This window comes from Amblyomma mixtum, chromosome 8 (assembly GCF_055824585.1).
Source record: "Amblyomma mixtum isolate Tamu chromosome 8, ASM5582458v1, whole genome shotgun sequence".
NCBI classification, from domain to species: Eukaryota; Metazoa; Arthropoda; class Arachnida; order Ixodida; family Ixodidae; genus Amblyomma; species Amblyomma mixtum.
This window is the reverse complement of record NC_143019.1, coordinates 83359780-83431606: the sequence shown is the minus strand read 5'-3', so window position 1 is coordinate 83431606 and position 71827 is coordinate 83359780. Positions and strand designations below refer to the sequence as shown.

At 46.4% G+C, this 71827-nt stretch overlaps 2 protein-coding genes across 2 annotated transcripts; one reads left to right on the top strand and one right to left on the bottom strand.

The window, feature by feature from the left end:
• Positions 1–41058: 41058 nt before the first annotated feature.
• Positions 41059–51442, top strand: LOC149333248 (uncharacterized). Its single transcript, XM_089556017.1, has 6 exons — positions 41059–42310; positions 44084–44951; positions 45879–46447; positions 46611–46749; positions 46836–47160; positions 50970–51442. The coding sequence occupies exons 1-6, from the start codon at positions 41600–41602 to the stop codon at positions 51259–51261; spliced, it is 2904 nt and encodes a 967-aa protein (XP_089412143.1). The 5' UTR covers positions 41059–41599; the 3' UTR covers positions 51262–51442.
• A 4633-nt stretch (positions 51443–56075) lies between these two features.
• LOC149333247 (uncharacterized) lies at positions 56076–71204 on the bottom strand. The gene is made up of 6 exons (XM_089558616.1): positions 69852–71204; positions 64009–64876; positions 62399–62967; positions 61030–61168; positions 60625–60949; positions 56076–56886 (listed from the first exon to the last, which is right to left on the bottom strand). Exons 1-6 carry the CDS (start codon positions 70581–70583, stop codon positions 56634–56636), a joined length of 2886 nt encoding a protein of 961 aa, XP_089414742.1. The 5' UTR covers positions 70584–71204; the 3' UTR covers positions 56076–56633.
• Between the last annotated feature and the right edge of the window lie 623 nt (positions 71205–71827).

The following is a 71827-nucleotide window of genomic DNA, read 5'->3' as shown; positions in this document are numbered from 1 at the left end:
CGAAACAAGCGCCTGCATCGCGCACAACATCGCATGAAGAACCGCGGTCCTTCTAGTCCTTATAAAAATGGCCGCGCGAGCTTCCCGCTACCATACACCTCTGCCCGAGCGCTGCCAGCACAAAATCGTCCTGGCGAGTCTGGCCGCCGGCTGGCAGCCCGAAACCGCCAAGCCAGAGAAAAACGAACGCGTTCCGGGCAGCCACCGGAAGTTGGCGGAGCAACCCGAGAAAATCGAGCGCGCTCGGGCAGCCCGCAAGCAACCCGCGGGCTGCCAGAGGCGGATAATCGAAGAACTCCAGTGATCCACGCAGCAGGCGCGTATCGCATTGCGCGAGCGGCTGAAGCTGTATCAAGAACGGAACATCAGTGTCATGTGTGCCAGGGGTTTATGGATTCGAAAATCTTCGCTACCTTTCTGCACGTACGGCTCGTGATTCCAATGAACGGCATTAATGGGCAATGCCTCGGTTAATTGGTTTTTGGAAAATGTTGCGAATTATTCTGCATGGGACAGACGGACGGACGGGCAGGCGGGCAGAGAAACGGACGAACGGCCGTAGAGATAGAATAGCGATATATCGACTGAATACTTTATTCAGCCCCTATTTGTGAAAAAAATAATAAGAAATATTACTTTTTATATCGCATAGCGCAATCGACATATTAAGCCATTAGAGAATTTTAGAATAGCGTCGTGACAAATAGGGTGACCCTATCCGCATGCGCTTAGCGTTAGGGGAACGGGTTCACGTTTTCTGTCTATAGAATAGGGTCGCGGATGGTCGCTTTGCGTTGCTTGAAGGCAGCGCCATGACGGCGGGAAAGAGAAGCTTTCAGAACAAGTAACTTGATATATATGCTGCACTTTTTTTACTGTGTAAATAAAATGACGCGCAAACTGTTTCAGTTACCAATTAGTAATTAGGAAAAGCGACAAATGATGCAAATATTTTTTTTATAATGCGGACATGTTCAATCCGAGCCAAGGCTATTCACACAGGAAGAGTAGTAGTAGTAATGGTTTTTTTTAATATTTTGCATTGAATATGGAAGGTAGAAGAATTTTTTCTACCCCTGCATCTGCTATCGCTGCTGGAAGCACCTGAGCTGGGGCGGCGGAAATAAAGGATAGCAGGCAGTGTGTAGAAGTGAAAAGAAAGAGGGGAGAGGATAGTAGAAAGGACAGGGGAAGGAGTACACTGAAAATAAATATATTTACATATATACATGATAAATATAAATATATACAGGTCGCACGCGCGTGAAGGTCTGGTAAAAAATTGCAAATCTGTTTGTGGAGATCAGTAGTTCAAACCTCCCGCGCTTTCTGACGTCAGTCGACGAGTACTCGCTAAGCCTAGCAGCTCTGTAAACACGGAAGCAATCTGAACATTAGGCGTGTTTTATCGCTAAAATTTTGTTGTTCAGGCAACTTCAGCCAAAGCGAAAGCCTCGTGCGCCTTTAGTTTGATGTGAGCGTGAGCCACAGAGCAGCGGCGACGACGAATCAGTGATGAAGCGAGAGGGCCCGCTTCGGCGGGCGCCGCCATGTTGTAACAACGTAAAGCGGCTTTGGGGCGCACGCATGGAGGTAAAAAAACTAGGAGGGAGTGCGCTCAGCCTCTGCAAGCCATCCTCCTCTGACGCCGCTGCCGAGGGCCCTTTTGCGCACTGACTCATGGGAAATAGGCCCTCCTCTACAGTTACCAGACTGCCAGCCAGCGGTGCTTTTTAGTGAACGTCCGTACTCCGAAGTAGCGCAGCGCAGCGCTTTGGCGGAATGCGTACCGAGCTCGAGGTTGTCTGCAGGCTCCGCGTCTCTGTTGATTACACTTTGAGTTTTTGGGTGCACTGTAGAAAACTGCGGTTAAACTTTTCATCAAAGGGTGCGGCCGCGACCTCGTCACTGTTCAACTGTGGTTCATAAAGAGAATGGAGAGGAATTCCTTTCGTTGTTATACACGCATACGGAGCGTTTATTTCAGCGCATGCTATGAGCGGAGAACTCGAGAGTAGGCGAAGAAACGAGCCTCTAAAAAAGGGCGCAGCGGCTTCCAGAGCGCTCACGGCGGACGGACGTGTTGAACGAGCGCTCCGGCGCGCTGCGCAAGATTCTATTTCTCGGGCAGGCGGACTTCGGCCCGCCCATGGGCCCGCCATTCTCCGCTATTCTCAAGGCACAAGTCGTGCCGAATACGCGCGCGCACATAGGCGGTTCCGACGTGAAATTCAGCAGTGAAGTATTTCTCTCTCTCTCGCTGTCGAGAGAGAGTGCCGGCGGCTTTACGTCTGCCCCTGCGCGGGGTCTCCCGGCCACTGCGCACAATCACTTACAAAAAGAAGTAAACTGTATGTATACATAGCCGCGCGCTCGTAGCGTCCTGTCTCGGACTAATCGCGCGCGCGGCATACTGCACTAGCTGCCGGGGTGGGGCGCCCGGCCGCGTATACCGTCGGAGGTAGCACCCACGGAGCGTTCGTGTCACGCGTGCACTACCTGGCGAAGAGCGAGCGGGAAGTCAAGCCCGCCTGTTCGATGAACGCACAGAGGCTCACCACTGTTCTGTCACGGGTATAGAGGCTAGAATATCACGGGTGCGCGCAGTGCCGCGCGGCCACAGGAGCGCTTCGAGACTGTCCGGGATGATTCCCAGCGCCCTGCAGGCCGCGAGAATCTCGCGACGCGGCACTGCAGAAGCGGCACAGCGAAGGAGCATGTGCTCCAAGTGTCTCCACTGCGCCGCAGTCAGCGCACGCGTCGCTCGGGGATGGTGGCCGCTGCGGCGAGCGAGCAGTTTGCGCTCACCACGGAGCCGTCAGTGAACGCAAGTAGATGGTCGCCTAGTTACTCGTACAGCGAGAGAGCGAAACCGAAACCGAAATCCAGCTAAGAGCTACCACTGCCTTGTCACGTGAGGGCCTATTTCCCATGATGCTTTCCATTATATTTTTTATGACTAGGCTTCAATATTGTGACGTCATGGTCCCTCCTAGTTTTTCTTCCTCCATGGGCGCACGCTATTTCGCCGATTTAGCGTTAGCGTCGCCCGCTCACCCAAGGGCCGATAGCGTTCTGCGCATGCGCAGTAGCATCCCGCTATTCCCCTATGACCCAAAGCGATAGGGTGACGCTATACTAAAACTCTCTATTGTTTGCGAGGTGCGAGCGTGTCACGTGCCTTCATAACTCGACTGTTTTTTGAGGAAAGGAAATGGCGCAGAAGCTGCTTCACATACATTGGGACACCTGAACCGCGCCGTAAGGGAAGGGAGGAAGGTAGGAGTGAAAGAAAAAAAAGGCGCGTAGCGGAGGTCTCCGGAATAATTTCGACCACCTGGGGATCTTTAACGTGCACTGATATCGCAAAGCACACGGGCGCCTTTTGCGTTCCGCCTCCATCGAAACGCGGCCGCCGTGGCCGGGTTCGAACCCGAGTACTCCGGCTCGGTAGACGAGGGCCTTAACCACTGAGCCACCGCGGCGCATAGGAACACGGATTTTGCTCTTGCTTTCCTTGTGCTCACTGAGCATTCTATTTCTTTCTGCAGGAAACTTGGCTGCTCGTCAATGTAATTCATCCTTTTCCATTCCTGTTCGTGCTCGTTTCTGTTCAGCGTCCTTGTTTTTGCCAACATACCGGGAATAACCGACAGGTTTTCGCAATGAGTACACAGGCGTAATGTACCTCATGCATTTTACAAACACATGACGCGGTTACGATATCTCCGTAAGTTCCCCGGCCTTATTTCCCCGTCTTATTGGTGGAAAGCGCGCCCGTTCAATTCTTCTATCCTGTGCTCTATTACGTAATATTTGGGGGAGTACGCATTTGTCTTTCTTTTTAAGTACGAAGCACCAAAGACCTTATTGAAAGTATCTTTGTAAGAGTCTGCCATCAAATTGGGTCAGGTTGCCCAATTTTTTGTTTTTTACCACGTCTTGACATTCAACGTACTATATGAAGTTTCTTTGCGGAGATTTCTGCGTCTTTTTGATATTTGCTGCGCATGTACGTAGAATCTAGTATGGGGAGGTCGCATAAGATGCAAACCGCGCATTAAAAACGCGCCTTCGTCAATACTTTGCCAATCTGGCGGCGCTGGAAAAAGCGACCCAGTGTAAGGTCAAGCAGACTTGCCCTTATAAGTCAAACAACGGGAGTAATGTACCACGTTAGAAAAAACAGAGATAAATTAAGGAAACGTTTTGTTTGAAGTTTAGTTTACGGAATTATTGTACGTGTTTAGAAAAGACAACGAGCGCTCTATGTCCATTGTGTATTCCTTTTTCGAGTCGAACCCCAGTTTTGTTTTGGAAGCAAAGCACTCTAACACAGGGCTCGAGAGAATCTAGTATAGTTAGCAAAAACCGCTGCTATTGGGAAAAAAACGCACACCCGATAAATGAAGAGGGATGAACAAAAAGCATTGACTTTTTGCGTTCGGTTGCCTTATTCACAATATAAACGGCGGGGCTCTTAATGAGGACGATGTTTTGGGACGAATCACGTGTATATTTCTGGAAATTCTCTCTTTTCCTATGTGTGGTAGGCGGCGTTAACAGAATATGCACGGAGATTTCCCTGCCTTGGAAACTTCACGAATGCTGATGGACTGTAGCCTTTTTTTTCCACCTTTAAATTTTACCGATGTGGCGGCCAGTCATGAGAGGATATCTGGTGGACAACTCCTGGATAACTATCTCTTGATATAGAGTCTCCTACTCGTACATATGCGTACATAATAAGAATAAGAAGTAATAATAATAAGTTTATTTTCCTCAGATCAGATACAATTTGATGGAAGAGGCGAGAAAAAAAAGCGGAATTCCGATTGACAGAGTTGTCACCTCCTGTTCAGGCGGCAGTGACATGGACGAGGAACACTGCTAAGGAAATTTTTCAGTCTGGTTCAGTATACAACTGTATACAGTCAAGAAAATAAACATCATAGCGTGCGCAGTCAAATAGAATACAAGGGATTATAAGCAATGAAAAAAAAATAGGCGGCTAAGCATCAAACAATAAATAAGAGTGGAAGGCCCATCATACAAAAACGGTTGATGTATTAGTGATATCTGAGATGAACTAGAATATTTCGCACAGAGGAGAGAGTAATTTCAGGAAAGCTGACGTTGGCTTCAATTAGCTTATTTAGCGTGGGCGGTAACAGATAACCATTTGATGGCCATAGTGGGTTCTTGTAAATGGTAATGCCCTTTGTTGTTTATGGCGGTGCGGATAGGGCGAATCAGACTGATGCAAAGGGGCCAGAGAGGAAATGGTATCAATACGTCGTTTTTGCTCGACTTTATATAGGCGCGACGGTCTATAAGCATAAAGATTTAGTATGATAATGACGCCGACAGTAGTTATTAGATCCCTGACTGTGTGTCGGCTGGGTAAGTCATAAACTATACGAAGGATTTCTTTTTTTTTTGAAGCACCAATATCTGTTGTAAATTCGAATATGTTGTTGTTGCCCGCACTAGTGTACTGTAATTTAGGAGGGAGCAGAATAAAGAATTATATAAGGTAAGCTTAACTTTTTCTACTAAACGCATGTTCATGCATTTGAACTTTTATGAGAAGTTCCGCAGCAAAAATATGAAGGTTTCTTGTGTTTATGCGCGAACACAGCAGCGGCATTGCCAAGCATATCTAAGAAGTACACCTGGAGACAAAAGTCTCTGCACCACGTGTTCTGCAGATAGTCAATAGCGCTACTATTAGCTGACTGCTGAAGGCCACCCTTGTAGATGTGAAAGTCACAATTTTGGTCTTGCCTTTTGAAAGCGCTAGCTCTTAGCTCACGAAACATAAGCATGATCTTCCAACTAGCTTCTGTCGTAGCTCTAATGGTCAAAATTTTGTTCTTTCGCCTCCACAAGTGTGGTCTCCAGTCGGCGGTGAATATTAGAGCAATGGGCTTCGCTTGCGCAGCCCGTGGTCCAGTGTCCATCACTCCTAAGTGTAACTTTCAAATTTAAATGGGTAAGGCGTGAGAAGAGTTTGATTGCTGAATGATTGATGCTCAATGTCATTACGCCCGCGAGTGTACAAGACGCCATTGCTTGCTTGATATGGCGTGTGTCGCTCGAAGATCAGAGTCAGATAATTTACTGCTTTAACGCAATGTAAGCCGTTCGCAAAAAAAAAGAAACCTAGGACGAAGAAAGACATTCACACTCAGTGCTCTGTAAAACGGGTTAACGCAGTCGTGTTCAAACAAGTAGGCTTAGTTCTCGATGTTTTACCTTTGGTTTGGTTTAGTTACGGAGTTTAACGCCCCAAAGCGACTCATGATATTAGGGACACCGTAGTGGAGGGCTCCGGAGAATTTCGGTCCCCTGGGGATCTTTAACGTGCCCTGACATTGCACGGTGCTCAAGACTATAGTATTTCGCATCTATCGAAATTCGACCGCCTCGGCCGGGATCGAACTTCCGTCTTTCGGGTCTGCAGCCGAGCACCATAACCACTGAGCCACCGCGGCGGCTCTCTTTACCCTCACAGCTCGCGGGTACGGCACGGCGGCTACCTGTTTCTCCAGAGCTACGGTTATGGTCACGGTAGCGGCCTGGACGACGGGAAAGTTGAGAAGGGTTGAGTGCTGTGGCATCCTCAAAAGCAGGCTCTCCTATGGCAGAGCTTTTAGAGGCATTGTAGGAACCACGGCTCCTACATGTTTGCACAACTGGTGTAGATGTCAGCTTGCGCGAGCGGCTGCAGTCTCCTGCGCTGCTGCATAGCGTGTGTTTTGCAAGACGGTGGGAAGCCATCACTGTAATAGGTGCATGTTATTCGTCTCGTGGAAACAAAAAAAAAACAGCCTAATTTGGAAGATAGCGCTCGTACTCCCTCAAACTATATGCGCCGTCCACGTTCTTTCCACGCTATGAAAAACAACCGCAACTTACTTGTCCTCCTTTCCATTGTTCTATGCTATGGTGAGAGCGTGCTGAGAACTTGGGATTAGTGCCACATCCGAAATCTGCATCACTAAGGGATTATTTGCACCCTGGACAGAAATATTTTGCTGTTAATTGATAAGGCTGCAGAGGTAGTAAAATGCAAGGGCTCGTGCGTGTCAGCTGGCTTCAATTATGGTTAAGCTTTTTTCGGAGAATTTGTGACAAGTTTCTTAGTATATATGGCTCCTGTATCGCTAAGGAAACTTGAATTGCTGGTGCCATGTGCGGAACTGATGACATCGCATTTTTGCTTAATACTACTTTATTAAACATCGCATACCTAGATTCTTTACGAAGGTACAAGGAAAAAAGTACAGCATTTAACGTACTGCGGAAACGGTCCCATTAATAGTCTAATAGTTTTACGCATAAAATGAAGGAAAGTCTCGCGTTATGAAACATTTTTTGTTTCAAACCGGATTTGCACCAGAATTTCAACTCTATATGATGTCACGCCTCACCATGACTCCCATGTTCATGCGACGTTTCCTGATCAGGTTCTGAAACCAATGAGTTCATCACATCAGTCCTGGATTATGCAACATAACTTGTTTCACATTTGCTTAGGGGCACATGGCAACATGATCATAAAAGAAATGAGTGAAGGTCGTCACCAACAAACACATTAACCGGTTCTCCAACTCAACTACTAAAAAACGACAACACTGTTATGGGGAGGTATTTACAGAGAAGACTAAACCTGCATTTCGAAGCCAACGTACAGAGGTCTGGAGATAGACAGCTGAGGTGGCAAATTACTCAGTGCTGTCGTCGTTAACAGCCCTCAGAATAACTTTGTCGTCTAGTGGTTCAGTACTCGGACGCAACAATATTATCAGTCTTGAAAGCTGAGCGAAACTGTATCTTTTTAGGTTCACGCATATACTAATTCTTTAGCCGATAAAGATAAATATATCGAAGGCACATTACGTTTGATAAAACAAGGGACTCAAGGCACAAGCACTTAAAGGAGCTAAACTAGTACACATTTCGTGCTGGCTGTTCCAAATTTTCGTTCTTTCTTAAGGCCTTAGAGGATGGTAAACCTGGAATGAAGATTTTTCACGTCATTATCATTAAGACGTTGACGCCATCTGCAAAAAATGTGTTCAGCAACTCTTTCATACATCCAACCGTGCTGACCATGACTTTAAGGTTCGTGAATTTGCCACACAAACTGAATTGTTCAGAATGCCTTTATTTCTCAAGATCATTATTTCTCCAGATATTGTCAAAGTGCATGCAAAAATGTTTTTTTTGTTGTTTCTTGATAAAATCTAAATATGTCACTTCTACCAGCATTTCAACTGGTACCATTGTTTCAATACTTACAATCGTCTAACTTGAAACGTTCTAAACGAATACCGATGTTGTTTAAAGTTTTGATTTTTAGGACTTTAGTCTGTCAATTCACATTTCAGTATGAAAGTTATGTGTCTGTGTAACACTGTAAGCACTGCTGTAGGCTTCACCGTAGGCTGCACCCTTCTGTGATCCAATCCGCTACAACTTGCCGATAGCACGAACCCGGCGCCTAGGTTGGTTCATTCGCATTTTTATATACTGTATGTATGTATCAAGGGTTCACAGACCCTAACTGCAGTAATTCCTTGGTGTGATAGGAATTACATCTAAAAATAAAGTATTTAAAAACTAATAAAATACTGATTTTTATTTCTGTGCCCATATTAAAAGAAAAGAAAATTCCAGAAACGATACAAAGCCGCTAAATATACCTGTAACGTAGACAGCATGCGCCTCGAAGTATAACGACGTCAATAAATTCGAGCACCTTAATTGAATGGATGGCTCGAGGCCGCGGGGGATTAAGAGTGAGGGATCGGGGGATTAATAGTGTCCGGCTTTTACCGCCTCTCCTAAGAAGAGCCACAACGATCCCAGGGTCTCTTTACGGCTGCCGCGCGGCCGAATTCACTCTTCATGGCTTCATGGAAAGTATCCTTGTTGGACGGTGATGCCACTGCGGCTTATTCTCCAGTCCTGGGCAGTCTGTATAAGGAACAGGCCCGGCCAGGTGGATTCATATATAGGTTAGTTAGGGAACAGTGAATAAAACTTTATTGAACGAAAGCGAGCGACGTCCGCGTGTGATGAAGATCTTGAAAACTAACTAACTAACTAACTAACTAACTAACTAACTAACTAACTAACTAACTAACTAACTAACTAACTAACTAACTAACTAACTAACTAACTAACTAACTAACTAACTAACTAACTAACTAACTAACTAACTAACTAACTAACTAACTAACTAAATAACTAACTAACTACCTACCTAACTAACTAACTAACTAACTAACTAACCAACTAACTAACGAACTAACTAACTAACTATCTAACTAAATAACTAACTCACTAATTAACTAACCAACTAGCTAACTACAAACTGATCAACTAACTAATTAACTAGCTAACTAACTAACTGACTTACTGACTGACTGATTGACTGACTAGCTAGCTAACTAACTTACGAACTAGGAGGAGGAGGTAGAAGAGGAAAGGCAGGGAGGTTACGAACTAAATAACTAAAAAAAAGGCCGCGCCTAGCACGTCCATACAATCCTTATAGGTCGATTTTGCTGCGAATCGCCATTAGCTAATGTCCGTTACAAAGAGGCCTGTCCCCCGGGCCTCTTTCCCGTTCACGACACCGATCCTCGAGGGGGCCATTTTTGGATCTCTGCACCTGCGGAATCCGGTCGGCCTTAATTCGGCTCCTCCGAGATACTACGCTACGCTTCAATTCGGCTCGATCTCGTGGACAGGAGAGGCGTGCATCGTCCACTAGCAGCTGCCGGAAATGAGGCCGTTTCCGAAAAGGGCTGTCTGAGAAGCCTCCCGTTTCCCTGGACACATCTGAAGCATGGGCGTTGCGTCCGTCTAATGAACTCCGTGTCCTGATTTGTGATACACGTCAAGAGACGGGAAACCAGATTCCTGGTCGAAATTAGCGCGGGCCTTCTACTCTGGAGGGTGTTCAAAATTAGGCTTCCAGAATTTTTTACGAACGAACAACAAGTAGCACACAAAAGCGGTTTTTTTTTCACGCAGGATTTATGAGACCTAGCGGGAACGAACTAAGAGGACATTGGTCGTAGACATTATCCTAACCAGGTAAAATCTTTGAAACATTTAGTCACTGCAGCTAGCATAATCGTTTGCATAGGAAACTTAGCTGTGTTCGTACTTCCAGACTGTTCTGTTTTTTTTTTTTTTTTTTTGTGTGTGTAATTCTCGAAGGACACCCGTGTTGCGAAAATGGTCGCATATCAATTTCTAATCTGGTCTCAGTAACCACGTGCGAAAGACGGCGTCTGTGGGCGCTGAACTCCTGTTTGGTGTGACGTTCAGATAACAGAAACGCCCAGGAGCAGTGTCCTTTGACACCTAGTTAAAATAATTTGACGATATTTTTGCAATGTTAAAAAGCTTTAATTAACTTGTGGAAGGCAAGAATTTGGGAAAGACCAGGTAGATTTTATCAAGTCTGTTGACGACGTTAAGAAAAGAGAGCAGAAAATTCAAGAGAACTTAATCGTGACTGAAAAATAACTATCTGAGGTTCAGAGCAAGACGGTGGCTGTCAGCGTAGTGGTGTAGGAAGTACGGCATCTTTGCCGGTTGGTTCACAAACTGTGGTGAAAACACCAAAGTAAGCTTAAACCAAGCTGAATCTTACCTCCTGAACTTGCAGGTAAATTACTGCCAAGTTCTCGCTTTTCAAAATCAAACAGAAAATACTTCTCAGTTGTTCTAAGCTCAAGGACCAAGGTATTGCGGTTAGCGAAGACTACTGCTGCGCTGCCTCTCATGCCAGGAAAAAGCACTTGGGATTTGGTAAAACTCACAAATGAATCTACAGGCTTCGTTACAATAAACTATACGTCAATAACAAGAGCTATGCGTACAATTTTTAATATTATTTCGTGCATGAAATCTTCAACACCTTCGTTTTATCGACCTAATCAGCAACCAAATTGTAGAGCGCGAGAGGAACGGGATTGACATCCCCAGTCATTAACTGACTTTTTTTTTTGTTCACTAATATACGATGTGAGATTCACAAACGCGGTAATGTATGTTCTGTTATCGACGCTTGCGATTCTGACGTAGTTTCTCACTGAAACCTGTCTAACAGCGAAGATTGATAGCAGCCAATTGTTTGTCTCTAAAATACCCTACATTTATTGATACGACAGTGATGCTTGACGTGGTGGAGGCGTGCTCGTCGCAGCCACTGATACCGTTTTGTGTTTTCTTGCTGACTTCCTAAGCGTATTAAAACTTACATTGGGTGAATTTCCACCTGCATTAAGAAATTTATATTGGGTGTCTGCTATCATCGACTGCACTGTTGCTCTACCTTTGGGGTCGATCTTTATGATGCCATCCAAATGACTAAGTCCATTGTCAGGATATTCACTTCATTTTACTAGACGACTTTAATTATTCCGGTACAGTATGCTCGGATACACGTTTTATTTTAACTCTTTTTCAAGTGACTGCGAAATTTTTTTGAATTTCAGCAGTGATTTCAACTTGTCCAAGCTTGTAATGTAGGAAACTTGAATTATATCTACTGCTTTTAACATCCTGGGATTAGTACTCACCACTTCTCCTGAACTTTCGAGGCGATATCTTGCCTGCGGAATTAATTTATCGCTTACTGCTTCATTTCTCGTTATCCCGTGCAGCGCCCCAGCAAAGTAACCTCGTTAATATATCAGTGATTATAAAACGCTGATTTTGTTGTCATTAACCAAGAACTTTCTGTTTTTTTTTTGATGATTACTTAGCTAGCTTTCCTGACCGCGCACTGAATGCTGATAGGAATTTATTGAAATACCGCGTTGCAACACTCACCGAATACTATATCCCATGGATAGTCGTCACGTCTTACCGACAGTCACCACTATCAAGTCGATCATTAAAAAGCCCGTATAAGAGGAAGAAATGCTTGTTCCGTTCCACAAAACTAACCTGTTCATACGAACGTTGGTTTTCTTGTCAGGCTGTCGCTACTGAATACAAAGCCACACTAGAGTATGCTAACTATTCGTTTTTAATATTAATTTATCCGGTCCTTTACTCTATGACCCTAGGTAATTGTGGAAGATATTTAACGTTAGAAACAACTCAGCTATCAACTTTACAGAACCAAGGAACGAGCTAATGTCATCTGAAAAATGAGTGAATGAGCTGTTTATTTAGAAAGGAAGGTTCAAGGCCGTTTGTTGGGGAATTTTGTTGTTAAGGAAGGGAAAAGTAGGGGTCTAGTAATACATGAAAGGACGGCTTGGGTGATATAGCCACGCTTTGCACTGCTTTGTAGAGGCCACTTATCTTAGCATATTTGCCAATATCTTCCCAGACGCCGTTCGCTCCGGCTCTGGTCAATGCACGAAATTCCTCGCCATCGGTGGGAAAACCATGCTTGGCGGCGAGGTCGTCGCGTCCCTTGCGGAACTATGAACAATGCCAAACTAAGTGGTACAGGTCAGCACGACACTTACAGCCACCCACAGTACGGACACTTCATGACGTCTACATTGTCCCCTTGATGCCTGTGAGGACCGGTAAGCTATTTACGGATGATGTTTGTCGTGTAGGCGGCATCGGCGATGACCTTATTAATGAAGATCTGCTCATGTCGTTTGAGAGCAGCTGAGGTAGCAAGGTAACCCGGTGGTGTAACGGCCGTAAGTCATGCACGGCTCCTCTGTTTGACACCCTCTAGTCTGCAAGTCAAGTTGGTGGACATATCAGCAGAGTCGTCGGTAACGGTGGGGTATTCCGAAGAGAGCGGAACGTTCTAAGCAGCGTATTTGCTTCTGGTCTTACCAATAAAGCGTATTCTTTGCCACCGATTTATCCCAGCCCAGAGTTTTCGTTGAGAAAACAATCGAAAAACTGAAAACTTCATCAGGCGGTGTAGACAACATAAGCGTAAAGTTTATGACGAACATAAAAGTTTACGAATATAGGGCGATACATATATGCCGACATCTTGGAAAACGGAAAAGCAAGAACTTGCTGACGAGTGATTAAGAAAAACTGCGCGTCAACTTAAGCGTGTGAATGTTTAGAGTTCGGTCGCGGTAACGATTTGATAACAGCCGTTTGACACAAAAACTGTGAGCATCCTCCCAGGCGTCGTAACTATCTTTGCCCATCCATTTATCTAGAGAGCGAACGGACTTCACATGCAACGGACGAAAGCAGTTGTCAAGCACCATAGACAGCATGCAACGTAAACCAGCGCGGGCGACAGCGAACTTGCCGGCGACTTCTTCCACGACGCTTCTCTCGGACCGCGACCGTCGACGTGTACGCGGCGTAGCGTGACTCATTGCTACGAACGTAGGACGGGCAGACCAGCAGGCCTTGCATTCCCGTCCAACGCTAGAAGCGTCGGCGACGCTAGACAGCCGCCGCGTAGCGTGTACGCGAGGTCGCCCGCTCTAACGATGGAAACGACGACGAATGCCTCCCGTACACGACACAGAGTTAACGGCGGCCCTTCCTTTTTTTAGCCGAACGGTCGTGACCTGTTACGCGTAAGCGGCGGCTGCCTGCACGACCGATGGCACAATCGGCCCACTCGTAAGAGGTGGCGCTCAGGTCCGAGACAGGCCAAAAGGGAAAGCAAAAATCGAGAGCGGCTGCTCGAGGAAAGTCTGCGACGGCCGGCCTCGCCGTGGGGGACTGCCGCGGGGGGATGAACGCGCTCCGGCGCTATTAAGGTCAGCCCCCAGTAATAGCCACCCTCCCTGTGTGTGCCTGTTCTGTGCGTGCGTGTGTCACTGCTTGCGAGAGCAGAACGGCACTGCGAGCTTTGTGAAAACGAAGGGCGACTTAAGGCTCGCGTCATTTCCTTCCGCCGAGGGTAGCCCGTCGCACTTGAGGAAGTACCCCTCAGAACGGTATAAGGCTACGCCCGCAGTGCGCTTGAGGCGCACGGTGGGCAACTGACGCAGCCTAGGTACGGCTTAAAACGGAGTGGCCATAGGAGTGCCGCCATCACTACAGCCGTTTAAAGACTTCGAATATTGATCGTTTTGCCAATTACAAGCGGCATCTTTTCAACGACGCATACTCATCCGTGTATACTAGGAGGTTCTTAGTTATTACTACCCTCTATACGCTCCGCTATGGATTAGACAGGCAGAGCAGAAGCAATGTTCAACAGCCCAGCAAGTGAAGAGCAGTTCGCAACTGGTAGCGAGGTCATGGAAGTAGTAAGGGAATATGTCTACTTAGGGCAGGTAGTGGCAGCTGATCCGGATAATGAGAGGGAAATAACTAGAAGAATAAGAATGGGGTGGAGCGCATATGGCAGGTTCTCACACATCATGAATGGCAGTTTACCGATATCCCTCAAGAGGAAAGTATACAGCAGCTGTATCTTACCGGTACTCACCTATGGGGCAGAAATGTGGAGGCTAACAAAGAGGGTTCGGCTTAATAAGGACAACGCAGCGAGCTATGGAAAGAAAAATGATAGGTGTAACGTTAAGAGATAGGAAGAGGGCGGAGTGGGTGAGGAAACAAACGCGGGTTAATGACATCCTAGTCGAAATCAGGAGGAAGAAGTGGGCTTGGGCAGGGCATATAATGCGAAGGCAAGATAACCGCTGGTCCTTAAGGGTAACAGAGTGGATTCCAAGATAAAGCAAACGTAGCAGGGGACGGCAGAAAGTTAGGTGGGCGGATGAGATTAAGAAGTTTGCGGGGATACGGTGGCCGCAGCTGGCAAAGTAAAGTACAGGGTTAACTGGAGAGACATGGGAGTGGTGTTTGCCCTGCAGTGGGCGTAGTGAGGCTGTTGATGATGATTTTATTTATTTATTTATTTTATTTTACACACTGCAGCCCCTATTGGGGCTATTGCAGTAGTCGGGTTAACAATTTGGAGAAATGGCAATGTACAATACACACACAAAAAGATTACATCTAACAAGGTTGAACACATAGCGCGAACAATGTGATATGATGATGAGCAATGATGATGCGCTCCGCGTATTTCCTCCGTTTAAACTTTATATACAGTCAACATAGCATACATATGTCATTCAGGCTATTGCGCTCTTCATCTCATCCAGAATCTAGCCCCTGTTGTACGATTTCCTACATGCACACAATGTCGCTTGTAGTAGCGTGGTTATTTCTTCGGTGGTGAGCTTCCTCGTGGCGTGCTTTTGGGAAGCAAGTCCAGCAGCCTCTGCCAGAAGATGGGCTCTCCCCAGCGGAGGTGACTGATAGCCCTCACGTAGACCCACATATCTTCGTCTAGAGCAGCGGGAGCCTCACCGTCCACCAGCACAACGATGTTCGCCGGTGGGCGAGCAGGAGTTCCAATTCACTCGCTGGGAAGTACCTGCAACATGGCGAATCTACTGCCAGCCCTTGAAAAGAGTCCTTTTCTCTTCGTCGGCCGTTATCTAAACAGAGATTAGGTGTGTGTCAGCCCCATTGAGTAGTTAAAGTAAGCCTTACTTCGTCAGAGACCACTCTGTAATTTAATTTCTGTACGGCAACACTATGCTTAGAAGCAGGTACTATCAGCAAGAAATGAAACGCGAACAAGACAACTGAACCATGGACTGCAAAATAAGCAGCTCTTAGACAGGGGAAGCTGAATACTAGCTCCTGCTATTTTAATTTCGAAAGAACGAAGCCTCTTCTTTATAAGTGTTATTCAACCGCGCTTGTATTTGCAATACAGGAGCTAATACGTTGGTGTTTTTGTGTTGCCACCTCAGTTTTCTTGTTCGCGTTTCATTCGTTGCTGATAGTACCTATCAAGATGGTCGGGTCAAGAACCCAAAGAACAGGCAAAAATAAAAAAGATGCCCAGGCGATCATACGATCTGATCCGACAAATGAGCGTTTGCAGTATTGGCTGTATATGTTGCTTTAGCATTGATCGCCATCCTACTGCGTCCTTGAATTTGATTTTGTCTTCGCCTGTGGGCATCTTTTCAATAACATCTAATTAGTTGTCGCCTGCGACAACCTCTGGATCGAAGCGAGCTTCCTCTTGCCTTTTTGTCTAGGTTTGGTTTGGTTTATGGGGTTTAACGTCCCAAAGCGACTGAGGCTATGAGAGACGCCGTAGTGGAGGGCTCCAGAAATTTCGACCACCTGGGGTTCTTTAACGTGCACTGACATCGCACAGTACACGGGCCTCGAATTTCTCCTCCAAAGAAATTCAGCCGCCGCGGCCGGGATCGAACCCGCGTCTTTCGGGCCAGCAGCCGAGCACCATAGCCACTGAGCCACCGCGGCGGCCTTTTTGTCTAGGCTTTTATGTTTTTCTTTAGAGTTTTGCCATAAGAGGCATAGGTGGAGTTTCTGGAGGGTGATGATTGCTAGGAGGAAGATGCACTTTTCAAGTGGGTGTCTGGAGGCGCACCCAATGTAACCCATTGGAGGGTGCACTCTTCAGACGAGGCACCTTCGGGCTTAGTGGGTGCCCTGACGTGCCCCAATCCGCTAGGGATGCTGAAGGGTGGAGGCATCTCACGAACACACAGAACACGGAGGACTATATTGCGGTCGCAGAACGAATTGCGCGGTAGCAGTGTTAGAAAAACAAACGAGGTGTCTAGCTGTAGACACGCCAGCCCAAAGGAAGAGTTGAGATCTTGTTTATAAGAGTAGTATAAGTTGTGATCCACTATCGTGAAACACAAGATTCACTTTAATGTGGTATAAGTTTCCCATTAAGTCAATTTCGATGCTTGTGGCAATCGGGCTCAGTACATTTGGTTTACGGGGGTTTAGCGTCCCGAAGCGACTCAGGCTGTGAGGTGACGGTCTCCGCAGTGACGGTCTCCTGAATAATTTTGACCATGTAAGATTTTTTAACGTGCACGGATATCGCGCAGCACACGGGCCTGTAGAATTTCGCCTGCATCGAAATTCTACCGTCGCGAGCCAGCGTCTGGCTCGCGGCGAATCACTGAACCACCGCGGCGGCGGCTCATTATCTGATTTCACAGTAAGGTTGCTGGGATAGTCGGTGCTGCATGGTTAAATGCCATCTGCAACGAAATTTCTCGCCTCGTAAGAAAGCACTTTCTAGTAGTATGTCAAGCGACAGTACTGAAACAACAGATGACATTCATAACATAATTGAGGGCTTCAGGAATCACTCGCAGAAACCGCCATGTCTCGAACCAAAAGTGAAAAAGGGCGGCATTTACGAAGTGCCGGAAATGACGTAAGAACGGACCACGCGGGAATATTCGGGCGCCGCAGCTGCGATGTTTCGGCTGCTCGCTGGTGACGTAGAAACTGCAGCGAGCAGGCATGCGTTGCAAGCGTTCACTAACAGCGAAATTCACGCCGATCACGTGAATTCATAGCACTCTGAGCGAACGCCCGCGAACAGGCACCACATTTTTTTTGCGGTGTCGGCTTTCGTTCCTCTAGCCGCCGACGAGAAATGACGGTGCTAATACAGCTTTTGCTTTAACTCTGATTGTTCGCGCGGAATCGCCACATCCGACGCGGGCTACCGATTGTTTGTGACCAAACAAGCCAGTTAAGCACCCCAAAAGAATGCCATTCGAAAGAAAAACGAGCAAAACGCTGAGGCAGCGTATGAGTCTCGAGCATTAGAGACATCCAACGAATGTTGCGTCATTAGCCACCTTTGCTATATACGGCACAAATTTTTTGTTATATTCATATATCTATTTTTTGGTTCCAACGTATGCAGCGCAAGAAGACAAATCGTTTGACCTCACTTCGAATGCCTCACATCAATTACTTTGGCCGTAATGGACGTTTGAAGTTTCGAGAAGTCACGGTTTAAGGAGCAAAAGGTAGTCGGTGCGAATCCCTATGATATGCTACAGTTTGATTCAATTAGTAATCTTATGCTCCGTAACCCTCTGAATTGTTTGATAGAACTTCGAACATTCTACGCCAGTTAGGTGGACCACAATCTGTGTACCAGTGGTACCACCCACTGGTCCCACTTTAACAGCCTTGTGTTTCATACCAATGCGACCTTGAGTAATTCTAGACTTTACGCTAACGCTCTAAAATTGCCGTTAGCACTCGCTTCCCATGGACCCTTTGAACATTCTGTGCTGTGAATGTTTTTGTGTGAACGTCGACAGCAGTCGCCGTCGTGTTCTTGTTTCATAGCTTGTTTGTACCGAGCGACACTAGTCGCTGCCTTGTTGTTTTTGTATTTGTGAGGGACTATGGTCCCTTTGTATGAATAATCAGTCCAATAAACTGCTCTTCGAAGCGCTTCCCATGGCTAGATAATCGCGCCTGAATTATCCAAAATGTTTGCCACAGTATATATCAGACCTGGGACTGCCAAGCCACATTTCTGCCTCCAAAATTTCACGCCGTCCGTGATCTGTTCGCTTCAAGGAGTGAGGACGGCACTCGGCTGCCCCTACTACATCATATCCGGTAGGTTGGTTAAGTATGCGACACGCCGCCAGGTCCAGGCATCGTCTGCCACATAGCATTTTAAACGCTTGAAACTGGAGCACCAGTTTTCTAACAAGCGTGGAATCTTGTCATAATTAGTTTTATGTCCCAAAATACTTTAAGAGGCATTACATCCAAAGCAAAATTTCGTCGTAGTGGGCCTTTAAATGTGAGTGGCGCTTGTGATAATCTTTTCGTACAGTCTTGTGCCTTGTTCTAATTAAGTACTCGATCCCAATTTCTGCTGTGCTATTCGTCAAGAGAGGAGGATAACTTCAAACGTCTATAACGCATGACACTTCGGAATGTACTGCGTGGGCGAACGTTCCAAGGTCGAAGCTGTGTGTTAAGCAAAATCCAGTACTTTATTCTACATCGTGTGGGGTAGGCACAATCCCACGTCACACGGTGCTCAATTGGTATATGTTGTGGGGTGGCTGCAGCTAACCGCCGGCCAGTCTTTTTCTGCATTAGCCTAACAGATGGCAGCAGCTTTGCCCTACCCCGTTTCCTCCGCTGGCCCAGACGGGCACCAGCGAACAGGGTGCAACGGTCGTTGACGTCATGCCATTAAGCTGTGTAGCCTGTTTTTGTGGGCAGTGCGGCAGTCCGGACAAGTCTAGCCTTGTGTTTAAGATATTTCAGTTATTTAGACATCATGTACTTATCAAGCCCGCTTCGGCCTCAGTGACATCTCCCTAGCCTTGCCCTCACAATATACGAGCTCACTGAGAATGATTGCCTCCTTTTGGGATGCCTTTGTTTTCATAAAGTGGCAGCCGTAGGCAACCGGCAGGTTGCTTCTGCGTAGTTCAATTTTGCGAAATCACTAGGGGTGTGCGAATATTCGAAATTTTCGAATATAATTCGAATATTAGATTTTTGCTATTCGTATTCGATTCGAAATCTAAGTATTCGTATTGTTTCGATTATTCGATCCCATGCGAATATTCGTATTTAGCCGAATATTTTATTGCGAGCACCGGCGTACATTTCGGTGCGCAAGTCCAATCGACATAAACATAACAACATGGCGACGTCCAGAGCCATGCGTAATGTTGGGACATGCCGTAGCTGACTGTGCTTGTGAGCTTCTTTGTGGCTATGCCTACGAAGCTGGTATAGTCAGAGCTGTGCACGAAATACATCGCAATACCTGCCACTTCAGTGCCAAGTGAGAGGGAATTATCTGTGTCTGGAGAAGTCGTTTCAGCTAGAAGGGAACGACTGCTGCCTGGCCATGTGGAGCAGCTGGTTTTTCTTCAAAACAACCTTTAATGCTCATCCCAGTAACACGCTTTTGCGCTTATGGCATGCTAGATTCAATCAGTGCTGAGTGCTAGCCATTTTCTCTGAAAATTCCGCTCTTCTAAGAATAATGTTGCAGACTTCGAAGAAGGATGGATAACTGGGCGAGTTTGTACTGATACATCGTGGGAGGGAACAGCGCGAAACAAAACGACGGACAAAGGAAGAGGACACAAAGACGAGCGCTGACTCGAAACTGAATTTTTTATTGAAAAACGAAAACATATATACATCACACTCACGTGAACAAACAGAGCAACTACCATTGGTCTAGTGGAATCAAGACCATCAAACGCACAATATGCCACGTGGTGAACTCTGAACAAAAGCACCCCTGAATCCCGAAATGAAGCAAGTCACGAATTATCTAAAAACGATACTTCTTTGTTAACTAATGCCAAAGAAGGCTGGCTGATACACTGTGATTCCTTCTTTCGTATGAAATAAGCTTCCATAATCTCCCTTGTCAATTTATCCCGGTGTCTAAACAAAATTTTAGTTTTTGTGACCAAAGGGCGGCACTTTTTCTGTTTTTTATCATTTTCCTTCCCACACTCGCGGCAATGATCTTTCAGATGAGAGTATCTGGTGTCTGATAGTGAATTAAGATGTTCCCTCAGGCCAACATTAATACATCGGCCTGTCTGACCAATGTATACTTTTTTGCACGATAGTGGAAGCTCGTAGACTACAGAGCATGCGCATTCCACCAACGGTGACCTGTGAGTAACACGGCATTTAAATGGACTAACTCCTAATACACTTTCACTACGGTTTCTGATGGCCCGGCAAAGCCCGCTCAACTTGCAAGGTGCCGAAAAAACAACTTCGACTTCAAACCTACCAGCTACATTTTTTAGATTATGGGCTACTTTGTGAATGTAGGGGATGACTGCCCTTTTCATACATGCCTTGTCCCTCTTTGTACAGGCTTCAGTATTGACATTGAAGATCTTTACTATTCACTTCCTCACAATGCGATTATGAAAGCAGTAAACAAGTGCATCATTGATGGCAATGATGAAGTAGGCTTTATTGGTCAGTGCGGGGTTCCTCTTGACACCTTTCTTGAACTGTTATCGTTTTATTTAAGGTCAACTCATGTAGGCTGGCAAGGCGGCGTCTATGTGCAAAAAAAGGGGATCTGTATCGGGTCTAGGGTAGCACCTGTTTTGAGCAATATTTTCTTAGGTGAGATTGATAAACAAATTAGTAGACACAGTGAGGGAATGGTGGTGAAGATTTTCAGATATGTGGATGATTTTTTGGTACTGACAAAAAGAGACAACTTCAATAGGACGATGATAGACATTTTGAAGTTGTTTCGAGAGTGCGCAGATGGCCTGTCGTTTACCTCTGAAGTGCCCTTGAAGGATTCTCTCCAGTTTCTTAGTATTAAGTTGTTTTTCAAGAACGACCATGTTTGTTGGCTTTACTCCCCGAGGTCACAGAAACAGGTTTTGCACTATTCTTCCGGACATTCAAAAAATGTAAAAAATGGAATAGCTGTGTCTGCCCTCCGCTCGAGCTTGCAGAATTCTTGTTTTCACCGGATCGAAGAGAGTGTATTGTTACAGGTCAGCAGGCTGAAAACCGCAGGGTACCCTGATTCGGTTATTTCGGCAACGTGCGAAAAGTTGGTGCGGCTGGTGAGGACGGATTTCGTCAAGTCAAAGAGGGACAAGGCATGTATGAAAAGGGCAGTCATCCCCTACATTCACAAAGTAGCCCATAATCTAAAAAATGTAGCTGGTAGGTTTGAAGTCGAAGTTGTTTTTTCGGCACCTTGCAAGTTGAGCGGGCTTTGCCGGGCCATCAGAAACCGTAGTGAAAGTGTATTAGGAGTTAGTCCATTTAAATGCCGTGTTACTCACAGGTCACCGTTGGTGGAATGCGCATGCTCTGTAGTCTACGAGCTTCCACTATCGTGCAAAAAAGTATACATTGGTCAGACAGGCCGATGTATTAATGTTCGCCTGAGGGAACATCTTAATTCACTATCAGACACCAGATACTCTCATCTGAAAGATCATTGCCGCGAGTGTGGGAAGGAAAATGATAAAAAACAGAAAAAGTGCCGCCCTTTGGTCACAAAAACTAAAATTTTGTTTAGACACCGGGATAAATTGACAAGGGAGATTATGGAAGCTTATTTCATACGAAAGAAGGAATCACAGTGTATCAGCCAGCCTTCTTTAGCATTAGTTAACAAAGAAGTATCGTTTTTAGATAATTCGTGACTTGCTTCTTTCGGGATTCAGGGGTGCTTTTGTTCAGAGTTCACCACGTGGCATATTGTGCGTTTGATGGTCTTGATTCCACTAGACCAATGGTAGTTGCTCTGTTTGTTCACGTGAGTGTGATGTATATATGTTTTCGTTTTTCAATAAAAAATTCAGTTTCGAGTCAGCGCTCGTCTTTGTGTCCTCTTCCTTTGTCCGTCGTTTTGTTTCGCGCTGTTCCCTCCCACGATGTATCTAGACTTCGATACTTTCGGTGCAGCCACACACACCTTTTGTGTTCATTTACTTATTGATAGTTGAAATGTGATATTCTTGGATGCTCAAATAAATGTTTTGCAGTGATTAAATGCGTCTTTCCTTGATTATTCGATATTCGATTCGATATTCGGAACTAAGTATTCGTATTCGATTCGTATTCGAAAAATTTGATATTCGCACACCCCTAGAAATCACGTATCAGAAGCTGTGGGCACCAACTCACTGCTCTTCACTAGTAAACGCTGATGTATGTCCAGGTGCAGACATATGTAAATGGAACACGGTATTCTGCTTTAAGAGCAATCCTGCCCTCCTCATGGAAAATGGAGAAAAAGTGTTTGCGCATCAGAAAATGCACTAGCGACTACTACCAGCATGTCCAAGCCGTAGCTGACAATTTCTTTTAGGGAACGCGTGAAAAATGTCGTGTTCCGTTTACCTCTCCATACTTATTAGGTCGCTTCACCCGGATGATTCAGTGCTGTTGTTGAAGGGACCAGTGTCTCAGCATTACAAAGCCTGATAGTATTGGACGATTTGTTAATGTGACTGCATTAGGGGAAACTTTCCCTAGGCGTTGTAGCATGTGGTAATTCACAACTTCGTCGTTTATCCGGTAGACGTTGCCTAACCAAGCTGTGAAGTGGTCGCTCTTAAAGGTGTACTGAAGAGGAATCTGAATTCGTACTTTTACCGTTGGAACTCGATCTACACGTTCCGAGCGCTGTTAGGAACTTGGAATTATTGCCCTGTGCGGCCGATTCCCCTAATTTAAATGGGATTAACGTCCGATTCCCGCCTTTTTTTTTAATTCCCCACATACGGTGGGAGGAGTCGACCAACTTTTCAGCCAGTCCCGTGGCGGCTTGCCGCTCTTCCATCGGCGGAGTGATAAGTAGTGATCGTCGAAAGCAAAGAGTCCACGCGTATTTTTATTTCCGTGGGCCTGATTTGCTTTATGTAGCCTCTGACTAGATTTATTTATTCACTGAAAGCTAAAAAAAACAAATAAAAGCGAAAGCAAAGCTGCCATGCGACTGCCTGAAAGGCACTCCATGATTTGGTCGACTCCTCCCACCGTATGCGGGGAAATAAAAAAAAAAGGCGGGAGTCGGACGTTAATCCGATTTAATTAGGGAAATCGGCTGCACAGGGCAATAAATCGAAATTTCCGAGAATGGAAAGAACGTGCAGATCGATTTCCCGCGGCAAAAATACGAGTTCAGATTCATCCTATCAAGGAATTAGCTGGGCAGTTCGCGCGCCACTTGCCGATGTCAAATATAAAGTAGGATGCAGGTTGATGCAACACACGCTTGATGAGGAATTATACTAAATACCAAGAAATAGAAGCAATCATATGAGCAGCCGAAGAACGGACACACGTCGTATCAATCACCTGTGCAGGGTGCAGTGGAACCCAGTGGAACCTCAGCATTCAGAAACGCTGCCTTCCTCAATGCTGGATGCTCTGGCGCGATGGTGGCGTCATCTGCCGCGCCTGTGTAGAGTGTGCCCTCTGCTGCTTCAGTGTGCTGTTCAGGCAAGAGAGGGCGACACAACTGGTTGGTGCGAGCCGCCGCCCGATTTAAAGGTTCAGCCTTATCCATCCGTCCGCCCATCCGTCCATCCATGCAGCAAGCTTTAGCAGAAGCTCGTTGGTAAACATTGGGTCATGAAAATGTGATTAACAACTTATTAGCTGCAACGCACGTGAAAGGCGTTACGTCGCAGCACTATAAATGCTTCGGGGGGGGGGGGGGGGGGGGGGGGGGGGGGGGGGGGGGGGGGGGGGGGGGGAGGGGCACAGTACTCATACCATTTGAAGGACACAGGTGACGAGTTATGACATATGGTGGTTGGGGAAATCGCTTCGTAACAATAGTTTACTAACGGATTAGCGAATGTTCGAGGTGCTAGCCACCAATGTATCCGTCATCAAAAGTGCCCGCTGCGCCCCCCCCCCCCCCCCTAAAATTCTTAATTTATCAGAACGACTTGACCTGATGCGTACTGAAAGTGTGAGTATTCGTTTATTTGAAGAGAACTACTGGCTCTTGAAAGCAATTAAGAATATTAACGATCAAGTTGTACTCACTGAAAGTCTTAACACTGTTTCCAATTTGTCTGATTTGTGGCATGCGAAACATAAACTTGATAAAACTGTTAATGATATATCGCGTACAAGACATCGCCTTTTCCAGCAGACCCTGTCCAGCAGACCCCGAGGTCTCAAGCTCACAGTTTCAAAAAATTAGGTGTAATCATTAGAAACAAATTGAGATTGTTCGGCCAAATTGATAATGTCTACGCATCTGGATGTCGCAAGTTCAGTCACGCCAGACAGAGGCTACAGAACTGGAACTCTGACGCAGAGCTTCTGGGGCGAAACGTTTTAATCCACCTCATTTGCGCTACACACATGCGATGCTCGGGATCTTTTTGCTAACAATGTTACTATCAAGCTTTACAGATTTTTTTAAAGTGTTTCGATTAATGAGTGCCATTAATGTGCGAAAGCAGTCAACCTGGTGGCGTTTAAGTTGTGTGCAACACATTGGAGAAAAAAATTTGGGACCCGATCACGACCAAAGGGGCGGTGGTTCGAGTCCGAGGAAGGCCACTTTTCTTTCCAGCTCAAGTGCTTTTCTTTCTTCAGAGGCACTACGCAGTGACGGTAGTATGGCGCCAGGACCCTGTGACCATTAAGGAATGTGTAAGACCCTGTGATCAATATGGAATTGTGTACGATGTCGCTACTGTTATAGTTTGTGAGCTAGGCGGGGTGTTTGAATTAGCCGGGCTAGGTCATGTGGTTGTGACGTCACATAGTCGTCGACCTATGAGGAATTTCGTTCCGACCGTTTTCTTTCGCACTCTCCCACAGATCTTTCCATCGGGCGAGGGAGATGACGAAACACCTCTCACCCGGCTGCCCCCGCCCGAGCCCGACCCGCAAGCCGACCCGGGCCCGAGCTTTCGGGTAATTCCGAGCTCGTAAAGTGCTTTAGCACAAGTTACCAAGTTTAGGTTTATTGGGCTTTAGCGTCCCAAACCGACTCAGGCTATGAGGGACTCCGTAGTGAAGGGCTCCGGAAATTTCGACCACCTGGGGTTCTTTAAAATGCACTAACATTGCACAGTGCACGGGCAACTAGAATTTAGCCTCCATCGAAATTCGACCGCCGCGGCCGGGATCGAACCCGCGTCTTTTGGGTGAGGAGCCGAGCGCCATAACCACTGAGCCACCTCGGCGGGCACACGTTAGGAAAGTATTTTCTCGCTAAAAACAAAATCGTTCTGGTTAAACTTGCTGAAATAAATTATATAAATGGCGGTGGGCAGCATACCGCCCCTAATATTTTCGCTTGAACCACTTACACACCCAACTGACAGCTGAATGTGGCGCTAAAAATAATGGTACCGAAGTTTAGAATTTTGTGTATGTGGCGCGGTTTACATTCCCTTCGTTCAGAGAAACATTTATCGGCTTCTGGGCCTTCTGTAAAAAGTGAGAAAATAGTGGCGATGACTACTGTGGGAACATGAATTTATTTTAAAATTAAAGTACCGTGGGTCTGTACTTGTTAGGCGTTTTATATTACGAAAAAAAATGAATTTCTCAAGTTATTATATATAAAGGCACAACGTTTTCGTTCACGTAAAAATTCCGTAGTCGTACATGAAAATTTTCTCTGTTGGCTACTTTTTCTTTTAGGCTATGTTTTGCTAGAATTTGCGAACATACGTAGATGGCGGCAACGGCACGAAAAATTTGTTTTTCGCCAAGAACAGGCTGGGAAAATGTTAACTGCTATATCACCACCAACTATAATTATTTTGGAAAAAAAGGGTACGATGACCGAGCGCGAAGTCTGGGTCGTCTGGCGTGGAAAAAGCATTCCTTCTCATATGGTGTTCTGCTTTCTGTTTGAACTGAGTAATTTACGACATGCAAGTGGACTTCATGTAACTGGATGCACAAAAAAACTGCGATATAGCCGTAGCTTCGATATTTTGTAATCACTCCATCTCTTACACCAACCTGCCCGAAGAGCTGCAAATAGAAGGAACGAAGAAAATGAGTCAATATCGCGGAGTATTTAAGCCTCATACGACCTGAAGTACACTACGCATCATAGCCAGCGTCAAAGTTCCGTAATATTGCGCAGCGGCTGCACAGCTGTTATACGGAACAAGTTTATTGCAGCATGTTTTGTTGTGATATGTTCTGAAGGTCATTACGTAGCTTTCGCTCGCCGTAATGACCTCGAAAAACGGCACATAGGGGATTGCTTCTTCAGCTGTTGTATGTTATCAGTGACTTCCACGGGCATCAGTGTTTGGCTTGCTCTGTGTTATGGGCTCTTCACATTGTGGCGTTTAGAATAAGGGAACGTTGAAGCTGACTGGATGTAAAGCTTGATGGGGTCACTTTGTTTGCTTGCTACCGCCTCATTCCATAGATCTCTGCCTAGGGTTTCAATCATTACTTGAGCGCACTTAGCGGGACTATAAATTAGCGGGTCTGTGGAGGTACCCACCGGCATCCCACCATGCAAAGCTTGCATAAAGGTTATCTGTGCTAGTGCTTAAGTATTCGTGCGTAAGTAAGCGCAGTGTTCCCCTCTTTAGGATGAGGGGAGCCTCGGTTTCATGCAGCCATATCGATATTGTTAATTCAGGCACGTCTTTGAGCTAGCACTATTGATGAGGATACTTCACCTGAACTAGCACGGCCTGGAAGAAAACATCATAGATGACATACATGTGTTCGCTTGATCAAACAGCTATAATAAAGCGCTCATTTTAAGCCGTAACAAGCTATCTAATGTACAGTCGTGCGCAAAAGTGCAAAGACCACGGGAATGGCGATGATTGCGATTTGTCTGTGCATAAAGACGTGTCTGGAAGAAATGGGTAGAAAGACAGGTTAACTTATTTGGTCAGGCACCCTATGCATAACTCGAAAGCAGGCGCTGCGCCGTGAGAAAGCGCTGACGCTCAGTTCTGTCAGTTCGCGTGGTCTCTCCACTTTTGCGCATGGGTGTACAGCGTGGAGCTTTTAGAGCGCTTCAACTTTTGTTTCCCCTCGAATTCTCTTGGAACAACAAACGATATTTTAACAAAACTTTTTTTGCGAGTGATTCAAGATTTGAAATTGGAAACTTGTCGCAGCACAGACTGTAGTGTATTAAGAACGCCGAAGAACAACACGGGGTGGTGACGGTTTTGTAACGTTTGTAATACAGTCTTAGCTGGCTGGTGTTCGCAAAGAAAGGGAGACATCTTATTAATTGAAGTGGATGTTCTAGTGTAGGTTCGCAACGGTCGCCTTGTCGTTAGCGCGTCCGCCTCGTATTCGAGATGTGCTTGGCGGTGCGGTAGCTACTGGGCTCGTTAGTTGGAGCTGCGTTTTTATGCTTGCCTGTGGGTACTCAATGGTGCTGTTTGACTTTCGGGTGCTGGGATGTAGATTGGAAATGCATTTTTACCAATGTTTCCCGCGAGGTGCATTTTCACCAATGCGCTACGCCGACGGCTCTTCGCCGGGCATTCCCGCCTGCTCATTGTTGTTGTTGTCCTCATATCCAAGCAACAGTCATGCTCATCTTCATCATCTTCAGTCATCAAGGTCATCTTCATCGTCTTTGATCTAGTGATCGCGAAAAAATGGAGACGTATTAGAGTTGATATGATAGCGCAGGATGCCTTAACCATTCACCCGCCGCATAAACGCGCCTCGTATTCGAGAGGTATTGGAAGGTAAGAGAAGTGCTTGTTCTCGCAGCACAGGGCATCGGCCCAATATTATAAATGTGTTGGCAAAGGTTGGTTCGTTGTAGGAAGGGTCTATGCCAACAAATTACCATTTATTTACACTTCATTGATGCGGCCTTGTTTTTTAAGCATTCGCTCCGTGCTTCCGGTCTGCGAGGGGCTTTAAAATCTCTTCTAAAAGGTTTTAGTTTTATCGCTATGTATGTATCATGACATATATGTACCAGCTGAGAACTGCTCTGTAGTTCAACCAACTGTTTAACCTTAAATTCTCAAGTAGAAAGTGCAACAAGCTGCAGCAGGCGCACCACCCGTATACCTTTCTTCAAAAACTGCGGTTGATAATTGTTGCTAAAGTGTATGATTAAACACACGGCATGTTTTCTGCCTTACTGATTACCCGAGAAAACAAAGATCGACGCCTCAGGCTTAGAAACGGGCGATAGCGATGCCCGAGAATGATGAGCACATATTTGTGGTTTAGTCAGGGGCCGGCATATACAGACCTTTTCAAAAAGAGGTCGATGAGTGTCGCCATACTGGGCACTTGGTTGTGCTCGTAGTGCAGGAAAGAGTTGAGGATCAAGCTCTCCCACGTTCTCCTCACAGCCCCAGAAAACTGGTTTTCCCGAGGGTCTATAGAAGGAGATCCGTTGCTATGCATTGACGTGTATTTTCTGAGCTGCATAAACTTCGTGGCAAGCCAGTCGTGCCGCTTGGAGTTCCGGCTGGTGAAGCAGCTAGCGCAAGGGGACAACAACAAGAGGACAACATTAAGAATAATAAACAAGTCTAACCGTTTTGAGCAGAGCAAACCGTTATTCCGCAAGTGATTGATCCTTCCATTTGATTTATTGTACAGATTAAAAATCTCTGTATGTATTCACAACATAGTAAGACACAACCACCCTTTTAAATGCATCAATACTTCATCCCCCGCTTGGGTCCACAAGAAACCTCTCTTTCGGCAATTTCAACCTCCCTCCCATGGGCAATGTATATGGTGAGCGTTTAAAAGTGCAGTCTGCTGGGGTAAAAATTTGGAACGCGATACCCATTTCTCTGAAAAACTCACACAATATTACTGGTGTGTTTAAAAAACACTGAACTGAAATAATTGATTTAACCTGAAATTCTTTTTTCTTCATAGTTTTCTGTTATTACGTACTCTATATATAACCGGATAGTTTTTACTAACACTCGATGTCCGAAAGTTGTTTTTGCATGTCATGTTTTCAAAGCTATTTTCTTTCTTTTGCCTCGCCGAATGTTATCTACTAGCGTTATTTAGACGGCTTTGCTTTTAATCTTGTACTACCCTTACGCTTTTCTGTGTATGTCCGCCGTTTTTGAATTTGCTTTTACGTAATTTGTGTACTTGGACCCGAACTAGCCGTTGGCTATGGGTCCAAAAAGTGTTTGTATTTCCTGTAAAAGAAATTCGAAATAAATTGACATTGAAATTGAAATTGAATCAACTTGTTGGTCGTTGTGGGGGTGAGTGAGGTGAACGCTGGGGTTGGGGACGAAGATGTGCGACTCTGTGTGCAGCGGATGGCATCCGCGGCGGCGATAGAAATTCCTGGGGCAACCTTTCGGCGCTGTATAGGCAGGGCAGTCACAAGGAGTGTTGGATATAGTCTCGTCATACCAGCAGATGGCACATGCAGGGCTATCAACCATACCGATTAAGAAAGAGCAATGGCTGGTGAAAGCTACACCAAGCCATAGGCGACACAGTCAAGTTTCTTCACGTTGTGGTAGGCCGGACGGAAGCTTCAGGTCTGGGTCCAAGGATTTTAAACGTGCATTGGAAAATTGGCCGGAATTCCAAGCGGAAATCGTGAAGTCCCGCGCAAGTGCGCCAAGCCTGCCCGCTGCGAAAGGGGGATCGACACAAAATTTTCGCCCTGGTGAGCAGTATCTCAGCCGTGCGCTGCAGCGTCTAGATCCACGCCCACTGACGGAAAGGAAGATTCTCGGCCCCTGGCCGCGGCGATCGTCGGTGGTGAAGGCCTCCAAGGCACTACTTTGTTTCTTGCTAACTTCTGGCATGCACGATAGGCTGTGACTTAACCAACGCAAACTTTCCATGTGACTTCATTTTCTGTGACTCTCCTATCTCTTTAATTTTTTTATCCCCTCACCCTCTTCCCCTCGTGTAGGGTAGCAAACCAATTTTCTGCTACTATCTTTTCTATTTCATTTTTTATCCCCTCACTCCTTTCCCCTCGTGTAGGGTAGGAAACCGATTATTCTTCCGGTTAACCTTACTGCCTTTCCTCCTCTTCTTCCTCCTCCTCCTCCTGAGGCAACCTATTCAGGTCGATCCGCAAGACCCACTCCACCACTTCCTTCCGCTGCCACCGAGGAGGATGATTCAATGTAAGAGCCTCCTCCACCCAAACGCAAAACGTACACAATCTCGCCTTCATTAGACAGGCGCCTCGACAGGCGCATGGCTAACATTGAAGACACTATCAATAGCACTTTCCAACAGTTCTCTACCCAAGTCCTCTCTCAGCTTCAGGGTCTCACAGAGGCCATGGATAGGATGACAAGTACACAAGAAGCTCATGTGCCAGCTTCATGCAGGTCGAAACGCGCATACAGCTCTTAGAGCAACGCTTCAACCAACATGGCTCGCAATAACACTTCCACCCGTCTCACCCTCTGACAGTGGAAAGGTCGGGGCTTCACAGTAAACGAGCTCTCCTCCAACAGCTTCTGCAACACAGAGATCGCCCAGAAATAATTGCCCTCCAGGAGGCGGGGACTTGTCCACGACAACACATGCCAACAGCCACACAACATACCTGGGAGGCTCGTCTACGCAGCTCTACCCTGGACGACCAACGAGCGCTCATCGGTCTCGCTCTAGAGGCTGCCAGATTCCAAGGAGTCTTGGCCGACCCCTAGATCTGGGCCTTCGGCCCCTTCACTTTTTTAATAAATGTTTACCAACCAACCAACGCACACCAAAAAGAAACTCACATTGCAGAACCCAATCCACACAACTGAAACCTACGGCCGCGGCGGTTGCACCTGAGAAATCACGCAGTGTAGGGTGATTGTCGCCTGCACGTCATAAAGTAGTCGCGGGTTTGAGTTGCTTTTCCCCAGTTTGCCTCGGGGGCTGTTTCGGTTCCTGCAAAAGCGAGAAGTGCTGTGATGCTTATTGTGGAGTTTTCAGGTCAGGCCCCCTTTCCATCAGGTACCCGCGCCTGTGTAGGTCATAGAAGTAAGCAGAGCGCAATCGGAAATCGAATAGGAAAAACATTGTATTAGGCAAAAGCAAGTATATATAAATGAGAAGAAAATGTCATACCCGCTATCAGCTTGACTTAACTATCGGAGGGTAACAATGAAAATAAAATTGGGGCTGGAAGTAATTCACTTCACGACATAAAAATAACCAAACGTTTATGAGAAGATGCTGCGAACGCCAGTAGTAACTGCAATAGATCACTTAAATTCTGAATACGGTAAGCCAGGTACATTGGTTATTTAAAATAAATACCGTCTATGAACTTTTAATGTCTTGTGTGCAGCTTTTAGGCGATGACATAAGTGAAGTGAGGTGTAAATAAAGCTATCGAATCCAGTAAGCAGCGGCTTGGGGTAGTTTTTTCTATTTTTTTTTTATTTTGTGAAAGCTAACGGACTTCAGAGCGCTCAAGAAAGTAAACATTTGTACGAGAAAGGTTAGATTGTAGCTATTCAGCGTGTGCTCAGTCGGCCCCGGTTATCTCCTGTCGCTCATGCTCGTTTCCTCCTCACCCTTCCTGTATTTGTCGTCTATCAGTGCTTATCGGTCATGTGCTTAGAGGCAGAACATGGTGCCCGTTAAGGGGGCAAGGAAAAAATTCAACTCTCAGACCTTTCGCGTTCTAGATCCCTCGTTGCTAATCCTTTCATTAATGACGGATAATTTATTACTGCAAAGAAATTTTAAAATATATGATTGCACGAGAGATCAAACTACCCAAATATTTGAAATTTTTAATATTCTAGATTATTTTATATATTGTGCACACATCATTCAGCAGGCCAACAGTGATTTTTTTTTTGCGGAAATGCTAATATTTCAGGAAAAAAAAATTGTAAACGACGTCATGGCAGAGGCAGCGTTTTCACGCACAGCTCAATTTCGCAAATTTGCCTTGACGTAAGAATCTAGATGCGAAAGCCATGATGGGTATAATTTTCATGCTAATTGTACAGATGAGAAGGAATATGTCAAGTTTATTTCCGCCATATTGAGGAAGTTGCCAGTTACTGGAAGAAATTTTGAAAACGACACGAGGCTCAAACGAGACGGTTTTCAAGATTTTTTCTCCGCAAATATAAAGCCTTCAAATCTGCACAACAGATAAGCATCTAGGTGCTAAAAGAGTGTACCGACTTTCATTGTTATATATTGTACGGAAGTGTAAGAAGTATTGCCCTAAATCTGGCACTTTTAATATAGTACCGTTTTCCAAAAAGCAAGGGAAAAAATCCATTTCCAATTTTTCTTAAAACTCCTGAAACAAGTCTCTAGATGGAAGTGAAAAAGAAAACGAAAGAGCATGTTCCAATATTTTGTCTACAACAATGTTATCCAAGCTCAATCTTGTAGCTTCGTGAGCATCGGCAAGAGCGCATAAATTAGGCGCCGGAAGCTACAAACATTGCATCCGTTGCTCTAAATCTGCGCAAAGTACCAAGACTAAGACCTTTTTCATCAAGAGTGAGCATTCGTAATTACTTTTTTTGAACAAACACCGATCTTTGACGTAAGCATGATCCGGTACCGCCGCTATCCCCGAGTGGGGGTAAAGACTGGGAGTGCGGCTCATACGAATGCATGCAAACAAAAGCGTAAAATTAATTATTTACTTACTGACTTAGCGTAATTATCTAATCTTTTAATTAAATACAGATTTATTTACTCTGACTATACCTTATTTTATCAAAATCAATCATTTTGGTTTTACAAATTTGGTGCCGTGGTTGCTTTCCCGTCCACTTACTATATGCCCGTCCAGCCTATTCAAGCGTACAATGGTTTTTGCCGATAATTTACTAATTAGTCTATGTCAGTGAAACTTTTTGTTGGATTAACTGCCACTGACCAAATACATTTCAATTCATTTCAAACTTTATTTTCAGTCTTTTGCCTATTTTTCCACTACTTTATTTTGCTCTCCACAACTTTCAAGTCCAACACGTCAAGAGGTCGTCGCCCTTCTTGTTAAACCAGCACGCACCCCTCTTATTCTAGTTTCTTTTTATGGCCGTCCTAGCTCCGCATCTCCCAATCTTGGATGGGTACGTTTCCTTCGTTGTACCAACCCGGGTATCCCTATTCTAGTTGGTGGAGACTTCAACGGCGCACACACTTCGTGGGGTTACCCAGCAGATTCCTCAAGGGGTGCGCACATCCAAGGCAGCTTTTCAGATAATTCCTTTCAACTTTTAAACCACCCGAATACTTCTACCCGCCCAAGAGGTGGCCCGTATTCACCTGACTTGACTTGGTGGTTAGGGCCCGGTAACCCTCGTTGGGATGTTGAATCAGATTCTTGGGGTAGTGATCACTGCCCTATTTTTATCTCCCTCACTCCTTCGCGTCTACGGAAAGTACGCCGCAGCGTACGCATAACATCATGGGACTCTGTACGCGCTGACAATCGTTTATCAACATTCAACCCGTCTTCAGCAGTGTCTACCCTCTCTGATGTTCTTGCAACTCATACTATTACCAGTACTGTAAATGAAGGCGACCCAAACCCGGACATACACCTCCTGAATCTGTGGGCTCTTCGTCGCCAGGCCGATCATTATGCTTCTCGCAACCCTGAAGACCCCTTGGCTCTTCCCTCTCTTCACCGAGCTACCGCCCGAGCGCGGCGTTATGCAAAGCAACTGGGCAGGAAACGCTGGGCTGCATGGTGTGCCCGCCTGTCCTCTACGCAGGGCAATCGACACCTTTGGAGAGCGTTTCACGCCATGGAGCGCCCTTTGAGCGCTTTGAGCGCCCATGGAGGTTGCAGATTACACTGAAAGCATTCGCCTCGCGCTGAATGTGGACGAAGATACATTTGCACAACAAGCGGCCCGTCAGTTTTTTCCACACCATGACTGCACCCCTACATCTCCTCCAGTCTTATCGGTTACAGAGCCTTCCGATGAGGTTACTTCTGATCTAACCATGGCAGAATTGCTAGCCTCCATTGAACGCCTCAAAACTACCACTTCTCCCGGGCACGACGGCATACCAAACTCTTTATTCCGTAACTTGGATGGGTCTGCTTTGCAAACCCTACTGGATGCTTTCAACCAAGTGTGGCGTTCTGGTGTCATCCCTGGAGAGTGGAAGCATTCTATTGTGGTCCCAATACCCAAGTCAGGTCAGCCTCCAGTATCTCTTTCAGCCCTTCGTCCAATTTCTCTCACGCCTACCATCTGCAAGCTTTACGAAAGCATTCTCGCCGCACGCTTGTCGTGGTGGCTAGAATAACACGATTGTTACCCAGATTCCCAAATAGGCTTCCGTCCCCAAATTGGAACGGAGGATGGTCTTGCTACTTTGGCTACTGACGTGCTTCACCACTCTCCGCAGAGTCACCTCGTTCGAACGGTGATCGCGACAGACATAACAAAGGCATATGATAACATCCTTCACTCTGCCATTCTTGCCTCCCTTCAAACTCTTGGTCTCCCTCACCGGTTTCTCCTATCCATTCACGCCTTTTTAACAAATCGAACCTTCAGTGTACGGGTCCACGGAAAGCCCTTTGGTAACTTCACTTCCAATACAGGAGTGCCCAGGGCTCCGTTCTCGCCCCCACATTATTCAATGTGGCTTTTATTCCTCTAGTTAGAGCCCTAGAGACCATCCCTTCTATCCGTGTGCTTGCGTACGCCGATGACATAACCTTGTGGTGCTGTCACCCAGATGCGTCTATCCATCAGTCGGCCCTCCAACATGCGCTATATGTCTTGACATCTCGCCTCCCACCTCTGGGTCTAACCCTCTCGCCTACTAAGTCATGTTTCATTCGCATTGGAAACAAAGCCGGCTTACGGAAAGCAGTCCCTTTAAACTTTACAGTAGATAGTTCTCCGATTCCTCAGGTAGAAACTGTTCGTATTCTTGGCCTCCTCCTTCATACCTCTGGGACTGGCACCCCTTGGCTGACAGCCACACGTAAATCAGCTCACGCTACTATAGGTCTGATTCGTCGCATAGCTACGCGATCTGGTGGCGCACGTGCTCATACGGCCCGCCAGCTTGTGCGCTCTATCCTTCAGCCACGGATAATATATCAGGCACAATTTCAACGTCTCACCCGCAGACAGTGGGACTCCCTTGAAGCTATCAATCGTGAGGCTATGCGCGCAATAACATTTTTGCCTCGTTTGGCACCCATACCCGTGCTTCAGGAGTTCGCCCAAATTAATACTCTCAGTGAACTCATCGACCAGCGGGTGGCAAACAGAGCTCGCAAACAGTCTCTACAACTTCATCGTTTAAAGACGCTCCCTCCGTGGTCGTATTGTCAGCTCACAGACAATCGCCCCACTGTTTCCCCGTCGGTATCAGCCGCGCATCTGCCTGAAGGGTGCATATTGTACACCGATGCATCACATACTGCAGAGCGGGGAGTTAACGCTGTATATAGTCCCTCCCATCCGCATCTCAACTCTCGTGCGACGTACACCGCAGATACATGTACCCCCCTGGCATTGGAACTTCAAGCCATTTACAGTGCCATTGCTTCCCTTCCGCTCGTTCCCACATTCAATGCAGTTCATATTTATACAGACTCCCTCGCCGCCCTTAAACAGCTTAAGGCTGTTCGACGCACATTCCAGATTACACAATCAATTCACCTACTCTGCGCAAAATACCCATGTCCTGTACGCATACACTGGATTCGCGGTCATGCTCACGATCCACATAACATTCAAGCAGGAATTATGACTCACATTGACACATCAGACGATCCGCCACCTTCCCCTCTTCCCCCAGATCCGTTCCTGTCCCATGTCTCCGATTCACAAGCTCTGCGCCAGCGAACACGCGCTCTAATTCCTCCGTGTTCGCACCCTCTCCCCCGTAGTCTAACTCGGCAGGAGGAGGTATCAGTGCGCCGGATACGGGCAGGGGCGGCCCTGACCCCATCTGTCCGTTAACGGTGGGGTGATAAATATCTGCCAGCAACTGACAGGTGCCCTCACTGCGGCGCTGCACCGGACATTTGTGATGTGCGGCACCTGTTGTGGACTTGCCCAGCGACGGCCCCTATTAGAAAACGGCTCCTCAGGGAGGCCGGCCTGTGGTGGAACCGCGACGGGGACTATGTGAAGTGGACTATGGACAATCACTTCACCAGCAGCCTATGCGAGTACCTCGCCGAAACTGGTCTACACTCCTTCTTTTAACTTTCTGTAACCTACATTCCACTCCCCCTTTTCTCAACTTATGCCTCAAGGCAGACTTCACGAATAAAAAAAAAAAGTCCATTCACTTTATCGACGTCCGCGCTACTTCGACGTTTTTTGCACATATTGGCTCTAATTAATTAACTAATTATCTTATCGACATATTTTTTTTTCTTTGCGCAGCATCCTCACATCATCCACTTTCGATTACAACCACTCGTTTGATGCTACCTCTTCTGAGAACGCCAGAACTGCTGCGCATACGTTTTGGCGACACGACCCCGCCGACATAGCCTAGAAATGCTTTCACATTATCAAGAAAGTGGTGCTTAAATTGATAAAAAAAGCGTTAGTGACAAAAAGCTTAAGATAGGTGACCATCATCAGGAAGGGGACGAGAGTCACAAAGCATGCTCAGCTGTTCCCAGGAATTTGGCTCTTTCTTGGAGAAAAGGCGAGACTGTGTGCTTAAACATTGATCCTTCTCACGACGAATTTCGAAGGCTTCGATTATTTCCGTTGATGTGGGACCTCGTCCTTAGCTGGTAATGACAGATTCTTGGAATGCTGGAGTGCGCCTTACTATCACATTTCTAAAAGTGTTTGGCAAGATCCTCGGAAATGAACATTGTAATGTTTGAGCTTTCCTGAGAAGTGTTTTATCACTCACACTTTGTTTATTCAATTTTCGAGCTCCTTTCGACCACTTATAAGCTCGAAATTCCAATTTTACTTGTTTTTTGTTGTTCACCTGAAACAACTTTACCTCTCACGGATTTTATTGCTGCTATCGTGTTGGTCATTCCTGATATCGCTTTTTATTCATTGACACGACCACACTGAATTCCGGTGATCCCGCAGCCTTCTCTAGACGTACCGCTCTCTCTTTGACTACATACTGTTTGTGGTTCCGAAATAAAATTCACTTGATAGTCAGCGCCCATGTGGGTTTTTCGCTGTTCCTGTCCTTTAGTCTTTGTGCCTTGCGGTGGCGAAGAAATTACGGGTGCAGTTCAGTTACGTTTCTCGGCTATTGCAAGGTGTTCATTCCAGCCTGGCACAGTGAACACCGCACTTCGGCTTCCATGTTGAACTTTAGACGTGTTGCCAAGGGCGTCCACATAACTTTTTGCAGTGAAGGAGGGGGGGGGGGGGCGATGGACAGAGAGGGGGGAGGCGATAGGCTCGCACCAAAAAAGGCACTATTTGTGGTTGGTTGGTTGGTTTATTGGGGTTTAACGTCTCAAAGCGACTCAGGCTATGAGGGACGCCATAGTGGAGGGCTCCGGAAATTTCGACCACCTTGGGTTCTTTAACGTGCAGTGACATCACACAGTACACGGGCCTCTAGAATTTCTTCTCCAAAGAATTTCCAGCCGCCGCGGCCGGGATCGAAGCCCTATTTGTGGTCTATACTACCCCCATGAAACAAAAACTAGCAACAGCTGATCAGTGCTATGCTTGGAGAACACAAATTGGATTTTATCAATGCACAAAGAATTGAACTTAACAAGCAAAATGCGAAACGTTACTATCACCTAAGCGTGCCAATCAATCTGTCCAGTTGTTGTCATCTAGTGCATAAAAAATATCCGAAATTCCAGGGGGGGGGGGGGGGGGGACAGCGCCCACTCCGGATGCCCATGCGTGTCGCACAGTCAGGGCACACGCCCGCACTGACTGATTTCTAGCCGGCTGGCATACGCTGGCCCGGCAGTTAACAACAGTTTGACTGTGGCTTTAAGGCGAAAGCCTTTAATGCCTCATACTGTCGTGACCACGGCGTGTTAGCAAATGTGTCCGCATTTTGGATGCATGCCTCATATGGGCATATGCCAATCAATAGCCAATCGATACTTAAAGGTGCAGTGAAGAGGAATCTGAACTCGTTTTTTTGCCGCGGGAAATGAATCTACATGTCCAGAGCATTCTTAGAAACTTTGATCTGTTGCTCTGTGTGGCCGATTTGTATAATTAAATCGAATGAAGCTCCTGCTCCCTCCTTTATTTTTTGAATTCTCCCCGTACGGTGGGCGGAGTCGACCAACGCGTGAAGTGCCTTTCACTCAGTCCCTTGGCGGCTTGCCGCTCTGCCATCGGTGGAGTAATAAGTAGCAATCCGTAGAAGCAAATAGTCCACACGTATTTTCATTTCTGTGGGCTTATTTTGCGGCTGTGTTATCTGCAAATGGAACTATTTTTTCACGGAAACCTAGAAAACAAAATAAAGCGAAAGCAACGCATCCACGTAGCTGGCTAAAATGGACTCCACGCGTTGGTCGACTCCGCCCACCGTACGGGGAGAATTAAAAAAATAAAGGCTCCCGCACGTTAATTCGATTTAATTAGGGAAATCGGCCACACAGGGCAATAAATCGAAGTTTCTAAGAATGCTCGGAACGTGTAGATAGAGTTCCCGCGGCAAAAAGACGTGTTAAGATTCCTGTTCAGTGCACCTTTACTCGGGTGGAATCGAAAGACATCGGAACATGATATAAAGGAATTTCGTGATTATATCATTGTACTTAATGACTAAAGGACTAATTGGTAATTAGTAGTAGGTAGGAAGTGGGACTGCACTGCGCCTGTACCTTAACACTAATTAATCAGTGTACTAGTTAAGGTCACGATAACTATCACTAAGCACACATTAAATAGTATCACGAAAGGTGCAAATCATGATTAACTATCATTAACCATCATTAATAGTTAGACGTTTCTAGACGTTTCATAGTGTATCGAACATTCTAGAGAGTTCCATCACTTGACAGGTGAGTGACAGGACATGATGGATGGCCTTAGATCAGTGGTAAAGACCAATTAGTCTAATTAAACTTTCTAGACAGACCATATAAATAAAACCGAGTAGGAAATTGGTCGAGTTGTGGAATCGAACCAGGGTCCCGAAGTGCGAGGCAAGCACGCTAACCACTCTGCCATGCCAGCTCGATGGTTTGGAATGAACAAAGGCGCGTCTAGCTAATACGGGGCCTTCGTTCAATCCCATCTTCCTCCCTTCAGCGAGATATGCGAGAGAGAGATACATTTCCTTTCCGGAAAAACCAATTTACCGTCGAGCAACGCGTACAGCTGAATGGGCGATGGCGTTCTGTGGACTCCCTGACAGCGTTGCAAGACGCTGTCGTGTTCCATTCTTAGAGGCGAAGCTTAACATCTTCACCACACATCAGCGAGACAAGCAGCGACACTGCGCTTAAGGCTTTCGCCTCACCGCACTTTAGGTCAACAAAGGCCCCCCCTGACTTTTTTAATCTGACAGCGTGGAAGGACGTGTTTCGCGGTTTTACGGCGTTGGCGTAGCGGCACTGAGTAGAAAAGCGAAGGGATGGGAAGCAAAGGAAGGAAGGAAGGAAGGAAGGAAGGAAGGAAGGAAGGAAGGAAGGAAGGAAATGTGATCGGCCTGGCGCCGCCGAGCTCTCCGAGCGTCACGTCGAGGTCCGTGGACCTTTGCTTTATTCGGTCGCCTCATCGTTTCAGCATTGCCAGTATTTTCCCGTTTAAAATGGTCTATAGACAGTCTATAGACTTCTTATAGACTCTTTTACCTTCCTATAGATATTTCTTTTTGCCTATTCATAGTCTACAGACAAAAGTCTACTTAAAGTGTATGGCCATAAATCTATAGGTTGTCTATAGACTGTCCATAGCATTTCTAGGGCCTGTAGACTGCCTCTAGGGTTTGTCTGCAGAGAGTCTATAGACTTTATACCCAGAAGTGTATGGACAGAAGTGTATGGAGAATTTGCCTTTTTTCGAGGAGTTTTTCATTTACAATAGTGGGTTCAAAAGGAAAGGACAATTTCCTTTCGTTTGGGGATAATCTACGAATTAACAGAAAAGTTTTACTGGTATATGCCGGACACGTGCCGATCAGAACCATAGCAACTTCGTATTCGTTCGGAAGCAGCTGGCAGCGACTTCGAAAGGCGCCGCATATTTCCACTACATGAGCGCCAACGGTAGGCTTTGATAAAGCCGTGCGTATGATAACGCTATTTGCCCAAGAGGGTTCCGCTCATGCGTACTTTATACCTCCAGTTCCGCTATGCACAAGATAATGCAAGTTCTACTGGGCAAAACTGCTTCTTCACTTGTACTGGTATCAAGTCCAAATACAATATGCGTCCATAGCGTTCTGTAACACGATTCCTTTAGTGCTTCTAACAAATCTTAGTGTGTGTATGTCGTAATACAGTAGCAGCGCGCATGCCCATTAGAATTAACGGCAGAGTTTCCATGCTAGAAAGCAAATTAGGATCATTGAAGCCGGGGTACGCTGCTTTGCGGAAATGACGTAAGCGATGGCTTAATGTGAAACTTGAAGGTGCCTTGAAGCCCGCAAAACGCTTTCATCTAGTGGGAAGGAGATAAAAAGGTTATCCGAGAAGATAGACACGCTTTAGCGAGTGGTTTCCCACTTTTGCTGGATATCATCTGCAGAGCAAACAGACTTATCTGTTTTGAAGAGCGTGCTTTCCCCACAAGGCGATATCGAATTCTGGAACGCCCGGTACGGCGTTTTCTCCAGAAAAATCTCGAAAGAGCACCCGTATACGTCCGCTCGGTTCTTGTCAGGCTGAGGATGCTGCAGAAAAAGCGTGAGTGCCTCGGAGGACATCGCTTCCTGTGACCTCAATCTTGCATGCTCATATGTTGCGATTGCAAGAGTAGACTCGTAGTAAATCCAACGGCGCCTTCGTATTGCTTCTCTCCACCCGACAGGCAAGTCAGCATCCGAACATTTTGGGCAAGACCAAAACAGGAACCCCAAGCTTATAGTTCGTGGTGTACCCAAGTAATGACATTGGCTTGAGCTTTCACAATAGTGGTAAAAGAAGTGAGAAGAGTGGCACTGTCTCTGCGATTAATAATACACAAAACTCGCGATGCGTTGAAGTGGAGCTGTACTTCAGCGTGTCGTGGGCTGACGTTTTCTTTTCGCGAAGGACTCCTTTGAAGTGTACGCTGCCTATTCGCGCTTTTCATAACTGATGCATGTTGCAACAGGAGCCTGAAGCAAGATAACCCGGATTATTGTTGGCAAAGATCGAAGGATTTAAACCAAAAGGATTTGCAGAGTGAATTGCTCGGTGATCATGAGCTTGCTTCGTGTGAATATGTTGCTGTGTGTGCTCGCAGCCTTGTGCACCGTCAGTCTTTCCATTCGCTACGGTTTGGGAAAGGTCAAGACTTATTGCCCGAAGTTTGAACACTGCTCGTGCATTGCAACACCGCGCGGAGCTGTGGCGTCGTGCTTCAACATCTCCAGTGCCCAGATCGAAGCAGAGATGGCCAGGGTCGGAAGCTCCGTCATCAGATCGCTGGGATTCAGGAGCATACAGATTACCGAGCTGCCTGCGTCGTGGTTTTCTAACCAAACCATAGACAATTTTTGGTTCCGAGACTGTCCACTGCGTGAAATTGCACAAGAAACGATCGCTCGCGTGAGCCGACTGAAGGGTGTCATCTTTACGAACACTAACCTGCAGACTGTGCCAAGTGGTTTGAGCGCCGCTACGAACATGAAGAGTATCTACATGAAGAAGAATAACATCAAAGTTCTTAAAGAAGCGCTCTTCCTGCCACGTCTGATTAAGTTAGATCTACGCTCTAACAACATCGAAGAAGTGGACGAGAAATTCTTGACTGGCTTCCCAGGGCTCAGACACCTGCTACTCTCTAATAACAAGATTCGGCACCTGTCTCCACAACTGTTCAACCGAACTAGAAGGCTGGCAACTGTTTACCTTGAGAACAACCGCATCTCCACGATAAGCTCCTTATTCGATAACATGCGGTCCCTGCAGGTGAGGTGGTATATTGTGTTTTTACTTAGTTTTTAATGTAGACCTCCCTCGGTGAAAACCCGTTGACAGTCCGTCGGTCTTAACCCTGCACCTAGCAGGCACTCTCAGGGCCCTTGAGGTACATCACTTTAGTGGGCGCACCTTTTGGGCACCAACCTAAAAAAATGCTTTTTTCACCCCAAAAACCTAACCCCCCCCCCCCCCTCCTGCACTCTATAGAGGCCCTGACCCACTACACGAAAATCTGTCTCCATTCCCTAGACGCCTCCTCTAACCGAAGGTTACAGCGAAAGTAAATTCGGATACCCAGTCGTAAAGCAATCAATATAAGCCTGCGCCAAAAACGTCTAACGCGGATTTTTCACGACCCGTCGTATCATCGCCTTTTAATTGTGTTCATATATATTTATTTATTCAGAAAGAGGCAACCAAGCCACTGCTTGCCGCGGAAACCACTGCTGGGACTTTACGTCTATGATAGATGATCTCGACTGTTTATAGAATAGACGTTGCCGGGAATACGAAATTATTAATCGGCTTTTTTTTGATAGAACGGCTCCGATGACACCTTAATGCTGCGCACAATATTCTGCACCTTCGGCACAAGCCCAGCGTCCGTGTGTGGCGTTTAGGAGAATCCTATCTGGAAAAGTAATCACGAACATATAGTTGGTAAGGTATGTAGTAGCAGAGCAGGAAGCATTCAGATGGTAATCAGAGTAGGTTATCAAAGTGAGGCAAGTAATAATAGCAGAATTTCACTGGGCAGCAACGACAGCCGAGGTCAATGTCACGACCGTCTAGGTAGAACGCATTACAAGCAACGCCTCTCAAGTTGGATGGTCGCAGTGCATATAGAAGAGCGCTTGTGCCCTTCCGTGTAGCGCTTTTCCTGTGACAGCGCGGGATAGATAAAGAGACCTGATAATGTTCCTTTCAAACAGAATGCTCTTGCTCCAGATTACAAACCTTAACCTGAAAACGTATCCACTGCCCGTCGTTACCTTGTTTTCCCGATAACTATAGAGAAAGCTTTGCTACAACGTTAGTGGTTATCGGAGGAGAAGTAAGTTCTGCTGAAATATTATTGAGCGCCATATGAGCCGCCTATTGCCTATTGATAAGGAACTAGAAGAAGCTGCACACGAATATCATTTGTTTGCTCGTGCACTGCGCTCTTCTTGGTGGCCTAATATTTATTGAAATAACAAATTTTTACGCTTAAATTTTGTTTACAAAATACCATTTTCATCCAGTAATATGTTTATTGAGCTTCTCGTTTTACTGTAAATTGTAACAGATGAGGTAATATTGTAACAGATGAGGTCGTAAATACCGTGAAGTGCGGTCGTACTTTGTATAGCTAGCAAATGCGTAGATAAAACACTCGATTTGACTGGTTGCCATTGTTTCGATTGAATGCCTTACGGCCAGGCTAAAATAATGCCACGAAACGAGATTTCTCGATGATGTGTTTCTCGATGATGATGATGTGTTTAAGGCAGGCGTTTTATCTGCAAACATTTCCGCAGTGTTTGGAGATCTGCAAAATGTCTAGGAAATACTCTGAATATGAGACAAGCAACGTATTATCAGGCTAGAAAGCCGGTTCTGACCCTGAGAACCCACCTGTGGAGTTGTTTTGATTAGTTAAAAAGCTTGTTTGAAGACGTATTTTGAAATAATTAGGCATCTAATTTGGTAACAAGCTCTTTCAAAATAAGAGCAACTTTTATGGAGCTCTAACGTTAGTACTTCCCCTTTCTATTTCAGAAGCTGCTTCTGGGGTTGAACATGATAACAGACATCGACGAACTTGTGAAGTCTAGAATGCCACACCTCAAGTACATCGACCTCGAAGGCAACCGCATAAGTGCCCTCACTGAGATTGCATCCTCTAATGCTAAGATCGAAGTGGTCATTTTAAAAGATAACAAGATTACCTACGTCGAGTCTGGAGCTTTCCGAGCACTTAAGGGACTAATACGTCTCGACTTGTCCAGGAACAACATAAGCGAGTTAACCCAGTCAGTATTTGCTCGTGATTCCAGATTAGAATATTTGAACTTGGCCGGGAACAGGTTGGCCAGTCTAAAGGGAACTTTCAGGGACGCACGCCGAATCACAGAACTGAACCTATCGTCAAATCGCATCACAACGACAACGGATATGTTCGACGGCCTTAAATCGTTGAAAAAGCTGTCTCTAAGGGAGAACTTGCTTACCCATGTACCAGACAACACCTTTAGGGACAACCCTGAGCTAATGAAGATTGATATGAGCAGGAACAACATCAAGTGGGTTGGAAGACAAGCCTTCAGAGGACTTGTAACGCTCACCGACCTGTTGCTACAAAGAAACAATTTGATTTCTCTCAATGCGACTGCACGGAACCTTCCTAACATTCAGCACCTGAACGCCTCTATGAATTCAATTCTAACTTTAGAGAACAGGGAATTCGAAAACAACGCTTTTCTTAGGTCAATTGTGCTGACGCGAAACAACATCAGCCGTGTTGAAGGTTCTTTTATAGGAGCTGTGCGTCTACAGACTCTTGGGCTCTCAGGGAACCGGATTGAAATTCTGCGCCGAAGCGATTTTCCTCTCCGAATGATGGCCACTCCGAATATTGCCCTTCAACGTAAGTTTGCCGGTAAACTGTGCTCACAGAATGTATTTCGAAGACGAAATTAGTGAGCTCTACAGCTAATCGGGAGGGTAAATAATGTTTCATCTGATATGACTGCGTCGCTTGGTACGTTAAACGCCACTAGTTAAATGTAAGCACAGAGACTGTACATTGCTCCACCAAAACTGTTGATATCAGCAGACCTGGAATGCACTAAACGTAATTAACTTTTATGTCAGATCTCGCGGCTCCACAAAATGTAGTTTCATTGTCTCGAATATCGACGCGATTCAAAGAACTCATCCTTCGTAGCGCAAAAGTATTTCTGCGCGGTGAGTGCGCGAACAGCAGTTGAGTAGACGATGTCACAGAGATGCGCCTTCTCGCATGGCACAACAGTATGCGTGTAAAGAGCGTTCGATTTTTTTTCAACTGCCTGGTATAACAAATTTCAATGTAGTGTTTCGCTTACCTGAGAAAGCGAAGAAAAAGAGCTACGTACCAAGCAAACACTGATAACTAACCCGGGAAGCACTAGAAGCCAGATTTTTGTAGCGACCATCGAAATAATCGCTTCCGATTCTCCTCTTTCTTATTGCTTGTGTCTCTACGGCCTGGGTGCTTCGCAGTGCCTTAAATAGACGCATAGGATCTTATGGTGGCGCCTTCGCACAGCCATTCTCTGGAAACACACTCTCCTACGTGTAGTTCAGTAATTTCCTGGAATGACTAGGCAGAATCTTCATCAAAGTTGCAGACTCTGCATGACAATGTGGCCAGCATGCTTTGACAGGAAGTAAGCTTTGCTCAGCCTTTAATAGTAACATGCAGCAACATGTAATGCTAGTACTATGTAGTCCTGAGAGTATATACATATGGCACATAAACTACCCCACATACCAATTGCTATGTTTTCTCCTCCATTTTTCATCCTTTTAGACAACCCTTTGATGTGTGACTGCAGAATGGCGTGGCTTGTGCGTCAAGACGCTGACGTGAGATTGACATCGACCCCGACCTGCGAGCAGCCGACCTGGTTGAAACGAAGCGTACTAAATAGCTTAACCGAGAAAGACTTGAACATGTGGCAAGAAGGCTGTCCGCCAGGCTGCCACTGCGAGTGCCGTGAAGGATCCTGCGGAGGCCGAACCATCGTCGTCAACTGCTCGTCAGCTGCACTGACCCGAGTGCCTATTTCTTTTCCTATCGGCATGACTGAGCTCGATTTGAGCTATAACCTACTCGAACAGCTAGACGACACTCTTAGGAAAAGCGCTCGTCAAGTCCATGTGCTGTCTCTAAGAAATAACCGGCTTTCAAGTGTGAACTGGTCCGATATTCCGGATACGGTACAGTCGCTCGATCTAAGGGCCAACAGGCTGAAGAAGCTGCCGCAAACACTGGTGGAAGATCTCAATCTTACTTCCCTGTGGCTTTCTGCGAACCCTTTTCACTGTGACTGCAGCGACTATTCATTCAGACAGTGGGTCGACGGGCATCATGATCTGGTGAGGCCATTCATGAGATACTAGTTCGATACATTCGAGAAACATCGCTTGTGTAGCATTGCATCTTGTTAATACTTTATAACTTCAATGTCTGGAGGCAACAGTGATGCAGTTTGCCGAGTATATATTTCCGTAATGCGGTTTGTGTTTTTCTCTGGGACAGATTAGAGACATCCGACACGTGATCTGCGCCGGAAATACAAAGAGAATACCATCGCGGACACCGTTACTTGCACTGGGGCGGAAACAGCTTTGCCCAGTTCTTTTTCCAGAATATGCGAAGTACCTGCTCTCCGTCTTGGGTGAGTAATGAAAGTTATATGCCTGCGGACAGAGCTGCCCGTAAACGTAAGCGGTGTCTTCCGGTAACCTTGGCTGTCATTCGCAGTGGTATTGACTGTCTTGCTGGCACTCTCGGCTACCTACCTACACTGCAAGCGGCAGCTGAAGGCGTTACTACGATTGACTGGAATGTGCAGTTGGGTTCAGTGTGCGTCGGGAGAGGACGTGAACTTGGAGAAGGTTTTCGACGTGTTTCTCTGCTTCAGCAGCAAGGATGCAGGATGGGTGCACGATCAAGTGCTCGCAAGACTTGAGGCCCTAGGCATTTCGTGCTGCACCTACGAGAGGAACTTCAAAGGCGGGTTTCCGCTGAAGGACATCATTCGAGAGGCTATCGCCTGCTCTCGGAGGACATTGCTACTCCTCACACAGTGAGATCCTCGTTTTATGGCCAAAGATTTCGGCAACGTAGCGGCCGAGGCACGCACCTGCGAATCTCGAGCTCATGGCAAGATTACTGAGAGCGCTTAAGACTACTTACGTGATTTGAAAGCGAAAGCATTGGTTTTATAATTTTATTTGGTTGTTTCACCTTTGTTCGCCGAGAACTAACGTGGTATGGTGGGCGTACGGGTTGCGTGCTCGCCTCGCAGCCTGAGAGTTATAGGTTCAATTGCACATAAAAGAACAGGTACCCAAAGATCATGTGATCACTTGGTCACACTACCATAGCTTGGGCCATAACGCCACGCAGTTAAGTGCGGTTTGACTTTGTGAGGCATTGAAAGTCACTGTCGATGACGTGCCCACTGTCTCCAATCAAATGTCAACATCAAGGCCTAAGGTCACGGTCAGATACCCAACGGTCATAGTTATGCGATCACGTGGTCGTATAGCTTGTGTTATACCACAACGTAGTTAAGTTAAATTCGGTTTGTCCTTGTGAGGAACTGAAGATCATTCTCTCATCCACATCGAAATGGGAAGTTGGAACCCGAGGAGTAGAGCTGTCGCTCTGAAAATGTTTTGAAGAACTTAGGGTGCGTTCATTACTGGGCCAAAATATTTAGAAAACTTCGATGCGGTTAAAGTGGTAGAGAAGGTAGCTTGGTGTAACAGATACCTTACATAGAAGGACTCAAATTCTAAATATAACAAAGCGCACTCTTGAGCACGTTCTTTGTTGTCCGATTACATGGTCATCAGCTTTTAACTCAAACCCGCACGGAGAACCCGAGTGGCGGGCCGCAGTGCTATCCGAAGCGATCATGATTGTAGCGCTACATATCATCCAGCGCGAATCCCAATTCCAAAATGTTTCTGTAGCACTCAATAGGGTAGGTCGGACAGCGAAGCTCTTCGTGAGCAGGAACGGCTTCTACTACCTCTAGGGCTCGTTGTGCACTGTCTGTCCCTTAAGGTAAGATAGAGAACGCCTGACTTTGAAGAGATGACGCTTAGAGTTTTGCGTAGTTCTGTCGGCTTTCAAAAAGGGGCTCTTGATAGTATTCATTATCATTATCAGTAGAGCGCGCGGCACAAGAAAGGGGCACTTATTACAGGAGGGAAAAACGACTTTTTGACAACCGAAGTCTGGGGGAGAGGTGTTCCTTGATTATCAAGGCGCGTTCACAACGCGACGACTAAACAGTGGAAATTCTTAACATATATGGGGTCAAGGGAACCATAAAAAATACAAAGGTTTGGTTTTATGGGGTTTAACGTCCCAAAGCGGCTGAGGCTATGAGAGACGCCGTAGTGAAGGGCTCCGGAAATTTCGACCACCTGGGGTTCTTTAACGTGCACTGACATCGCACAGCACACGGGCCTCTAGAATTTCGCCTTCATCGAAATTCAGCCGCCGCAGCCGGGATCGAACCCGCGTCTTTCGGGTCAGCAGCCGAGCGCCGTAACCATTGAGCTACCGCGGCGGGGCAAAAGCAGTTCCTTATATTAATTTGCGCATCTATAGCATTTGTAAATTTAAAGAGTTCATTAAGACAAGCTTTATAATCGGGATGGAAATTTTAATATTGAGAAAAAGAAATCTCAAATGGGGAGAAATGTGGACATTCGGCTGAAGTTTCCCGCTGCCGATTTGTAGTGGTAATCCAGCTTCCTGGGTCCTGTACGTCGTGAGGGCCACATGTCGTCGAAACACAAGATTTATGTTACTGACCGGCACCGGACATCGTCGCGTGCCTCGGGAATTAAAAATAAGAAAAAAATACCTTGTGTAATTTACCAGTTCGCGTTCGAGGACTTGTACGAGCATGGTCTCCGAATGTCCTTTATACTGCATATTTTAAGCAATTTATACCACTTTTCAAAATGTTTCATGAACGCTTCTAGGTATACACGAACAGCTCAGTGAACTGCATCAGTTCTTCAAGCACTGCGGTAACTTCTTTCTTCCTCAAGCCTTGTTAGCGTAAAGCAATAATTTTTTAGTTAAGACCTTACATTAAAATAAGCACACTTTATTACCTGATTTTTTTTCTATTGTCCCCAATACTCAGGCAAACATGCTTTGTTGTCCTTGTACACTGTGTGCAGCTGCAGTAATAATCGATTGCGGAAAGCGGCGTTATCGCCTTGCATTGCGTACAGGTACCACCGCTAGGTACAAAGCTCTCTTAATAATAATAAATTGTTTTATTTCATCTTTTCAGTACAGATGCGGGCCTGCCAAAGCCACAGAAGGCTTGAGTGGCAGTGCCCGGCAGCACACAGCATATCAGTCATGCACCGAGCTGACAAGTTGCAAAAAAAAACAAAGATTTTAGGAAAAAAAAAGGAAAGGGAGAACAAAAAAAGGGGGGGGGGGCGTGAGAAGAAGGAAAACAAGTGGATTCCAAAAGAGCGAACGCAAACATACACACAAAGAGAAAACAAAAACATGTGAAAACATGGCATCAAACAGAATACTGGAACTAACGTAATTTCACAAGGCAAGCTTTCACTATCTTCAATATCGTAATTCCGCGTTGCAGTTTTTTGAGGGCAAATATTTCCCGGCCTGACAGGCAAAATTTTCGTTGCCTAAATGTATTGATCGTACGGCAAGCCGTACAACGTTGAAGCTGGGGGTACGGCCCCAGAAAGAAAGACACACAATGCACAGCGAAGTAATAATGTGCCGTTGTCAATATTATATTTCTTGGGTGTATTTCTGCCCATAGTCATTGTCGGGTCCTCAACAGTTTTGTTGAAAAAGAGGCGAATGTATCGTCTAGCTCTGGCTGGCTGCGTACTGCAACGCAGAGGGCCCTGACGACCGCGTCAGTTTCTCGTAGAGGTATTGAGTACAATAACTAGCTCGGATATCCTAGCTTGTGAACCAGGAGCTTCAACAACTGAAGTGAATCATCGATACGAAGATATATCTGGCCATCAGGATTTACTACAGGCTACACAACAGCTGATGCGCGATTTTAAGAAATTGTCATTTCCGGCAAAAACCCGCCGCTTGATTTCAACAGCGTCTTCTACAACACATACACTGACATGAGGTGGAAAACAAATCACTCTAAGTGCAACTGCATACAGCATTTAAGAAAATATGCTATAGAGGACCATGACCAAATGTAGATGCAGTGACCAACTAGGCTTTCTTTTTATACAGGCGTGCTGTCACCTTCATTTCTTTTTTCTCATCGAAACTAAATAACGTAGGATTCATTAGTAGCGTGAAATCCTTTGTCGGAGCGTGCTGCGGTGCATTTTTCCATGCTGCAGGATTTGATCGATAGACGAAAATTATTCACTTGAGTGGGGGGTAAGGGGTGGCGGGTTAGGAAGAGGTTGGTGAGAAAGTAGTAGTCGGCGCTCCTTGGTCCAGGAGTCCTTTGGCCTTAGCTACGGTCTGGTTCGCTGTATGATTGCGAACTGAACCTGCGGGTTGTAGTCGGCTAGAAGGTCCCTCAAATGCTCAAGATCAGGCTTTTGTACTTCAAGCATTACGGAGCAAGACCTTCGCCCTCATGTTGTGTGGTGTAATGCGGCAGTGTTTCCGTACCAGGCACATTCGCTTTTGTATTGAGCTGGCCATATCTTTTGGCACAGTTTTGTTTGGATACGCGTTGGTGTGTAGGCGCCTAAGTGTTGTGGCTTTCTCTCGGCTTAAGCTGTCATGTCAGAGTGCACACTTCCTACCACTCTCCCTTCACGCCCGGATTGTTTCCCTGTATGTTGCTGGTGTTGTTAAGGGCTCTACTGGTGCCCTGCCCCAATGCTGCAGGAACTTCGTGGCGAGCGATTGGTGCCGCTTGGAGTTCCGGTTGGCGCTCCAGAGAGGAATGGAGGACAACGACAACCGGCTGGTAATCGTGCTGGTTGACGATGTGGCCCCTGGTACTCTAGACGAAGACTTGAGGCTCTACGTGAGAGCTGCCAATCACCTCCGCTGGGGAGAGCCCAAATTTTGGGAACGGCTGCAGCGCTCGCTTATGAAAGATCAAGCCAAGAAGAAACTCATCACCGAGGGGGCAAGGTGTGCGACCACGAGCGATGTGGACTGCACTCTTTACTAGGGAATCTGCTGAGAAGGGCTGCACTCTGATTGTCATTAAAAACCAACCAACAGCTCCTGCCGGTCCACTCTGTACGTCCACTCGGTACTGTGCATTGGTACTGTTCTCCCTGAAAAGGCGGGATTGGGGTGGTTCATGCTGTTTGACATGTATGTTTACCATATGCCATTGTTTTTTTGCCATATACAGCGTTTACCACATACCACAGTCCACAGTTTGTGAAATGCTGCGCAGGTGTTGCGTATAGTGCCCTCTTTATCTGCGCAGCCCGCTATATTGGCCGCACTAGATGGTACCTGAGCAAGCGCCTACAAGAACCCAGGAATAATTTACAGCATGGTAGGGACCGATCGCCTCCGGTGCCTAGGGTGTCAAGTAATGAACAAGAAAAAGAAAAAGTGAAATGAATTGTTTCAAGACACTTTTGTGTTATACACACTTAAAGATAAGACAACCCGTGGAGCGGTAGAGGCGTACCATATCCAAAAGGCCAACAGAAGTGCAAAGCAAACAAACCGTGTTTCTGTGTGATAAGGGGGTTGCATTTCTCGATAGTGCTTAAGAGAGGGGTATGAGCAGTTTGGCGAGACGTTTTTCTGCTGTGTGCTTGGTTTTTTCGTTTCGTGCCTTTTAGCGTGCTCCTAAATGTAAGATGGTTTAAGAATAAAACCTGTAGTTGCGAGTCAGTGCTCGTGTTGTGTTCAGCTTTCTCTGGTCCGTCGTCTTTTCCGCTGTTTTATTATGCATCTCACAGAGCAGTTGCACTGATTTATTCAGAAAAAAGCGAGCCTCTCTATAAATTAGCAAGTTATTTTAATGTTCTTAAACTACATGCCTCGCTAGAGAAAAAAGCTGTCCTTTCTGCAGTTGAAGCCTCCGTCTGCCAGCCCCTTTCAAGCTTCGTCGGTGGAGTGTGCTAGCAATAGGTGGATCACCAGCAAGTAATGACGGATGATGGAGCGTGGTTAGGACATAGGCGAGTTAGGTGATCTAACACTTCGGTGTTTTCTTCGGTCCATGGTGTAGCCGGTGTTTGCGGGGCCTTTGTGCTAGCGCACTAGCACTGGTTGGTATGACGCGATAGTTTTAATAGTTTAATGCCCATCTATGCGGAATTGGTCATTCTGTACTTTAGATTCATAGGTCTCTGGGAGTCCTCATACTATTTCTGGCTCAGGGGTGCAGAAGTTAAGCGACGCCCCACTGTCCTGTGATGGCAGGTGCGGCCACCACTGGAGCTTGTGAGACAAAACATTAACTTAACTAGCTAGTAATCATTAATTTAACAGCAACCGTGGACAGCTTGCTGACGATCCGCTGGGAAGTCTGGCATGACGCCACAAGGTGTCGTGACCGAAGATGGCGTGACAAGGTCCCGTGACCGGCCCATTTTTCGACCGAGCAGAATGTTGTGCACCAGGTTGGCCATAGGGTGGCTGCAGTGATTTGATAGCGGAGGCACCTGGGCCCCCACCCCGGCCGAGTTTTCGCTCGTAATGCCGATGACTACGCCGAATTTTCTGTAGAATGGAAGCCTTAACGCTACCGCGTTAGAACGGCCGGCGCCTTCACTGAAAACGACAATCGCGAACATTCCAGCGCGAGGCGTGTGTACACGACGTGCACGGGCGTGGGCAGTGAAGAAAAAGAAGTAGGGCAGGAAGGCGTGACCACGAACAACTATTCGCGTGTTTTAGCTAAGAAGTCTGAAAGAGATGGAGCGGAAGAAGACTTCGCAAAAAGAAGGAAGGTTTAAGTTGGGACGGTTTAAGTGCCTCTTGTATTCTCCGCGCCAAATAAGTTGGCGAAGCTGTGCCCCCGCATCTGCGGTGATGGTGAGCGCGGTTGCAAAAAGCAACATGAAGAAGCCTTCGTCAAATGTGCTTTAGGAGTGGTTTGCAAGATCCCCCTGTCCTGTGGAAAGTGCTATATTGGGCAGACAGGGATTTGCATCAATGACCGATTAAGAGAGCATGCTCAAAATTTGATAAATCAAGATAAGCTTGCGAATCTTGTTTCGCACGTAATGGGTAGCAGTTGTGCGCCCCGGTTCAAAGAAACAAAGGTTTTAGGCAGAAGTAAAAGCACAAAATCAAGAGTTATTTTGGAGGCCTTTCATGTTCATAAAAAGTCTAACCAGTGCATCAGCGACCCTTCCATAAGTTTGTACTCAGCTGAGCGTATGTTTTGGACAACGTCATATAACGTCATGTAACTTCCTGGCCCGTGTCTTTTTCGTCTGTTGATTCTCGAAATGTTTCGGTCATATTCCATTCATGTCTTTTCCTTTTGTCATTTTTATGTTCAGAGTTATCTACCTTATCTGGTTACCGCGCTTTCTTCAGTGACATAATGTGAGCCATCTAAAACTGTTAAAGTAGTCTGGAGCCGCCCGATTGTGCGCATGCGTGTGAAGTGTATAAATGTGTTTTTTGCATATATCAATAAACCAGTTGTTGATAGCGCTCCGTGTGTGTCGTTTCCTTTCTTTGTGTTCGTCTTTTGCGCTGAACCAAGTTTCAACACTGTAGACAGAGGGCACCTGGTTAACTGGTGTACTTATATAGGAGGTTCCGAGTTCATTCCTTCTGCATTTTTCACCCTTCATTTAAGCCTATTTCTCCGTCCTTGTTTTTTTACCGCCATTTTAACTTTTACCGTGGCCACCGGGAAAAGTTAAAATGAGGCATATCGCTCGAAACACGGGACGCTCGAAGTGAAATACACGAAGAAAGCCCGGAAATTGGACAGTATGAGGAAGGGAGCTAAGACATTTAAATAGTTATACACAAAAGCATTGGCTCACAATGGCGGTACAGGAATAGGAAATTAACTAATACGTTTACAGGAAACAAGGACCAAGAATTAGGTTTAAATGGGAGGTGAAAAATGCAGAAGGAATGGACTAGATTAATTCTAGGGAAAAGGAGCAGACCATATATAAAAATTTAGAAGGGCAAACCAGGAAAAAATCATTTTATAATAACTTAAAAGGCAGCGTCGTGCTCTATGAAACTCGGTCATGTTTTAGAACGTCAAGGGACAAAAACAAGTATCAGTCGATTTGGGTAATTAGGCCAAATGCTCATATGTGCGCTATCATGACGTGTTTCGCTGTTGCGCTGCTCTACTATGTTAATGATGTGGCTGTTGATGTGTTGACAGACGATCTTTGTATTGACCACGTCACCTAAATTGTCGGTTGGAGCTGCGACCTACTAGGTGATACCAGGGAAGCAGCTAATTACCACCCTAACTTCTTACGTTTACCTACGGTGCAAGCATCATTGGAATCACGTACTCCTCCTCACCGCTGCTGATCATTCCGCTTAGCTCGGTGCGCTTAAGGGGAGAGGGGGGGGAGCGCCTAATTACCATTCCAGGTTCTCGCCTGCTTACCACTGGCTACACCTTGGCAAGTAAGCCACCCGGTGGGCAGGTGAGCAGTGGCGTAGTGGCACAAGGCAGGTGCTATGGCAGGTGTTTCCGTCGGTGGGTCTTGGGTTCTTTGCATGTGTTTGCGACCCTGGTTGCTCTTCCCGAGCAGCCTCTCGCGATTAAATGGGCTGCCGCCTGACACGGTGGGCAGGTGAGCAGCCTGCCACAAAACCGGCTTGAGAAAGACAAACAGACAAACTACACAACGCCAAATTGCTGGGAATGGCCGCTATGAGTGCTAGCGCACGAAAAGAAATTTAAACAAACAGATGGCGCATATGCTGTATGTCGTAATTCTGTAAAACAATTGAACCTGTTACACTAGAATACGGCCGTATCCATCGGGATGACGATGCAGGCTCAGTCACTTCGTAAAGTAATTGTTCGACTAGCGGTCTGAAGAAATCAATGGCTTAAGAAAGTCCAAGTTACCTGTTTTTTTTTCATGTGGGGAAAAAATTAACCTGATGTATCTTAGTCCTGAGTGAAAAGACTTTTTAATTCCACCTGTATTTTCTGATAACGATTTTCGTTCTTTTGAAGCTTGCATTACTTCTCATGTAACGCATGCGCGCTGTGCAATACTTTACTGATGAGGAATAAGTTCGTTTATTGGGGTTTAACGTCGCAAAGCTACTCAGGTTATGAGAGACGCCGGAGTGAAGGGCTCCGGAAATTTCGACCATCTGGGGTTTTTTAACGTGCACTGACATCGCACAGTACACGGGCCTCTAGAATTTCGCCTTCATCGAAATTCGGACGCCGCGGCCGGGATCGAACCCGCGTCTTTCGTGTCAGCAGCCGAGTGCCGTAACCACTGAGCCACCGCGGCGGGGCTGATGAGGAATAAGTATTCTGACGTCCATTCGCAGTTAATTCCGGGCTTCAAGCGAACTTCTACAGATTCTCCCCGAAAAATTCGGAATTAACGTGTCGGGCTATCTCTGAAGACGTACACCACAGAGACGCACAATAATACAAGACTATGTATCTTCCAGTAGTCGTCCGTAGTGTCTTTTTCTCTCAGTTTTATTTTAGAACAGCACACGAGTTAAGGCATGGAATCCATGTTCACTGCAATATATCTCAAAGGATTCCGTATATCCTACTGAAACCACTTAGGTGTCTAGCTTTCTCCGAAGAGTGGAAACCTTGGCCATCGCAGCACATCAACTTTACACTTTTTTATTTCTATTTGATGCGGCATTGTCCGAAGAAGGAATTCTTGATTGGTCACACGATTTCTCCTGACCCAGTCCAGAACGTTTGCTATCTGGTGGCGCAGGGCACACGGCACCGCATTCCTACCTTTTAAGACAGGACACTTTGGTCAACCACGCGATCACAATATTCTTAAAGGCAGTCAAGACGCACTGTTTCCCACGCCATGTTACAGCTCCACGCACCTAGCGTCGTCTGCAGTATGGTGTGTTGAATCTTGGATTTCCCGCACATGCACAGTCAAACATCCGGCTACGTTTTTGCGCTGTGAAACAGGAGTGGTGTACAAGATCTCTTTTCTCTGTGGTCTGGTGTACATAGGGCAGACAGGGCGTTGGTTGAACATTCGCCCCAAGGAGCACAACAATGGCAGTGCCTCAGGGGTGAGGAAACACCTCCAAGAATGTAATAATTGCCGTCCTATCTTTGTGGCAACACAGGTTCTATTCCGTCACCCTGAACAAAGAACCAGGGAGGTGATGGAAGCTTTCTACATTGCCTCGCACGGTAATTGCGTGAGTAAGCCGTCAGTATCGCTTACGAAGAAGGAAATAGGTTTTCTGCGTAAATTTTTGGTTTGTTTAGTCATAACATGAAATCTTAACTGTTTTTATCTGTACCCACCTGTGATATCTTTTCATATTTAAGTGTTTGTTGCCTTCCCATTAAATTAGTTGTGAAAAAGGCGCTTGTACTGTGGTTTCTTCTCTGTATCATGAATCTTGGAGGATCAGTTTTCTGCTTGCATCCGTCTTCGGCAGCGAGCGCTGAAGCCTCTCCCAGAAGTTGGGCTCTCCCCAGCGGAGGTAATTCGCAGCCCGCACATAGAGCCGCAGATCTTCGTCTAGTGCCCCTGGATCCACCTCGCCCACCATCACAATGACGAGACGGTTGATGCTGTCTTCCAGAGCTCGCTGGTGCGCCAACCTGAACTCCAAGCGGCACCATGCGCTCGCCACGAAGTTCCTGCAGAATGCATCGTCAGCAATTAAAACGCTTTTGTTTTAAGGACATAAACTAAGAAGAGGCAAGAGTTTGCTCCGTGCCATCTGCATTGTTTAATTAAAATCAACAGAGACATGAATTTCCGAAGTCAGCAAGACAAAACAAACGTTAATTCAAGTCGAAGAGTGACGCGAGTCGATTTAAAGCGCGCTAAAGAATGGCTGGACTGTTTGCTTTTCGACAACGTATGCTCCGAGCCCGTTCTATTCTCTGACAGTTCGCGGGAAAACTGAATCACTTAAACTATAAGTTTTGCGGGCAAGCTCCTGAGCTACTTGTTCAATGTACAAATCCTTTTTTATATGTACATTGTCACGATACAATAAATTCATACATGAAAACGTATCAAGATGGCATATTATTTTGAATATGTGTAAATTTGCTTCTTGGAGCTGGTTCGGAGATGTGCACCAACCATATGAAATGAAGACGATTATAACTTATCTAAGTCGGGTGATCCGTGGCCTTCGTACGTCCCCTCAACAGCGCCACCCGTTTAAATCCGTCGCGCTCCACCAAAAACGCAGCGAGGTCGCGGTAGCCGAAGAATTTTGCGCAAGGATAACAGGCCAACCGAACTCATCCACAACGCAGCACTGCAGTGATGTTCCACCCTCGCTGGATTCACGAATGGATAACTTGTTCTCCATGGAGGAACTTGACGCTGCGCTTGCTTGTTGCAGAAGGTCGTCATCGCCAGGGCCCGATGGTGTGACATACTCCGCGCTCGCCAACCTTGGCCAAGAGGCTCGACGGATTCTTCTGGACTCATACAACAAGTCATGGTGCGAGGGCATAGTTCCTAATGCATGGAAGACCAGTCGTCTCGTACCACTCCTTAAACCGGGAAAATCGCCACTCGACATTTCAGCATACCGACCAATTGCACTCTCCAGCAGTGTCGGGAAAGTCATGGAAAGAATGTTGTTAACACGCGTGGAATGGTACCTAGAGCGATACCAAATTTACCCTGCATTTATGTCTGGGTTTCGACGTGGCCGCTCTTCCATTGACAATGTGGTTGACCTTGTATCGTCCGTCCAGCACCAAAAAAACTTGAAAAGATTGACTGCGGCACTATTCTTGGACATAAAGGGCGCCTACGACAACGTAACGCATCAGGCCATTTTGGACGCATTAGAAGCTGCTCAGATTGGAGGCCGCATGTACAGCTGGATACGCAGCTATTTGTCAGGGAGGTCGTGTTTTGTCCAGACTGAAGACGGACCAACCTCTTCGCATCTAAATTCGCGCGGAGTCCCACAGGGTGGAGTGCTGAGCCCAACTCTTTTCAACATAGCTCTCGTCGGCCTGGTTGACTCATTGCCACAATCAGTCCAGATCTCAATATACGCCGATGATATCTGTATTTGGGCGTCAAGCGTGACCCGTCCCCAAGTTCGTGCGAGACTACAAAAGGCGGCAACGATACTGACGTTATACCTTCGTCAGCAGGGCCTAAATATTTCAACCGAGAAATGTTCCCTCGTGGCGTTCACGCGAAAAAAAATGACAAGTTACCCCATATATATTAATGGCAACGCCATTCCCTATGAGAAAAACCATCGCTTCCTTGGCGTTGTTATCGATAGGAACCTCTCGTGGAGTCCCCATCTTTACGACATGCGAAAGAAACTGGCAGCGATTGTTCATATTCTCTCCTTCCTCGGGGGAAAGTCCTGGGGTGCATCTGTACGCTCGATGCTTCAACTGTACCATTCGCTGTTCCTGGGATACATGCGGTATAGCTTTCCCATTTTAAACAATATCAGAAAGACAAACCTTCAGACACTTCAAAGTGTTCAAGCGCAAGCTCTACGAATCTGCCTTGGGCTACCTAAATGTGCCTCAACGGCAGCCACTATTCTTGTCGCTGGGGAGCATCCTGTTACTTCACACATTGCTGTTGAAACCATGAGAACACACATTCGGCACCTCACGCGAGTTCCGAGTCATCATCTTGCAGCTCTTCCCGTACTCAGACCACATACTGCATTTGCAATTGTAATTCAAGCTCACCGTGCCTATCTTCCTTCGCAGTTCGCCCACCCATCAAGATCATGCTCACCCATATGGAGTCTCCATCAACCCCGGGTGCACCTATCTATTCCTGGAATTAATAAGAAATCTGATTTATCATTGCCTGCTCTCAAGCAACTGACACTGCATCATTTGCATTTTAACCATACACACCGCATACATGTCTACACAGATGGCTCAGTGACTTCAACAAGCTCTGCTGGGTCTGTGGTGATACCGGCCAGGTCTATTTTAATGAAGGTGAGGACTACCTATCTCACCTCTTCAACTGGTGCAGAACTAGCTGCCCTACGGGCTGCAGTTCAGTTCATTAGTCAGGAATCTGCACATGACTGGACAGTTTTCACCGACTCTAAAGCAGCCCTTCAAGGCCTGCAAACTGCACTACGCCGTGGGTCACACGAACAACTCGTTGCCGAAATCCGCAACTCTACCATGACGCCACATTGAAAGGACATAACATAATTTTCCAGTGGCTGCCGGGCCACTGCGGCATTCATGGCAATCACCAGGCTGACGAAGCTGCCCGTTCTGCCCACAATGACGGAATCCCCGTTAATATTCCCGTAACGAGAGCTGACGCAGCGTGTGGGCTTCGTTCCTTGAGGCTGGAGCTCACACTTTAAGCGTGGAACTCTGGTGTGTTGTGCAACCGTCGCCTCAGGACTTTGGACCCTGGACTGCGCCTCCGTCTTCCGTGTAATGTAGCGCGTCGTGAAGCAACACTACTGTGTCGTCTATGGCTCGGTGTTGCCTTCACGAATAAGTATGCCTTCCGGATCGCGATGGCCGACAGCCCCTCTTGTGTGAACTGCGCCTGTGATGAGACAATCACCCATATCTTGTGTGAGTGCCCTGCCTTTGTAGCCGAAAGACATAAGCTGCGATGTGCTCTGGACCGCCTGGACCCTCGCCCTTTCACAGAGGCCAATACCCTCGGTCCGTGGCCACAACAGTCAACTGCCATCAAGGCTTACAAGGCACTCTTTCGCTTTTTGAGAGCGACTGCCTTAATTGACAGACTGTGATTATTTCCCGTTACTTCTCTCTTTCCTCTTTAATTCCCCTCATTCCCTTCCCCTGTGCAGGGTAGCCAACCGGAATCCTTCTGGTTAACATCCCTGCCTTTCCCTCTCTCTCTCTCTCTCTCTTGAAGTATGCTTATATTACTTCAGTAAGTGGGTTCCATATCCCGGAAGGACATTCGGAAACTGATTTCAAAATGTTTTATATGATACTAATTTCATTTCTTCAATTCATTGCCACAGGGAGCGTTCCGCTAATAAAGCTTCCTCATAGCTTACCTTTGAATATAAGTGGCATGTGCGGTCGACCTAAGGTCAGATGAGATCAAGACGCTGAAATATTAATAACTTTTTACTGTAGACCGACAGCGATCATTTAAAAGATAGGGGTGTTCGTTTTCTTGTAAGTCCCATACATACAGTTTTCATCTTGTTTACTTTGATCTCCACGCTGAACACCTAAATAATATTTTAGACAGTGAAGGTTTTGATGAGCCTGGTCATTTGGACTGCTATTTTTTATTTTAAGTGCAATCGTGCACAAACAGTGCAGTTTCCAGTGATATATTGGGTACAACATCATTTCTAAAAATTGAGAAGAAAGTGTTCCGAGGATGCAGCTGCAGGACCTCACCGCGTCAGGAGCAGCAGCGTCCGTCTGGAGCAGGCGACAGCATCGCGGATGATGTCTTGCAGCAAGAAGCCACCCTTGAAGTTCCGGTCGTAAGTGCAGTACGATAAACCCAGGCCTTCAATTGTCGGGAGCAGCTTATCATGCACCAAAGCTGCGTCCTTGCTGCTGAACGTGACGAACACGTCGTAAAGCTTCTCATCGTCCATATCATCTTCCGCGATGCATCCAAACCAATCGAAGAAGCCCCACGCGAGTAACCATGCCTTCAGCGGTCGCTTGAAATACAGGTAGGCCGCCGAGAGCGCCAGGAAGAGTGCCAAGACAACTGTGCACGACAGGCGAGGTTAGAACATAAGAACGGCTGTCTACTAACACCTCTCTTCGAAGAAAATGCTGACCGCTCACCCAATGCATAAACCAGATACGTCACGTGTTGTGGGAAAGGTGCAGGGCACAGGTGACTCTGCTTTAAGGCCAGGAAAGTTTTGCGTGGCACCAGTGAGTTGGGGCTTTCGTTGCACGTGAGGTTTGCGATGTCTCGTATCTGTTGAAAATAAATTGCCGAATCCATAAGATAAAGCCATAAATATAACATATTTAGAGCTGTTTGGTTGTGCATCGAAGATCGGAAAACATGCAGTACCCGCCTAGGTGGCTGAGTGGTTAGAATGCTCGGCTTCTGAGCCGGAGTACGCGGGTTCAGACCCAACCGCGGCGGCCGCGTTTCGAAAAGGCGTAAGCACATGGTTGCAACAGCCCTTTTTACCGTCTTGGACTGTGCTTACTACAAGCTATTAAGAAGTCATGTTGTCATGTTCTTCAGGAAAGTTTCGATTCACAGATTTCGAGGCTGATATCAGCGGGCTTTCCTTTAACCCTTTTAACTGCTGTGGCTGAGACAATGTTGTAAAAATCTAAGAGGAAACCAGCGGTGGATGCAGCAGATAAGGAAGGGAACAAAAGGGCAAGAATGAAAAGGCCTCAAGTGATACCATACTCTCACCGCGTGGCCCACAACTTAAAAAAAGAGGCCAACAAATACGACCTTCCAGTTGTTTTTTCAGCGCCCTGCAAACTTGAAAGCCTATGCCCTAGAGTGAAGGGTGAGGAGAGAAATGAGGGATGCCTAACGAAACACCAGTTCAGATATGTTGGTTGCAATGTTGGAATCGTCTATGAGATACCCCTAAGTTGTGGAAGCGTGATATTGGCCAATCTGGACGTTGTCTGAATAAGCGCTTGAGAGAACATGAAAGATGCCTTGAGCAGGGGACTGGAACAAACCTGGCTGTTCATTGTAGAACCTGGGATCGGGCAGGGACATGCGTGCCATTGCTAAAACATACACGGGTTATCGGAAGAGGCAATGATGAGGCTTCTCGGGTGTTGACAGAGGCGTTCGACATCAGAAAGAGGGGATCTGTGTGTGTCAGCAACCCCTCGGTGAAGTTGTACTCTAACGAGTACAGGTTTTTAGATAGGATTATCTTACAATATGTGAGATCGACAGCGTCACTTGGCATGTGCGCATCTACGCAGCCTTCGGAATGTGAGCAGATTCTGTACTGGAACCAGTGTATAAAATGACTGTTTCCTCTGGCAATAAATTTAGTTGAGAGTAGCGCTCCTTTGTGTCTGTGTTCTGTCCCCTTCCTTTCTTAGTCGTTTTGCGCTAAAAGCTTTTACTTTAGCAAGATGAACCAACTCGCCCAGCAGAACGTGTTACTGAACTTATCAAACCTCATCTCTTCAAGATGTATTCGTGGAGGCTTACCACTTCGGGGTGGGCTCCGACCCACTGTCGAAAGGGGTAGTCGGTGCAGTCGCAGTGAAAAGGATTGCCAGATAGCCACAGTGATGTCAGGTAGCGTTCTCTCACCAGGTTGTGCGGAAGCTTGATCAACATGTTACCACTGAGGTCGAGAGACTGAACTGTCTCCGGAATAAGGGTTAAGTTCAGACTCGAAAGCCTGTTATTTCGGAGACACAGTAACTTAACTTTAGGAGCTCTTTGCATGAGGGTGTCATCAAGATGTTCGAGTCGATTGCCTCGCATGTCCAGCTCAGCCGTGCCTTGCGGAAAAGCTCTGGGAAGCCGGATTAGTGCCGCCAGTGAGCAGTTGACGATTATCTCCCTGTCTCCGCCTGGTTGCTCACGGCACTCACAGTGGCAGCCGTGTGCACAGTCGTCCAGCCACGAAATCAAATCCTTCAGGGATATCTTGCTAAGCGCTTTTCCTTTAAGCCATGGCGGGTGCTCACAGGTCGGGGTCCACTCGAGGCGGGCTTCACTATCACCACGCAAGAGCCAGGCCATTCTGCAGTCGCACAGCAAAGGGTTGTCTGGAAGAGAAGGAAAAAGAAAAATAGACATGGTCTCAGGAGAAGAAATGCGAACAAAACACTTGTGGGCATGTAGCACTTTAGTTCGCTAGATTGCCGCCCAGTGTTTAAGAAAAGATAGTGTAGTCAGCCTTAGTCGCTTTGATAAGAACTGCGCACCGATTGCGGAAATGTTCGCAAGACATCTCCGAAGGAATATATTAGCAGTACTTCGCCTTAAGGACACACCAGCATGATTTTTAACTTTCTACACTTAAAGCGCTGGATAGCAGACAAAGTAGAAACCGGTAAAAAAACTAATCAGTATGAAAAAGGGCCCTTATCGAATGCATAATGGCAACCACTGACTCTGAAGGAATATGAAAATAAGTTTTATGGCTCCTCTTATACATCGTTCCTTGTAGACAACAAACAATATCGTATTTTGCAATCGGGATGGTGTACTGAAGGAAAAAAACTGACCACTCCTTAACAACCGTGTGAAACGATAGTTTCAAGGACAGCTGTTAGCGAAATCGTATTTTTCACGCTCGATATTTAGAACCACTATTCTAATCCAAAGAATTACACAGTAGCCTCGCCTTCAATGTTCATGGCCTAAAGTTTCGCAATATAATCGTGTGCCCTAAAACCTAACTTAAAAAGTTTATTGGTAATTTGTAACTAGTAGACTTTGAGCTTAGCTCTATCATATTCATACAGTCCAACCTGTTGTACAATCCAAGTGTACAGAGGGCACGGACGTATGTCATTGTTTCAAAGATAAAAATCTTAAAAACGATTGAAAAATTAATTGGTATATGCTCAAAGAAGAATACATTTGAAAGCAGTTATTAGTCTTGGTGACCAAAACTGAATTCGAGCTCCAAGGTATGGTAATTCTGTGTAATTCCTGACATCACTTTCTAACAGCTTATCTCGATGCAGTCAACGAGAACCATTCAGTACACATTGGCTTGAAGTTCTTTACAACATTGTTCTTCCAAAATTATTCCCCCAGAAAAGCAACTTTTGTCAAAAACTATGTTTTGACATTCTTACGTTGGAGCACAATGTTCGGCGTGGCTTTCATGAGGGGCGGGAAGTCGCTTCGGCGCAGTGTTTCAACTCGATTTCCTTCAAGGCCCAGAGTCCGCAGACGTACTGCCCCTGTAAAGGCTCCTTCGACCTGGCTGATGTTGTTCCCAGTCAGCAAAATGGAGCCAAGGACTCGGTTGTGTCCGAATTCGCTCCTTTCCAAAATTTGTATCGAATTCAAGGATGCATCGATGTGTTTTATGTTTGGAAGATTTTCTACTGAACCGTTAAGGGAGAGCAGCTGGTTGCTCCTGAGACGAAGGGTGGCCAGAGTCACGAGGCCCCTGAAGGCGTTCCTCCCAACCCACTGGATGCTGTTGTCAGACATGTCGATTTCCAACAGGTCGGTGTTGTCCATGAAAGCATAGTCCGAGATACTGGTTAAGCGGTTTTCCTTTAGCGACAACTTTTTCAAGGATCTGAGACCGGCAAAGGTGTCGCTAATACTGGTGATGCGATTTGAGGACAGGTTTAGGACTTTGATTCGGCGTGTGTTTTTAAAAGTCCCGATTACATTGCCTAGCCTGTTCCCCGATAGGTTTATGTATTGTAACCTTGAGTCCGCAGCAAATACAGACGCGTTTAAGAAGGTGATGTTGTTCGTCGAAACGTCTAGATGTATCAGTTTTTGAAGTGCTCTGAAAGCTCCAGGCTCTACGTCGGTTATATTATTATTGTTCAAAAGGATAACTTCTATCATCCCATTAGATGATGCAAATTCAGTAATGACACCTATGCTGTTCCTTTCGAGATCTAAGTGCGCCAAATTGGGCATCCTAGATTTTACAAGTGCGTTGATGTCCATTATCTTGTTCCGCCCCAGTGCGAGTCTCTGAAAGAATAAAAAGAAGCACGATAAGTAACCTCTATAATAAATATAGTGCTCCACCTATTACAATCATATAAACCAAAGGAAAAAGTTAAGGAAGAGCAAAAATCCTTTAATATATTTATTCGTCAAAGCAAGTGGTACGGCTTCGTGGATGCAAATAAGTCGTTAAAACTTTCTGGACCAGTGTGAAGTGGAAAACGCACATGTGAAGCGCGACGATGTCAAAGAAATCAGAGCCGCCAATTTTTGCTGTGAGGAAAAACAATTACATCTTAAGTGACAGAGTCTGGTGTTTTTCGCGAGCTGACCACCTGGTTGTAAGGAGCCACAGCACTCTAACAAGCAGCACAGGCTATTGGCCCAATATTGTAAATGTATTGGCAAATGCCTGTCCGACAAAGGAGGAGACTGAGACCATACATTTCCAATACCTGGCCGATTACCTGTGCCGTTTGGGCTGTGTTCTTGTCTTGCACGCCACGATGGCTCTCTTTTGCAGAGGGATATCATGTCGACATTGGGGTGCGTTGCGCTTCCCAGATTTTGTGTACTATGACGCATTCATAGCGGGGAACGCCACCCATTTAAACGATGCAAGTTCTCTCACCTGTAGCTTAATTTCAATACACCAGCGCTTCATTTCGGTTTCGTGGAAATTCAGGACAGTAGCACCCAGCGCAAAAACTTCTACGAAGTCTCCATCGGAACAGAAAAACACGTAACTTATGTCGCCATTCCGAAAAAATAAAAGTTTGCTACCGTTTATTGTTCCCTTCTCATGATCCCTGAACTATTTATTTTTTATCTTGCATATCACGGATACATTTTTAAAGATGATGGGCGGAAGCTTAAATATGTTATGTATTGCTGGTATCGCATCCCTCTAACAGAATGGTTAAAATGCTATGGCAGCTGTGTTGATTAAATAACAGCTGTTATTTATTTGCAACATATACAACCAGTGTACTCATCTCACTCTAGGCAACCTGCATTTCCAGTATCACTAGCTATAGAAAGAAGCCAAGCTTTTACATAACCAACGAAGGCCTTAATGGACGGGTAAAGAGAACGAAGCCGCCTTCATGAAGACGACTTTTTGACCCCCCAAAATGTTAGCAAAGATGCTTTCCCGATTTGACAAACGCAGAATGTAAAGGCAGCATTAAGGAAACGGACTTGGTCACTGCACTGGGAGCTACTACCACACGCTATCCCGTTTTCGTGCTCAACTTTTGCTGCTAAGTGAATGCAAGACAGCTGTACCCAATCACTTCACCAAGCACAGAACTGCAAAACCTGCTTCATATGAGAAGGCTTAAGTTATGTTTTGGCTTTATTTGTAGTTCATAAACTGCATAACTCTGGGTATGAGATAAGGTCACTCTACAAAAAGTTTTTCGCTAAACTAGCTACTACTATATGTTTCAATCGGTGCTATGTTGGGTATTTTCTGGGGAGCAGCTGCAAAAGTGTAGATATCAGCGGCTTGTAGCTGCGATTGGCCTGCAAAACACTACGCAAATTGCCACGTTCATCCTAAATAGAAATTACGTACTGCTCATGTAAAAAGCCCGTTCACAATCACAGTAACCGCTATTCACAGTCGATAAAGCAGATGTGCACTGCTGCATCGGCATTTTGTGATGACATGGTAGATTGCATTGTTGTTCTGTGTGGTTTCCCTTGAATTTGCTGCCCCGCTGAAGGCGCAGATTGCGGCAGGAAAAAAATTACATTCTGTGGAGTCTTGTCGCTTCCTCTCCGTCAGTGTCTCTGATTTCCAGCGATGACCCAAATTAACATCTCGTATGAGTTAGCCCCGTTATTCGTGTTTGCAGCAGACTTTTTTCCACTTTGAGACCATCCCCAATAATTTCACAAAAAATTATCACGATCACTTTAAAAAGAAAACAGAGAAAGGCATAAATAAATACTTCCAGCATTTCAACGCGCGTTACGGCAACACACTTCTCTTAACCCCCTGCGCTGCAGTAGGATGTAACGGCTACTTCGCGCGTGGGATGCGGAAGATTGTCTAATTTAGTTAAGGTTTATTAGGGTTTAAGGTCCCGAAGCGACTCAGGCTATGAGGGATGCCGTAGTGAAGGGCTCCGGAAATTTCGACCAACTGGGGACTAGAGCACTGGACGGGCCTCAATCTGAGGCCCAAGCCCGGCTCGGGCCCGAGACCTGAAGCCCGGTCCCGGCCCAGGCCCGCTAAATTATCGCTCTAGCAAGCCCGGCCCGGCCCGTGAATTCCGGAGTGAAGCCCAGCCCGGGCCCGGCCCGGCCCGTTTGACAGTAACGCTTGAGATTTGCTGCTCACTCTGAGCAAGTAGACTGCTACTAAACCGACAAGAAACTGGCCGACAAAGGTTTTGAAACCATAGTTTGGCTTGCAGAAAGTTGGTTCTTTTTAACCCAGAATGAAGTGATTAAGAGTAGTGCTCGGCAGGCCTGTCTTTTGGACAGTAATCTGGTGTAGGTGCGCAAAGAAAAACTGGGAAGTTCTGAGAGCCAAATAAAAAGAGCTGCATACGCGCGTAATAGACTACCTTGCCTTCCCCCATGATTTTAATCAGTTATATTTTGCCACCCGGAAGCGTAAACATTAAAGCTGCCTAGCAAGCAGTGGGGTGACATTTTTTTAGTGAACGCGATTCCACAGGTTGAACTGATAGCCGATCTGGTCGCCTTTCAACAGAAACGAAAAGCTAAAAGGCTTGAGTATTTCACGGTGTGTGTTTTGAAGACTATAAGCGTACTAAACTAATATGTTCTTCCTGAATGCATTTCTAATAGTGTATAGGTATGTTTTGGGATACGAACGATCAATGGCCAATTAAGACCGGTTGAATTTTACTCTTACTGGTGGAGCAGAAGATAACGCGCGAACCACGTTAAAAACACTTGTCATGACAACCAGGCTGAAGAAGCGAGGAGGGATAGATGCGGTTATGAGATGAGATTTACAAACTCTCGCGGCCTTTTGTGGCTATTTCATTTGCGAGACGTTCCGGTAAGCTGATCAAAAAGAAAACAAAACGCGCTTTCGTTTGTGAATTTTCTCACATGAGAAAAATATAGTTATTAAATAAGAGCTATGTTTTGGGGGCTTAAGCGCCAAAGGGGGGTCAGGCTGAGAGAGACACCGAAGCAGAAGGCTCCGGATCATATCGACCACCTGGGTTTCTTCAACTAGCAATGGTACTACGAAGTACATGGCTGTCATGCTTGCCGCCTAAACAGAAATGCGGCCGCCGAAGCTAGGAGCAAACTCTGGTTCCCCGGCTCAGTAATGAAGCGCGTTGACGACTAAGCCACTGCGGCGTGGAAATAAGGAAATAAATAAGTCAATGAATAAAGCTTAGTTTTTTTTCTCAGCAAGTACTATAACCCATAGCTCATCCGTGTCGCTGCTCCAATTCCGCATTTGTCACTTCACTCTGCAATAGTGAATGAATAGTCGGAAATCAGCCGTTTCTGTACTGACCCAAGCCAGACTCCGGTCCGCAGCTTGAAGCCCGAGCCCAGCCCGGGCCCGCAACTTCAGGCCCGGGCCCGACCCAGGCCCGGCAAAACAAATCATGTCAGGGCCCGGCCCGCTGGCCGGGCCGTGCCCGGGCTTTCGGGCCGGCCCGAGCCCGTGCAGTGCACTACTGGGGATCTTCAACGTGCACTGACATCGTACCCTACACGGGCCTCTAGAATTCCTCCTCCACCGAAATTATGCCGCCGCGGCCGGGATCGAACCCGCGTCTTTCGGGTCAGCAGCCGAGCGCCGTAACCACTGAGCCACCGTGGCGTGTCTGCCTAATTTAGTGTTACAAAGGACACTAGCATGCATTTGCTCTCGAGCCGGACGTACAACTGAAGTGGCGTAAAATCCCGCTTTATGCAGCTTATACTGGAACGGGAACAGGGCATCTAATGCCTTCTTATCAATTGCGGCTGGGACGACAGCATTACCACCGCTGTTTGAACCTACAGATACACCCAACGCGTCCTCTTCATTAAAATTTCATGATATGATTACAATTCCGCTTCCGAGTATAAATACCGGGAAAAATAGCGGCGATCAAAGGCGCGGAGATGAGGATGGCGATGGCTTGTTATGGGCACAAAGTCGCGTTTAAATGCCTTTTATTTGTCGTCGATACGACTCACGCAGCCTCCTCCAGACATCCCCCGTGCTGCTCGCCCTCGGTGCATCGTGATTCCGCGTAAGCTAATGCTTGGAGAATGAAGATAACAGTGGAAAATCTACGGTCTCCAGAGACTGCGAACGTCGCCTTTCGCCAGCTCCCCCTTAAAGCCCTCGCTCGGGTGCCTGACCTTTTACTGCGACAATTTAGGACGATGACACGCGTTCGTGGCATGGGCACCGCTCGCAGGTGCATTATATATAGGGGCTTCATGCTCACCTATCAATCGCTTGTCGTTTAGAGGTTTGTAGCTGTCGTGGCCGTTCCTTCGCCAAGAGTGCCAGGACTGTTTTATGGTTTTATTTCTCGGTTTTTAGCCTTTTTGTTGCGCTCTTGCTTGTTCTTCGAAGCCTAGCCGCGGCGTTTACGCGTCATTCCTTTATATCTGTTTTGATTACAACACAGGTATGGCGGCGGTGAAAACGTGCGGGTGACCATTTTTCATGTTCGCCTTGAAAGGTGGTCCTAATTGACGCGTCCTGACGCTTACTGACTATACAAATTATTACGTCTTTCCCAATAATCATGTGAACCGTAGAAACCCACAGGGAACTCGCCAAATGGCTCATGCTTGAGCGCCGAAAACGTTCGTGCTAAGTGGCGGCGAAAAACTCGAATTTAGTATGCCTGTAAAATCATCGAAAGAAGCATCATTTTCAAGAAAAGTTTAAAACGTTTCTCTCTCGCTCGCTCTCAAGATACAAATTAGCTATTATATCACAGGAGGAAACATCGTATTGAGGAAAATCTGGAGATACGCATTGCCTTACCTTCAACTTTAGCATGTTATCAAACAAGTTCTCAATCCTGGAGATGCGGTTGTTGCCAAGAACTACTGACTTCAACAACCTCGTTCGCTTAAAAAGATTCGGGGACAGGCTGTCGATCTTGTTGTTTGACAGCTGCAGATAACCCAGCTTCGGAAATCCCGACAAGGACTGGTCGTCCACTTCCTCAATGCCGTTGAAGCGAAGGTCCAATCTAGTAAGCCTCGGCAGGTAGAGCCCGCCTTTTAGAATCTTGATTTTGCTCTTGTTGATGAAGAGGTTCTTCAAGCCTTGGGCGGCCATCAGGCCTCTTGGCAGACTCTGGAGTTGGGTGTTGGTTATGAGCACATTCCTTAATCGGTGGATGCTAGCGACGGCCGCTTCTCCGATGTCGCTCAGGGGACAATCTATGACTGACAAATCAAATATAGTGTGGTTGGAGAACCATGACGTAGGCAACTCTGTTGTCTGGACGCTCTTCAATGACAGCGTTCTGAGGATGACGCTCGCCACCTTGGCCATGTCCGCATCAATGTCGTGGACGCTTGAGACGTTGAAACACCTTACTCTGGCTCCTCGCGTTGTCATAGTGCAGGAGCATAGATCGAGTTGAGGGCAAGTGGTTTTCACTTTTCCCCATTTTCGGGACGCGCAAAGTACGACGTTGCACAAGGCTACCAGCAAGAATAGAGTGAAGGTCACGTGAAGGGCACGCATGGTCACCGAGGAGCGCATCCTGGAGGTCCTCGTTGGTCACAACCGTTCAAGCTACGTCTGGGGTGTTCTCATCTACGCGGCTGTGGGGAACACATAGAGCCCGAACCTCTAGCAAACACAGCCACATCTCAGGAATGACCTGGAAAGAAATATCCGTTAATCGGCAGCAGAGAACCCTTGTATTACACTGCAGACGATCCACACGCAAAAATGGAGCTTCACATAGCACAGAACGGCGGTGTCTTCAGCAGATTTACTGCCGTTGTGACAGCACAAACGAAAATGAGGTCGTGGGGTGCGTGAAAACTACGAGGGAGATGATCGCGTGCTCTCGTAGCCGACGCTCCAGTGATGCAGCGCTTGTTTCTCTTCGAGCTGTGCCAAGGCAACGCTGCCGTTGAATAGTCTGTTAGTTTGAGCATACGCAACGAATTTTATCAGTAAATACTCGAAAAACTTTCCTCCGTGTTCTGGCAGTGAGGCAATATAGACTCGTCGAACATCTCGCTCTTTGGTAGACCATCTTCGAGTAAGGAATGCATTCTCTTCAAAAGTGCCGAGAGCCCTCTTTGCGCACTCGATAAAAAAGGCGCGCCGTATGTTCTTCAACCGAAGGTAGCGTCGCTGAGAAGCAAATAAACCGGCTGACACCACACGAAGGCAATACTGTGTTCGCCGTGAGGCGCTGGGGTGGAGGAGTGCTTTGCTCGAGGTACGCATTTTGAGCCGTCGTTCCGCATTCGAAGGAAGCGTGTCGAATTCGAAGGAAATCCTGCATCCGGGGCTTCAAGGCCACAGCTGGCTCGCAGATGCCAGGCACCCGTATTCTATGCAGATATTCGGTGTGAAAAAGATATTCTTTATTGATGTTATTCACATTGTTCAAGCATACCATACCCATTCTATATCACTGCACGTTAAGGTATCACAAGTGGTCGAAATTATATCCCAGACCTCAACTATGTCGTATTTCTTTCACCCTCTGCCCTATCCTGGCTTCCACGGCTGGTTCGAGTGGCCACGTTGTGCGGAAAAGTTGCTATGCTTTGCTCGCAACCGGTTAATAATATCTATATTTTTCTACAAGAAGAAACAAAATTGAAACAAATGTATTTCAGGGTGGTATTTTCTTGAGAACGAAGAACTGAGTTCCCTAGCGTTCACTTTTGCCAGAGTTCGTGAAGGTTCATCTTACTGACCCGGCATGGGCATTTCTACACTGATTCAGATTGAGAATATTTAATCTTCAGCTGTTATTGATA

Bases quoted from the DNA above. Each gene is read 5' to 3' on its own strand.
- LOC149333247 (XM_089558616.1), bottom strand. From the start codon at position 70,583: ATGCGCTCCTCGGTGACCATGCGTGCCCTTCACGTGACCTTCACTCTA. The intron at 62,968-64,008 runs GTAAGAATGTCA...CTTCTCTTCCAG, and splicing joins GCCGAACATTGTGCTCCAAC to ACAACCCTTTGCTGTGCGAC. The intron at 56,887-60,624 runs GTGAGGTCCTGC...TGCATTCTGCAG, and splicing joins ACGCTGCTGCTCCTGACGCG to GAACTTCGTGGCGAGCGCAT.
- LOC149333248 (XM_089556017.1), top strand. From the start codon at position 41,600: ATGAGCTTGCTTCGTGTGAATATGTTGCTGTGTGTGCTCGCAGCCTTG. The intron at 46,448-46,610 runs GTGAGGCCATTC...TCTCTGGGACAG, and splicing joins TCGACGGGCATCATGATCTG to ATTAGAGACATCCGACACGT. The intron at 47,161-50,969 runs GTGAGATCCTCG...CCAATGCTGCAG, and splicing joins ACATTGCTACTCCTCACACA to GAACTTCGTGGCGAGCGATT.